The sequence below is a fragment of the Aphelocoma coerulescens genome, chromosome 26, assembly GCF_041296385.1.
Source record: "Aphelocoma coerulescens isolate FSJ_1873_10779 chromosome 26, UR_Acoe_1.0, whole genome shotgun sequence".
NCBI classification, from domain to species: Eukaryota; Metazoa; Chordata; class Aves; order Passeriformes; family Corvidae; genus Aphelocoma; species Aphelocoma coerulescens.
In genome coordinates this window covers 3,256,983-3,325,014 of record NC_091039.1, presented here as the reverse complement: position 1 = coordinate 3,325,014, position 68,032 = coordinate 3,256,983, and the positions used below count along the sequence as shown (strand labels likewise).

The 68,032-nt window shown below is 54.1% G+C and overlaps 5 protein-coding genes across 9 annotated transcripts; 3 read left to right on the top strand and 2 right to left on the bottom strand.

Moving 5' to 3' along the window:
- Nucleotides 1–3,844: 3,844 nt before the first annotated feature.
- KCNA10 (potassium voltage-gated channel subfamily A member 10) lies at nt 3,845–5,395 on the top strand. The gene has a single exon (XM_068995781.1). It carries the CDS (start codon nt 3,845–3,847, stop codon nt 5,393–5,395), a length of 1,551 nt encoding a protein of 516 aa, XP_068851882.1.
- Nucleotides 5,396–9,908: 4,513 nt separating this feature from the next.
- On the bottom strand, nt 9,909–14,752 carry LOC138098898 (embryonic pepsinogen-like). Its single transcript, XM_068995803.1, has 9 exons — nt 14,697–14,752; nt 14,198–14,360; nt 13,634–13,751; nt 13,107–13,225; nt 12,042–12,241; nt 11,573–11,686; nt 10,950–11,094; nt 10,310–10,408; nt 9,909–10,115 (listed from the first exon to the last, which is right to left on the bottom strand). The coding sequence occupies exons 1-9, from the start codon at nt 14,750–14,752 to the stop codon at nt 9,978–9,980; spliced, it is 1,152 nt and encodes a 383-aa protein (XP_068851904.1). The 3' UTR covers nt 9,909–9,977.
- An 11,281-nt stretch (nt 14,753–26,033) lies between these two features.
- LAMTOR5 (late endosomal/lysosomal adaptor, MAPK and MTOR activator 5) lies at nt 26,034–28,194 on the top strand. The gene is made up of 4 exons (XM_068995702.1): nt 26,034–26,120; nt 26,542–26,603; nt 27,295–27,412; nt 27,872–28,194. The coding sequence occupies exons 1-4, from the start codon at nt 26,086–26,088 to the stop codon at nt 27,930–27,932; spliced, it is 276 nt and encodes a 91-aa protein (XP_068851803.1). The 5' UTR covers nt 26,034–26,085; the 3' UTR covers nt 27,933–28,194.
- A 1,645-nt stretch (nt 28,195–29,839) lies between these two features.
- SLC16A4 (solute carrier family 16 member 4) lies at nt 29,840–42,478 on the top strand. 3 transcript variants are annotated; one of them, XM_068996024.1, is made up of 10 exons: nt 29,840–30,065; nt 30,551–30,672; nt 31,631–31,763; nt 32,523–32,666; nt 33,409–33,570; nt 34,112–34,657; nt 36,572–36,783; nt 37,717–37,810; nt 39,657–39,742; nt 42,163–42,478. In XM_068996024.1, exons 1-10 carry the CDS (start codon nt 30,050–30,052, stop codon nt 42,277–42,279), a joined length of 1,632 nt encoding a protein of 543 aa, XP_068852125.1. In that variant the 5' UTR covers nt 29,840–30,049; the 3' UTR covers nt 42,280–42,478. The 3 variants fall into 3 exon arrangements, with proteins under 3 accessions (XP_068852125.1, XP_068852126.1, XP_068852124.1); XM_068996025.1 differs by lacking the exon at nt 39,657–39,742; XM_068996023.1 differs by lacking the exons at nt 37,717–37,810; nt 39,657–39,742; nt 42,163–42,478 and having other exon boundaries at nt 36,572–37,708.
- Nucleotides 42,479–42,578: 100 nt separating this feature from the next.
- RBM15 (RNA binding motif protein 15) lies at nt 42,579–60,314 on the bottom strand. Of its 3 annotated transcripts, XM_068996021.1 has the most exons (5): nt 57,355–60,314; nt 56,797–57,032; nt 51,425–53,004; nt 44,590–44,771; nt 42,579–42,877 (listed from the first exon to the last, which is right to left on the bottom strand). In XM_068996021.1, the coding sequence occupies exon 1, from the start codon at nt 60,244–60,246 to the stop codon at nt 57,418–57,420; it is 2,829 nt and encodes a 942-aa protein (XP_068852122.1). In that variant the 5' UTR covers nt 60,247–60,314; the 3' UTR covers nt 42,579–42,877; nt 44,590–44,771; nt 51,425–53,004; nt 56,797–57,032; nt 57,355–57,417. The 3 variants fall into 3 exon arrangements, 2 of the variants coding, with proteins under 2 accessions (XP_068852122.1, XP_068852123.1); XR_011146673.1 differs by lacking the exons at nt 56,797–57,032; nt 57,355–60,314 and adding an exon at nt 56,410–56,790; XM_068996022.1 differs by lacking the exon at nt 56,797–57,032.
- Nucleotides 60,315–68,032: the final 7,718 nt, after the last annotated feature.

The window sequence follows — 68,032 nt, the reverse complement described above, 5'->3', positions numbered from 1 at the left end:
GAGGGGGCGTGGGGAGAGGGTGTCCCCAGCAGGCCACCAGCCGCTGTCCCCATGGACCCCCGGCTGACTCCAGGGCTCCCCGGGGGATGGCGGGGCCGGGGCTCCGCACGGTGCCGGATCCCAGGGCCGCGCCTGCCAAAGCCCGGCCCCGGAGCGCGGGGCTGCCAATTCCCCGGTGAACCAAAGAGAGAGCAGCCTTTTAAATGACACTGCCTGCGTTATCCCAAAGGCACCTTTCGAGGGTACGGCTGGACTTTTCTTTCGTCTCTGCTTTCCCTACACATCCCTATGCGTGTTTAATAACTCTCTTCCCAGATGCAGAGAGCCTTGGCGCTTCCATGCCCTGTCCAGGTGAGTCCTTGCAGGCGCTGGCGTGGGCGGGCAGCGGGAAAAATCTGCTCCTTTCTCATCCCGTTCAGGGATGATGGGGAGAGGAGAGGAGGGGGGAGAAGAGGCTCAATGCCTCCAATAATCTGGAAAAACCTTGGAAATGGGCATTGTTCGCCGCAGGAGCGTGATGGAAGGAGTGGGCAGAGTAGGGGATTGCAGGCGGGAAGGTTTCACTGGATGCAGGGAGCCTGGTGGAAACCACAGCCCCGATTCCCTGGGATGTGCTGGGTAAAACACAAACTCTCCCTCAAAATGACCTTTCTCTTTCACCGTCGCTCTCCCTCGCGTGTTTTTTTTTTTTATTATTATTATGATTTTCCACAGGCAGGGATTTCCGCTGAAGGATATTAGTTAATCAGATTCCGAGAAGCAGATGTTGGGTGATTTAGGAGGAAAAAACGAGGCAACTTTCTAGTTCAAGCCTCGGCTGGAGCCCGGAGCGCGGTGCAAAGCTTAGGGAGGATGTTTTGTGGCTCCGGGATGCCCTGTTAGTTTTGGTCTTAATTAGAAATGAGACACATAAGGTGGTTTGGGGGCTTGGGGACAAGCGGGACACCTCCCTCCAGTGACAGGGACAGACAGACATCAGTGTGTTCTGGGGGTGTGAGGCAAGGAAAGGAACCTCAGAGCCCTGCATCCCATGGGAAGTTGTTCCAAGGGCTTGAAATGGAGCTAAAAAGCTCCTTTCCATGCCCCAGTGGGGAGAACGAGCCCGACTTTCCACTCCCAGCCCTGCCCAAGACATGTAAATTGTCCCTTCTGTGCCTCAGTTTCCCCAGCAGGGATGGTGGGGGGGGGGGGCTCAGCTCGATGTTTGCAGAGGCTCTGGAGCAAAGGCAGCTTTCAGCACATCACAGATCAGATGTCGCTCCAGGCTGGGGCTGGGGAACCTTCCTGCCCAGCGAGCAGTGCCAAGAGCCGAGCGTCCCTAACGCTCAGAACACCGAGATCACCTCCCGGTGCTGCCTCGGGATGCAATTTCCCCTTGTGGGTCCCTTCCAGCTCAGCCTACTCTGGGATTCTGGGAATTTCATGGTCAGCTTCAGCTGCTCCACTCTGTTCCACTGCCAAGAGAAGTTCCCAGACATGGGGAACCCTCTGGGTTCTCCCCCAGGCTGGAGGTGTGGTGGGTCAGGTCAGCTCACCCTGCCACTGAACACTAAACTCTGATTCAAACTTTATTTTACTCCGATTTAAAAATCAGCTTGGGATTCATATTAAGAACAAGCAAGAACCCAAGAAGGGAATGAGGTGGGCTGCTTTTCTTCTTTCCTTCAGAGTTTGTTTTCCCCTTGAAAGACTCAAAAGAGCTTCATTTGGGCCAGGCTTGTTGCAGTATCCCTTCGCAGGCCCCCTGATGCTCCTGAAACCAGGGTTATCCTCAGCTCTGGATTGCTGCTCCGATGCCCCAAATCATCCTGCCAGCACCAGCTTCTCACAAAGCCACCAAATTGTCCAGCCCAGGGTGAATCCAGCCCCATGGAGACCTTGGGCATGTCTGAGCTGGGCATGGCTGGGGCTGGAGGACTCAGGTTTGGAGTCCTTGGGGTTCCCCAGCTTTGCCTGAGGTCACTTTGGGGACACAACCGTGCTGCTGCTTCCTCCAGGCATCCGTTCTGTCCCTTGCCCCAACCACTCCCCTCTACGTGTCCCAAGTGGGGAATTTGGCACAAAACCAGCCTGAAGCAGCTCTGTAGGGCTGGATTTCTAAGAGTAGCCAAGCTTTGTGGGTTTAGTTTAAGAGAAGAAACCTGGTCTTGTAAATAACTTATGATAAATTGTAGGATTTGTCCCCACACCCAGAATCTTCCCCACTGAGGACAGAGAGAGGTTGAGCCTGGTCTGGGATAGGGATGCTGGGTCCTGTACGAAGTTCTGCTGCCAGGGCTGTAAAGCTGAGAGGAGGAGAGGGAAGATTCACAGCAAGCCGGGATGGTGACACCCATTTCTGCAACAGATTGGGGATTTTGGCTTGTCCTACCCCCTTCCCAGCTGTGTGTCAGCAAGGATGGATCCATCCAATGCCCCAAATTAATCCAGTGAAAGAGGGAGATCGAGGCACCGGGAGCCAGGGGGGGATGGGTCCCTGCCCAGCACTGGGAAGCAAACCCTGCACTGGGGACCATCCTCATCACAGGACCGGCCCCGGTGCCACTGCTGCTGCTCCGTGGCCTAAATTGTGTTGCTATTCCTGGCAGTTGAGGGCATTTGGGTTTTTTGTCTCCCTCCCGCTGAAGTTGGCTGGGTAAGAAAGCCGGAGTGCCCTTGGTGAGCGGCGGTCACGCAGAGCAGCTCCACGTGTCCTCCTGTGGTGTCTCATGTCTGGAAAATACATTTGGAGGGGAAATAAATCAGGGCACTGAATTTATGTGGAAAGTTCATTCTGGGGAGAATCTCCACAGAATCTCCCTGTTAACGCCTGATTCCTCTCTGTGCTTCTCCCTGAGGCAGGACAGGTAATTTCCCAGCTCTGTAACTTGGCCTGGTCCCTGGGCTCCTCTTTGACTTTGCTGAGTTCAGAATGATGTCGGTGGTGTGTGGGGAGTTGTGTGCCTGGGAATATTTGGGGACATGCTGGCTGTTCCTGAGTGCCTCACAGAGTTGGTCTGGGAGATAATCCACCCCATGGCCCGAAAGGTGCTCTCCAGTGACCCGAGTGCTCAGTCCTGAGCTTCTTCCTGGGGCTGGGAATGTGCTGGGTCTGTCATGGAGGAGGACTGGGAGAGCTCTGGAGGATGTCACCCCATCCTCTGCCCGCCCCAAGGTCTGGATCAAGACAAGGGGTTCTGTTCCAACCCCTCTTCCCAGAGCAAAGGGGCTCTCCAAGGCTGGTGGACATTTCTCCTCCTGGCCTGCTTCCTGCTGGGCTGCACTCCCCAAATTCCTGCGTGGTTCCTGCTTTGGGAACTGCTTCCAAGCACTGGCTGACCCAACTGCAACGTTCCCAGGACCTCCTGGAGTTTGACCCAATGCCTCTCCCACCTGGATCAAGGGCTGCTCTTAAGCGGGACAGCCATGTTTAAAAGCTCCAAATCCTGCTCTGAACTTTGGATCCGCACCGGGAAAAGGATGAAAGGACCCTTTGCTCTGGGATCACTGGGGAGAGGCGGGGTGGGACACCTGGATTCAGCCCCATCCTCTGCTTCTGCCTGACCTTTCATCCTTGGGTTCTGGAGGTGGGTTTGGGAGCTTTAACAATGACAAAGCCCTGCCAAAAGGGTTTGCAGGATGCAAAGATGAGCGACTAGCTGGAAGTCATTTTGCCGGTCAGTGGCATTAATGTTTCCATTAAAAACCAAAACAGGGTGGTGTGAGCTCAGGCTCAGCCGAGCCAAGCGATGCACATGCACAATTCAGCTCTGTGTCCCTGTCCCTTGCAGATCCTCCTAGCGTGGGAAAGGCGCGGGCAGCCGGCATCCGCTGCGGGGATTTCTGCTGCTGAGCTGATTAGTGTATGATGGACGTGGCCAGTTGGAAGGAGATGGAGGTGGCACTAGTCAGTTTTGACAACGCCGATCAGATCGTGGAGGATCCCTGTTATTCCAACGACCTCAGCCCCACCGCGCAGTCGCGGAAAGGCCACCCCAGCTGCGCCAACCTCCTGTCCAACCTGCGGATCCTCATCAACAGCGAGAACGCCAACAATGAGACCATCTTCTCCAGGTTCTCCACCGAGTTCAGCGACCACCTGGTGGGGGAGAGGGTGGGCATGGATGAGGGGGACCAACGAGTCATCATCAACATCGCTGGGCTGAGGTTTGAGACGCGGCTCAAGACCCTCGACCAGTTCCCCGAGACCTTGCTTGGGGACCCGGAAAAGAGGATGCGTTACTTCGACTCCATGAGGAATGAATATTTCTTTGACAGGAACAGGCCCAGTTTTGATGGGATCCTGTACTATTACCAGTCTGGGGGGAAAATACGGCGCCCGGCCAACGTCCCCATCGACGTCTTTGCTGATGAAATCACCTTCTATGAGCTGGGTGATGAAGCCATGGACCAGTTCCGGGAGGATGAAGGGTTCATCAAGGATCCTGAGACCCTCTTACCAACCAATGACTTTCACAGGCAGTTCTGGCTGCTCTTCGAGTACCCCGAGAGCTCCAGTGCAGCCAGAGGTGTAGCTTTGGTCTCTGTCCTGGTCATTGTCATCTCCATCATCATCTTCTGCATGGAGACCCTGCCGGAGTTCCGGGAGGAGAGGGAATTTAAGTCCACTGAGGAGCTTTCTAAGAATGTGACAGACACCTTGCTGGCCCACAGCACCTTCACAGACCCTTTCTTCGTCATAGAGACCGCCTGCATCGTCTGGTTCTCCTTTGAGCTCTTTGTCCGGTTCATCGTGTGCCCCAGCAAGACCGAGTTCTTCAGGAACATCATGAACATCATCGACATCGTGTCCATCATCCCCTACTTCGTGACGCTCACCACCGAGCTGATCCAGCAGAGCGAACTCAACGGGCAGCAGAACATGTCCTTGGCCATCCTGCGGATCATCCGCCTCGTCAGGGTCTTCCGCATCTTCAAGCTCTCCCGGCACTCCAAGGGGCTGCAGATCCTGGGGCAGACCCTCAAGGCCAGCATGCGGGAGCTGGGCTTGCTCATCTTCTTCCTCTTCATCGGCGTCATCCTCTTCTCCAGCGCCGTTTACTTCGCGGAAGTCGATGAGCCGCAGTCGCATTTCTCCAGCATTCCCGATGGCTTCTGGTGGGCCGTGGTGACCATGACCACCGTGGGCTACGGAGACATGTGTCCCACCACCTTGGGCGGGAAGATCGTGGGGACTCTGTGCGCCATCGCGGGGGTGCTGACCATCGCTCTGCCCGTGCCCGTCATCGTCTCGAACTTCAACTATTTCTACCACCGGGAGACGGAGAACGAGGAGAAGCAGATGCTGCCCGGGGAGGTGGAGCGGCTGCTGGCCAGCGTGGCCACGGGCAACGGCAGCATGGAGTCACTCAATAAGACCAATGGGGGTTACCCTCGAGACAAGGCCAAAAAATGATGGCTGAGGCCCTGAGGGACTGGGCACGGTCAGGTGGGATTGGCTGGAAAACGTATCCAACATCTGCATGCTCTGATTTTTTTTTTTTAAACCAAATGTGCTGCTGCTTTTTTTTTTTTTTTCTAGACATTTTTCAATCTCTGATTTCCTGTGGCTGTTCAAATAAATACCATCTTTCTTATCTCTCTGCCCTGCCCATCGGTCTGGTGTTTTTTATTTGATGCTCATCTGCTTGACATTTCTCTTCCCCATCCATGGCGTCAGAGTGGAATTCCCAACATACAGAGGTTTCCCCGTTTAGTGGAGAGGAAAAAGGGCAAAATGACATGAAATGCTTGGCTCGGTGACACCCAGCTGTCCAGGAATGAAGGTGGGTCCAGCTCCCTGCTTTTCTTATCCCATTTTAAACAGTTCCTCCCCACCCACCACCTCAGATCCGGGGGTCTCACAGATCCCCACACCTGCGACAGCTCCGACTGAAAAATAAGCTGGCAAAAAGAAACGAGAAGGGATATTTTCAGCTGCATGGGTTCCCTGGTCTGCCTGACTAATTAACTGTGATGGCCCAGCAGGGTGGGCAGTCATGGCTGGACCCAAGGCAGCAGGTGGGGGATTAGGGGATGCTGACCAGTCACGGTGGCACAGCCACACAAAAGGTCCAGGGCACCGCGGCTCAAAGCCCACTGGGGCTTCTACTGGAAAACTGAGCTCTGAGAGAGGGAATGGGGTTCCTCCTGCAACAAATGCTCATTATCTGGTCTACAAACAACCCTGGGGACGAGCCACTGTGACCTTGTAGCTTTTATTGTCACTTCTGGTGCTGCAAAGGGGGCACAGAGCGATGAGAGCCAACATTTCCTGACAGCTCCGCTCCCTGCTGTAACAAGGCACTTCTGCTTTCCTAAAAATGCAAATTTCCAGCGGCACTTTGGATGGGAGCAGCCAGCAACCGCTCATTTTGCCATTCTCTCCAACGCCAGCAGGTTTTCTGACAAAAACATTTTGTTCCCACTTCCCTGTTTCACTCGACTCTTGTTTTTTCTTTTTTTCTGATGTTTCTGCCTCCATTAAAATCCCAGCTTCTCGTGCAGTGTGTCATCTGCTCTGATATCCCACACCTGCTGCATGGATGTCTCATCTCCTGACGGATCCCCATGATCATTACACAGCGTGCCAGCATCCCTGGTGTGCAATCTCATTCAGAAAGCAGTGGTGGAACAGGGATTAGATTTATTGCTCCTGGTCTGTTGGAAAATGTGGGTTCGGGATTTTCCCTGTAGCAGAAATCCCACAGCCCTGGTGGGAGGGGGGTTTTATTTTGGTTTTAAGGGGTTTTGTGCACTGTCTTTCTGCAATGAGGTGTTTTGCACCCCAGGAGATGGATCTGAGGCATGACCAGTGCAATTCCTTTTCCCTCTGGGACAAATCCCACTTATCACCTGCTCTCCCTGTTGTTTTTCTCCCATCCCTCCACCATCCTTCTCCCCACCTCTTGCAATCCCCACACCATCACCTTGGACAGGAGAAACTGTCAGAGCTATTTCATCTCCTTCCCGCTGTGTCCAAGTTCCATCATCTGTGGGGACGCTTGGAGAATGCACAGCTGGGCACAGCTGGAGGAGAAACAGCTGGGAACAGCATCCAAACATTCCCAGCTCCTCTCTTTTCACCCCTCAATTCTCCCCAGCTACTCTTCCACATCACTATTCTTATTTCATAGCAGCTTCTTTCTCCTTTCCTTCCAGAAAAGTTGAATTTCCCATTCTTTTGTATTTTTATTGCTCCCCTCCCCAAATTCTCTCCCAGCCTCTCTAATCAGAAGCACTTTTGGTGGTTTTTTCCTTGGGAAATCACCACCTTCTCTGATGAGAAGGTTTGGGCTGGGAAATATTCAGCCTGATCAGCCATGAACACATTTCCACTCCTCCTGCAAACACGGACCATAATGGTGCTGGGATGGATGGATGGATGGATGGATGGATGGATGGATGGATGGATGGATGGATGGACAACCTGATTCTTATAAACTTGTAAACTTTATCCTCAAATAAAAGAATAAATGCTTCAAAATCTGGCATGCAGAAAATATTGTTTGTTTGGACTCAGCTTTTTGTTCCTGGCTTTGTGTTGCTCCATGGCAACGCAATTCCAGCTCGGAATGGTGTGTGGGAGGGTTGAGACATGGGGCAATACGGAATCCCAGACTGGTTTGGGTTGGAAGGGACCTTAAAACTCATCCCATCCCACCCCTGCCATGGGCAGGGACACCTCTCACTGTTCCAGGCTGCTCCAAGCCCCATCCAACCTGGCCTTGGACAGTCCCAGGCATGGGGCAGCCATGGCTTCTCTGGAAAACAGATAATTACAGATCTCCAGCTCTGTGAGATGAGGACAAACTCTGCACCATCCATTGTGGGAGGCCAGGTCCAGGGGGGATCCCTGATTGATGCCATGGGAACGGGGTCAGAGGCATTAAACCTCTCTAGACACATCAATTTATTTCCAATTTGCTTGAAAGAGGAGGAAAACCAGGCTACGAGTTCCCAGTGTCAACACTCAGCTGGTGCTTGATGAAAACCTGAGAGAAACCCCGTTTTCTCACACAATTTGCAGCTTTGTCCCTTCCCAAGCACAGGCCCAAAGCTCAAAGCTCCATGAAAATCCAAAAAAAGCCCTCAGTAACTGTCCTGTTCCCAAGTCAAGCCCTAATGAGCCAGTCTGTCAGGTCCTTCAGCACAGAGGCTGAATTCCCTCTTCAAATTTTTTACTGCCTCAGGAAAAGCTCAAAGAAGACAAGAATCCCCTTTACTTTATCAGAAAGGTGTCCTGGCCATGTTTTTTGACCCTGGAGCAAGACAGAACCTGTGGCCAGGTGTGAAAGATTTGCGGGTAGGAGTGACTCCCTCCTTTGAGCTGAAATTCCCGAGAATCCCAGAGTGGTTTGGGTTGGAAGGGACCTCAAAGCCCATCCAGTGCCACCCCTTGCCATGGGCAGGAACACCTCCCACTATCCCAGGCTGCTCCAAGCCCCGTCCAACCTGCCCTTGGACTCTTCCAGGACGGGGCATTCCGGGGCTCGGGTGCGGCAGCGCAGCCACGAGGTGGCACTCCGGGATCGGCATTTCCCTGCCACCGCCAGTCCCGACGCGTTCCCCGCGCTCCAACCCGCGCTTGGAAGCTTTTCCTTGGTTTATTCCTTCATTGGGATGTGGGCACAGGTGCGGGGAGGGCTGTCCCGGATTCCCACGGAGGAAGCCGTTTGCCGGGAATTCTCAGGGTTTAGGAACTGCCCCCTGACTGTTGGTCCTGCCTGGAATAAGGAGCAGCATCCCCCTCGCACCCCGCTCACCGAAAGCACAGCGACAGCCCCCGGCTGCTCCTCCAGCTCTTGTCCATCGTGCAGGGCTGGTCCCTGGGTGGCTGACCCTCGCAGTCACGGTTCCCACTGCATCCGCCTCATTTCTTTAGTGAGAAAATTCCTGCGATGGAGCTGAGGGCAAGTCCCGTGTGCCCAAAAGCCGGGGCTGGGTCACTCTTGTGCTTGGGCACAGGGTATTCCCACCAGCTGGGGCTGGGAAACCCAGGGATGTGCGATCCCGGGGAGCTGGGGGGAGTGAAGCACACTGCCACCGTCCCACATCACATCCCCCTCTACAGTCAGCTCAGCTTTTACACAGTGCCAGAAGAGAATCATTAATTTCCAGCCCCAATCGCCTGGATCTCTCCCCGCACATCCCTGTTCCCACTGGGCATGGAATCTCCAGGTCCCACCAGGGATGGAGCCTCATTTACCAATAAATAATGCAACCAGTCCCTCGCCCCTCAGCACTGCAGAAATGAAGACACAGCCGGGACTTGGATCTCTCTCCCGGCTTCCTGCTGAGCAATTCCACTGCAGCTGCTCCTGGGGAAAGAGGCAGCCTCCATTTTTAATGGGGTTGGATATGGATGGGGTAATTTCCCTCACAAAACAGAACTGTGCAGGTTCTGTGCTTCTGTACAAGCCTCGCCATGGGAGGCACTGGGTGAAAGTCTTTTCCTGCACTCTTGGGTGGTCCAAGGGAAATCTCCAGCTGAGCCACATCCTTCTGAGGGACTTCTTGCCCTGGGGTGGCTTTGGGCTGTCAGACACCATGCAGGGAAAGTGGGAACAAGCCCTGTGCCCAGGGATGGGGATCTACCAGGACAGGAACTGGTGGGACATGGCTGTGGGTCTGTAGGGATCTGCTCTGGGATGGTTTGTGTCTGGGGTGGTGAGTTCAGCCTCCCTGGGTGGAAATTTGGGGGTTACAGAATCATTCAGTTGTTGCAGCCCCAATAAAAGATCCACTCTTGACTTCCACCCCTCAGCCCTGCAGCGATCACCGCTCTCAAAGGCCCTGAGCAGAACTGCGATGACCAAACAGTCCTTGGCCACCACAAAGCAGCTGGTGTCCATCAGCTCCTTCCTGACTCCTGCCATTCCATGGGAAATAAACATGAAGCCACCAGCTCAGAACCATCAACACTTTATTTGTGCCAAAAGCCGTGGCTGTGGTTTGGGTGCAGACAAAACCTCGCCACTGCCGGCATCGTGGTGGATTTAAACAGCCTTGGCCAGCCCAACACAGTTGTTGGCCCGGTCAAAGATGCTGTAGTACACCCTGATGAAGACGTCTCCCAAGATCCAGAGGTCCCCAGAAGTGTCCTGGAAGCTGCTCGTGCAAGATCCTTGGTCGTGCTGCATTTGAGCACGGAAAGGCGATTGGGAAAACGTGGACTGGTCTCTCCTCTTGCACTGCTCTGGAGGCCCGTGGCCATCCATGCCTTGTCTCCCAGGGGAATGGGAGAAGCCAAGGTGACCAGAGCCACTGGACAGAGCAGAAGGACCTTGAGAGAGGCTCCTGCAGCCAGGACCAGCTGGTTCCCGCTTACCTGCTCGATGTAAGCCACGGCAGACACAGGGTACTGGACCCCGTCGATGACAAAGATGACATCGGGCATGGCAGCAATGGAGCTGCAGTTCACGCTGTGCTGCAGGGGGGAGGGAAGGGGCTCTTAGGAGGGAAACATGTTCAGAGGGTGTGGAGTGAGGGGAGACCTCACTGGGGTTCTTCAACATCCTCTTGAGGGGCAGCAGAGGGACAGCTTCAATCTCTGTGAGCAGGGACAGGAGCCAGGGAAGGGCTGGGGCTGTGCCAGGGCAGGATCAGGCTGGAGAGCAGGGGAAGGTTCTTCCCCCAGCGGGTGCTGGGCACTGCCCAGGCTCCCCAGGGAATGGGCACGGCCCCGAGGCTGCCAGAGCTCCAGGAGCGTTTGGACAGCGCTCCCAGGGATGCACAGGGTGGGATTGTTGGGGTGCCCTGTGCCGGGCCAGGGGTTGGACTGGATGATCCTGGTGGGTCCCTTCCAGCTCAGGATATTCTGTGATTCTCTGTCTCACTGACATCAGCCAGAGGCTGGGAGTGTCCCAGGGTGTCTCTGCCAGGGTTGCCATGAGCAGAGGGTGGTGACCCAGCCTTGGCTGGGCTCTGCAGTGCCAGGAGCCTCTAGGGCAAGCAGGGCTAGCTCTCACCTCTCCATACGTGCCCTGCCTGGCCCCAACTGCACTCTGGATGCTCCTGATGCCCGAGGATGGCCCGACCACGAGGGAAGTGCCGGTGTCGATGATGGCCTGGCAGCCACCAGCGCACGCAACCTCCTGGCTGTTCACGATGATGCTGTGGGGAGAGAGGAACCAGGGGCTGTGAAATAACCAGATGGACCTTAGGGATGGTTTTTAACTTCTTTTATACGAGTTAAAGCTGGGCAGCTCCAAGGGCTGCCTGTGAAACTTTTCCTTTCTGGAGCTGCAGAGCCAGCTGGGAACACAGCCACCATTGCAGCCACGGGCACTGAACACAGCCCAGCAGCTGGGACTCACTCGAGCCCAACAAAGGAGGTCTTGACCCACGATTTTGCTCTCCACATCACCAGAGTCATCTCCTAAATCACAGGACAGGAACTAGGCTGTGCCCCAGGCACAAAGCATCCTCATTTTGGGTACTACAAACTACTACGGAGTTTGTCCCTCATCCCTCTGCGTCCCTCAGCCCTGGGGTGTGGATGGCACTGGAAGCCTCTGGTGGCAATGGGTCCAAGGTCTCTTTAGAAGCAATGGTTTGAGGTGACCAGAGAGCAGCAGAGCTGATTTGTCACCTGTCCATGGAGATCTGCCAGTAGCCCTGGTAAGAGACGGGGATCCAGTTGATGGGGCCGGTGAAATAGGACTCATCGATGCCCCCGAAGATGACTGCGCTCCCTGCTGCCTCACTGCATGATGTGGAAAGAAAAACAAGGGGAGGTTTTGCCGTGTGGTTCAGTGCAGGGCCGTGTGTCCCCAAGGGTGGGGTGCTGATTGTGTCACGTCCCCACCCTCCTCACCAGCGACACCCCAGCGCAGCAGCATGGCCAGAGAAAGGAGGCATGGTGGAACCACGTGCCTGGAAACTCTTTCCCAGTGAGCCATAACCCCTCTGGGGAGGCTTCTGGCGCCCAGCCCTTGCACACTGTGACACAGACACGACATCTGATGGCAGCAGTGACAAAGATGAGCCAGAGCCACCAGCGAACGACGTGCATGAGGTGCATCCCCCCTTCCCCAGCCCCGCAGGCCCCCAAGGCTCACCGGGACAGGTAGACAGAAAAGAGGTTCTCCCGCAGCAAGCTCTGGTTCACCAGGTTATCAAAGACCGGCGTGATCCCATCAGCAGCCAGATTTGGGTATCCCAAGCCCAGGATCCCATCGAATTTGACATCGACGAAGAACTGTCCGGGCTCGGCGGTGCTCAAGCCGAAGAGTTGGTTGGTGTCCACCAGAGATGCCACCTAGGGACAGGGAGGGCCTGTGAGGCCTGAGGCAGGCACTGGGTACCAGAGTTGATCCAGGGGAGAAGAGCAGGGGATGCCCTGGTGCAGGTGGAGTGGGAGCTGCAGACAAAGTTATTAAAGAAGCCCAGACACCGAGGCACGAGGGGCTGAGAGAGCCCCTGGCTTTCTGAAGCCCTCCTCAGAGAGAGGAGTCTGGATCCAGTCTCAGCCTCAGATACTGAGGGTTTAAATTCTTCCATAACTTCATCCTGCAAGTTTTAATGATGGCACATCAAAGGCATTTCATAAAAGACAAGTTATTTAGTAAGAAAACGAGCAGACAAAAGATAACGGATGGAAGATCTCAATGGGAATGACTACACAGGATAAAACTGAAGAACCACAGATAGGTTACACCATAACATAAACAGTGCACTAGAGCAAGGTACCTGCACTAAAGCTGGCAAAAGGAATAGCATTGATTAGGAGTTGAAAGTGATTTGCCACCAAAACAACGATAACGTGCACAGATCACTTCGTCCCTGTGGAGTAACCGTGGAGCAGCGTCCCCTCTCACGGGAGAAACTCCACACATGTCCAGGAAAAGGTGGAGAGGATTTCTGCTCTGTGGAAGTTTGGTGTGGCTTTTACAGCTGTAACGTGAGGGTCACTCCCAAACCCAGCTCCCTCGGCCAGGTCTCACTTTAACAGCGAGAGGTTTGTTGGCAGCTGGGAGGTGCCAGCCCAGTGTTACCCCACGGCTCCAGAATAACTCACTGCAGGACAGCTCGTCCTGCTTGGGTCACCTGGTTAGCAAACAGCAGATCAGCTTTAGGGGGTGGGATGTTCTCCACTGCCCCAGCAGAACCATGGGCACACTCACGGTGACGGTGTCGGAGCCCACGATCCCCTCCATCTCGCCGGTGCCGTAGTGGATGGACAGACTCAGCCCCGTGCTCTTGTAGGTGGAGGACTGCGAGGGATCAAACACCCGGTGGGTTTCTAGATGAGTGGAAAAACACGGAATTAAAGCTTTGGGCGAGGCCAAGCCTCAGGGAGGTGTGGGAGGAGGAGCCCTGCTGAACTGCTGTTTATTACCCTGCCTTCAGGGATAACTCAGCTGTGAGCATTTGCTGTTCATCCTTCCCCTCCTCCAGCAGCCAGGAATGCACCGGCATTCCCATCCCCCTTGCACAGGCGGGGGAACTGAGGCACCAAGCAGTAATCATGTCCCCTGTGGAACGCAGCTCTGAGCAGGTCCTACACCCCAAATCCTCAGCACTCCAGCTCACTGCACTCCATGCACCCAGCTGGGCGATCCCCTCTGCCCTGGCAATGTCACCCCAACTTCCAGGCTTGGTGGAGCCGCTATAAACCCGGGATGAGCAGCGGGACCCGGCTCCTACTCACGGCAAGCCAGGCTGGTGCAGGACACGGAGGGAACCCAGAGGTCGGAGGAGCCGGTGTCGAAGACCACGGTGAAGTCCTGCGGGGGGGTGCCGATGGAGATGGTCCCATAATATTCCACCTGCGGGGCCAGGGATGGATTTTAAGGCATGAAACCAAACCAAATTTTGTCTAAAGTAAAGAATTCCGTGAAGAGGTAACACTGCTGCAGTAAGAGCTGCGTTTAAGGTCTCTGCTGCAGCTTGTTAATGTTTAGGGCACTTAGCAGATATTTCTACTAAAAGTTAAAAATCTGTATTTCTATTTAATTTTGTTGTGACTTCATGTATCTGAGCTTGTTATCTTTGTGGTCGTCTTCTTCACGGAGACCCCCTGCTCCTAGCAGAGCTCCTGGGGGACATTCCTCTGTCCGGAGCCACCGGCATGGGCAGGGAGGGGTGAGGGATGCGAGCTGAAGGCTTTGGGATAAAGGATTTGGGTTTGAGCTGTGCCCAGCACAGACACAGGGACAGACGTCCCACAGACCATCCCAGGGCTGTGTCCCTGGGGATCAGAGCCCATACTCACATCGAGGGTGTTCAGCAGGGGCTCGGTGGCGGCGCCAGTTCCGTTGGGAAAAGCGTGTGGGAATTTGGTGCCGATGTCGTAGTGGTGATGCTGGAAGAACTGGTGCAGCAAATCCTTCTCCCTGAGGACATCCCTCAGCTTCCTCCCCCTTTCCAAGGGCAGCCTGGCACAAGCAACAAGGAAAAAAGAAGAGTCAGATGGGATTTTGCTGCCTGCAGCTCCAGCGAGCAGTGTTTGACACCTCCAATGTTCTGATCCAACAGCAGGAGCACAGGAAACTCCCCCAAAACTCTGAGTCAGGGATTTCCTCAAAAATCCCAAAACAACCCTAGAAACCACCCCCACTCCCTGGCACCTCCTCATTCTTTGCACCCCTGGAGCAGCTTTCCACAGCCTCAGACCTCCCCTCTGCTCCCCAAAGCTGTTAAAAGCCCCCAGCTGCTCATTTCCCCTTTCCCATTGCCCGGGTGGCCCTGGCAGTGCTGCTGCTGTGACCCACTTGGTGACACCCTGGCAGAGGGCAGCGGCAGCACAGAGCAGCACGAGGAACCACATCCTGCCAGGACAGCCAGGGCAAGTCCCCGCTGGTTTATAAAGCCCCTGCCCACCCCCCTGCCGTGCCAAGAGCAGCCGGGACCAACGGGAGCTGCCCCCTCCCCTCCTTTGGGCACCCGGCCAAGGCAGGTGGCACCCAGGGACCAAGGGACACAGCAAACACGAGCCACTCGTCACCGGGCAGGGGGGAGCTATTCCCTTATGCCACCCATGATCCTCACCCGTGCTCCCCACTGGATCCCAAATCCAAACTCTCCATCCTTTACGCCCCAAATCCTTCATCCTGACCAGGCACTGCCTGGCTGTGAGCAGAGAATCACGGAATTCCAGGATGGTTTGGGTGGGAAGGGACCTCAAAGCTCATCCAGTCCCACCCCTGCCATGGCAGGGACACCTCCCACTGTCCCAGGCTGCTCCAAGCTCCGTCTAACCTGGCCTTGGACACTGCCAGGGATCCAGGGGCAGCCACAGCTTCCCTGGGCACCCTGTGCCAGGGCCTGCCCACCCTCACAGGGAACAATTCCTTCCCAATATCCCATCTATCCCTGCCCTCTGGCAGTGGGAAGCCATTCCCTCTCATCCTGTCCCTCCATCCCTTGTTCCCAGTCCCTCTCCAGCTCTCCTGGACCCACTTTAGTCCCTGGAAGGGGCTCCAAGGTCTCTCTGGATCCTTCTCCTCTCCAGGCTGAACACCCCCAGCTCTCCCAGCCTGGCTCCAGAGCAGAGGGGCTCCAGCCCTGGGAGCAGCTCTGTGGCCTCCTCTGGACTTTCTCCAGCAGCTCCAGGTCCTCCTGACCTTGCAGCCCCCAGCGCTGAGGCATCATTTTGGCCTTTCAGCCTGGCACCCAACACCATCGCCAGGCGCAGTGGCACCTCTGTTTACACGAATGTCCCCCGGGGCTGGCCCGGGAAGGGCCCTGTGGCTGCTGGCGGGGGTGACCCCGCCGGGGAAGGGGGGTTTCACTCGGGTTTCTCCGCGCCGGTTCCCCCCCCCCCCGTCATCTCCAACCCCGTGAGTGCCGCGGGATGCAAACAGGGCAAGGTGACCCCGCGGCCGCTGGCGCCGGGCTGTGCCCGAGATACGGGACCCTGGCGCGGCGTTCCAGCCCCTCAGAGCTCCGGTATCGCCGCAGCGATAGCGGCTCCCGGAGCCGCCCCCATCCCCGGGGCGCGGGGGGCACGGGCGGTGCGGGACGCGGGTCCGGCACCCGCTGGCGCTGCTCTGATTGAACCGCGTGTCCTCAGCCCCCCACCCCTCCACACCCCCGGATTTGCAGGAGATTGGGTTTCCTTGAGGAAAGACTACGGATTTTAATTTTTTTTTTTGCTTTAATGTTTAATTTCCTGTGGGAATTGCTGCTGTTGTGAGGGTGCTGTGGGCAAAGCCACTCCATCCACCGGGATGTCCCCTCCGCTGCAGGGACACACAGGGGTTCCACGATGGGGGTGGCTCTTGCAGTGCAGTAAAGCAGGAATTTATAATGGTTTTGTAATAATCCATGATGATTTTTCTGCTGAAATTGTCCGGGTGGTTTGGAGAAGAGTGGGAAGGGGCTGGGCCGTGGCAGCCAAAAGGGCAGCGAGGCTCATCCCAGCTTGGTGCCAGAAAGGAGTTCAAGATGGGTTTGAAATGTGGGAAGTCATCAGCATGAATTGTAGGAACCACCCTTGCGACAAAAATTTGCTCCAGGCCAAAAACGAATATTAAAAAAAAATTATTGAAATAATAAATATATTAAAGTAATAATATTAATATATAATGTATGAGGGACACTGTGAATTATAAAACCTAAAAATGTAATGATATATTCTGTGTTTTAATATGATATAAATACATAAAGCTCCTGAAGTCCAGTGAAGAAGAGACTAATTAAAGCAGAGCAGAATAGAGAATGGGATATAAGATAATTAGAATAGAATGGAATTACAATACAAGATAATTAGAATAGAATAGAATAAATTGAATGACAAGAGAATTATAGACTAGAATAAAACACCCCTAGAGAAGAGAATAATGAAATAGAATAGAATGGAATAGAATAAAGAACAGGATATTCCCCTGCTGTTCTGAAGCCATCCATGTAATTATTTTAGGTGTGGAATATTCACACCTCAGTGCATCACCAGAATGCGGTGCTGGGTTTGTGACACTTCAGCTGTGTCCTGCTCCCATCCCAGCCATGTCCTGCTCCCATCCCATCCCATCCATGTCCTGGCCAGATCCCATCCCAGCCCTGTCCTGCTCCCATCCCATCCCAGCCCTGTCCTGCTCCCATCCCAGCCCTGTCCTGTCCTGCTCCCATCCCATCCCAGCCCTGTCCTGCTCCCATCCCAGTCCTGTCCTGCTCCCATCCCATCGCAGCCCTGTCCTGTTCCCATCCCAGCCCTGTCCTGCTCCCATCCCATCCCATCCCATCCCATCCCATCCCAGTCCTGTCCTGGCCAGATCCCATCCCAGCCCTGTCCTGCTCCCATCCCATCCCAGCCCTGTCCTGCTCCCATCCCATCCCAGCCCTGTCCTGTCCTGCTCCCATCCCATCCCAGCCCTGTCCTGCTCCCATCCCAGCCCTGTCCTGCTCCCATCCCATCGCAGCCCTGTCCTGTTCCCATCCCAGCCCTGTCCTGCTCCCATCCCATCCCATCCCATCCCAGTCCTGTCCTGGCCAGATCCCATCCCAGCCCTGTCCTGCTCCCATCCCATCCCATCCCAGCCCTGCTCCCATCGCAGCCGTGTCCCGGCCGCTCCCACCCCTCTCTCGTGCAGCCGGTTCACCTTGGAGGCCGAACATCAAACAGAGCTCGGGCCTCGCCCGTGCGGGGGCCCCGAGGGGCGCTTGGCTCCGTTCCGGGCGGGGAGGCGGCTCCGGGATCAAAGAGCCCCGGGGCTCCGGCTCACCGGGCGGTGTTGACTTTCCCCCTGGGCTTCCCCCCCCCCGCGGGAGCTTTGCACCTCCAGGAAGAAATTTAAAGGATCTTTTTTAGATTTCGCTGCCCCAAATGCGCTTTGAAAGCAGCTCAGAAGGGGGGGTTTTGCTAAATTGCAGGGAAAGCCCTGCAGGGACGCAGGAAAGGGGAGCTTCTGCACCACCCTCGTTACGGACAGCTCCTGACTCCCCCAGTTCACAGTCTGAAGTCAAGCACAGCCTCCTTCTTCAACGGGGGCGTCCCTCGTTTTAATCAAGGGATTTCCCACGAATTTGTCACCTCCTGTAGTTGAAAGCCACTGGGAGATTGGCAATTCCCACTCCTGGGGGCTGGGGAGTCCTTCCAGAACGGGAATTGAGGATGGTAAGAAGCTGCTAAGAGGTTTTGTTTCCTTTTGTTGTGGTGGGGTCTGCTGGGAGAAAACAATTTGCAATATTTTCCATTGGGAGATGTCCAAAAATTAAGCAAAAACCCCCAAATTAACATCCCTCTCTGCCCCTTTCCAAGGTTGTGGAAAGCCAGAGGCAGCTCATAAAATAAGGCAGCTTAATAAAAGAAGCCCAAACTATAAAATTATATATTTTTGGACCACTTTATGAATTATCATGGGGGTTTTCCTGAATTTTTCCCTCTCTCGATTGCCCCGAGACCCCTTCCTGGGGGTTTTTGGGAAATCCATGGTGTTCCCAGTGCCACATGTGGGTACCACAAACTCACCCGCCTGGGGATGCAGCACCCCCACAGCAGCATTTTCTCTCATAAATAAAAAGCAAAAAAATCCTGATGTTTTAAAAAAAACCCAACCTTAAGTAAACTCAACCTGGTCTTTGCAGAGTTTTATTTTCACCACATTTATGACATTTTTGAGGGGGAGAAACAAGCGCAGGGAAGTTTTTGCCGGGCCTCGAACACCAAATCCCAACAGCTTCACCAGTGATGGGAACACAGCGCCTGCCACGGCCACAGCCCGGGGGTTTTACAGATAGAAATCGGTGATTTTGGAGCACCAAAACCCCCCAGACCCCCCAAACCCCCCTGGCTGCACTGTTGGAGCTCCCAGCTGTGCAGGTTCTGCAGCTCTGCACGAGCATCCAGCCCCCAAATTCAGCTTTGGGATTAACGCTGCTGCCTGAAAGGAAGCCAATCTTTTTTTTTTGTGGATTTTTTTTTTTTTTTTTTTTTTTTTTTTTTTTGCTGTAAATGCTGATTAGTTTTAATTTCTTCTCTTCATTTCTCTTTCATTACTGTGGCTGGGGGTTGCCGCAGGCAGCAGGAGAGAAGCTCCAGCAGCACCCGAGTTTTCCACAAGAGATTCCAAGAGCAGAACTACGAACTCACATCCGAGACCACTTTTAGCACATTTAATTCCCTTTAATATCCCCTGCTCCTCTCAAAGCGAAGCTCCAAACCCTCATGCTGAGGCTGGAAAATGTTTTCCTACGTCCCAAAGAGCCACATCTGGCACAACACGGCTCCAGCCAGCTCCGCTTCAGCCTCTTCCAAACCCATCCCAGGGCTCGGGAAAACCCATTCCTTAATTGCCCACAGCTACCTGGTATGGATTTGATTTCATTGTGGGCCGGATTAGATCATCCATCAGCAGCTGGAAGAGCTGCTGCCAGGGAAGAAACTCATGGATAAGGCACGACTGGGCAGTATCACGATGGGAATTATCATCCCAGAACTGATTCCTCCAGCAGGAATTGCAGGGGAGCTGAAGCAGTTCCGAGGATACAGAGGGGCTGCAGAGGATTCGGATTTGGGATAATTTAGGCAGAAGATGAAGCTTTGGGTGTTGAATAAAATGCTCCAACTGCTCATCAAATGAAGTTCCCGCCCCCCTCCCCGATTTTTGTTTTTCCTTGTACACAACTGAAAAGTGTGAAAATAATCCAAGTCAGGTCTCCAGCAGCCCTGCTCTGCAGATGAGATGATGCTGCTCAGCTTCATGTCCCAGATTTTATCCTGTTCCAGGATAAAACACCACATGAGGAAGCTCTGGGCTGCTCAGCACCCACTTCCACTCTTCAAATCGCCTCACCCTTGATTTTTCCTGGATTAGACAAAGGAGGGAGGTGGAAACTCACTGGCAGCACCCAGGAGCCAACACCTTGGGAAAGGGATTTGTGAGGCCCCGTTTGCCACACAGAGAATCCCTCAGGCCCAGCCAGGTCCTGCTCCAGGCTGGGATTGAGCCACCTGTGGGAGCAGCTTGGCCTGGCCGTGCCTCAGTTTCCCCGTAGGACAAACGCTGAGCTCAGAACAACATTGGCCACCTCAGAGAAGCAGCCCTGAGGCTGCCGGGTGCTCCGTGGGCACCTGGTGGCCACGGGAGAGGGAAAGACACAGGAGCTGGGGGCTCATGGGTGGAATTTTCAGGAGCATCATCCTAAAAATGGATGTTCTTGAAGTCGATGGAGCAGCGGTAGCGGCTGTCGAGGACCCTGGAGCACAGGAGGCTGGGCAGGCAGGGGCAGGAGTGGTGCTGGCACTTCCCAAGGAAAGGCACCTGTGGGGAGGAACGAGAAAAATGAGGTGTCATGGCCCAAAAAATGATCAGTGAGATCAAAGCCCTGAGAAAATCTCTGGCTCTTCTCCGAGGTTCCAGAGGGATTTGCCTGAAATTAATTTTTGATCCCTCTGAAGCCCTTGCTTGTGTGAGCAGCGGGTGCAGCATCATTAAATCTTCTTCCTGGAGCATGAAACCGATGCAGGCACAGGCGGTGGGATGCTCGCTCCGAGGCTGGGATGCTGCTGCCAAATCCTCCAGGAGCAGGACGGCAGCAGCCCCGCGCTTTGGGCTAATCCCGGTGAGCTGGGGGTTCTCATCCAGCAGAAACCACAGCACTGGGGCAGCTCGGAGGGATCCACTCAGCTCCTCCTGGCTCGGCAGAGCCTTTCTGGCTCGGTTTGGAGCAGTGTGGGGTGTGCCTGGCTTCTAAAGGAACAGGCAGAGGCTCCATCCCAGCTCCCTGTCACCACCCACGGCTCCCCCGGGGCATCCCGAGCCATTCAGGCCGGGCTGGATGGGGCTCTGAGCAACCTGGGCTGGTGCGAGGTGTCCCTGCCACGGCAGGGGGTGGAAGGAGATGAGCTTTGAGGTCCCTTCAAACCCAGACAGGCGGGAATACCACGATTTAGGATGGCGAGGACAGGCAGGGCGGTGCCAAAATAATTTAGGGGTTGAAATCAGCTATTCCAGCTTGGGGACCACCACGAACCTCACCCCAAACCCCCAAGAGCCCCCGACAGCGACCGCCCTCTGCATCCCAGGGGAGAAGAGATGCAGCGACCGACAGGTCCGGCGCTGGGTCCGCCTGTGCGGTTCCCACCCACGCCGGCTCCTCCCTGCCACAGCAGTTTTTCCTTGGAATTCCTGCTCCAGAGGCTCGACAGCGTCCCTGCAGCAGCGCTGGTGTCCCGGGCATCAGCTGCACTCCCAGCCCTCCACACCAACCCCTCCTCACGCGGGGCTTTACGGAGCTTTCCCCCGGTGTGAGGAGCTCAGAGCCCCCTTCCCAGCCCCTTGCCAGCCCCTTGCCAGCCCCTTGCCAGCCCCTTTCCCTCCCCAGGGTGGTACCTTGTGGCTGAGGGGGTGACACTCGTCCCCCTCCTGCCCCAGGGGGTGCAGACGCGCAGCCCCCGCAGCCACAGGCTCACGGCACAGCAGATCCCGCTGCCACACGGAGGGAAAAGCATCGTTATCCCTCTTTTCGGGGGGTTAATGGAGAAATCAGCCCCGAGCTGCTGGGGGCAATCCCTCCTGGGGATTTAACATAAAGGGGGGGGTTCCAGCTGTCCCGTTTTGGGTTGAGGTGGGAGTGGTGGGGCACAGCAGGGGTTGGGTTGGGGTGCTGAGGTTTGTGGGGTGAAGGGGAAATCCCTCGTGGATACAGGGATGGGGGGGACACAGGGAAAGCTCGCAGCTGTCCAACTGAGAGCCGTGCTGGTGCCCAGGGAGAGCAGAAGCAGCGAGGGGTAAACTCGTTGTCCATCCTCCTCCCTGCAGGGATACGGCCCGGCTGAGCCTGTGAAACCTGCTCAGTGCCCCCCATTCCCAGGGCTTTTGTTCCATTGCTAACGGGGAGCAGAGCGAGTCCAACAGCTCGGCCTCTCCCACCCCAGGCAAGTGCAAAACTCTGGGGAACGAGAATGGGGAAACTGAGGCACGGATGCAAACGCTGCCCCAGCTCAAAACCTCGCCTGGGAGTCCATGAACGTGCTGGGAAGAGGGGGATGGGGGCACTCTGAGCACGAAGCAGGTCCCATTGTGCCCCCCAGGGTGGCCAGAGGGGCTCATGACACCCCCAAACCCTTCTCTGACCCCTCTGTCTGACGCTTGGTTGGCAGCACAAGGAGAACTGGTGGGATTCTCCTGAACATCCCTGGGGTCACCTCTCCTCAGGGCACCTCTCTCCCGGAGCTCCCAGCACAAACCCATCCCGGATGAGGAGCTGTGGGAATTTCAGCTGGGGGAAAAAGCATGAAAACCCACCAGAAAGCAAAATTTCTGTGGTGCAGCTCTAACAGGGTGGCAAAAAGGGGATTATGGAGTCTTCCCTTTCCCGGATTCTCCTTGAGCATCCAAATCCCCTTGAAACCCCCAAATTCTGTCAAAAACCAGAGATCCCAGGAATGAGGGACCCTCACCTGCAAGCTCGGGGGGGCTGCAGGCAACCAGGGAGCTGCACATCCAACCCCTTCCCTCCCTCAAAAGGAGCCATTTAAGCCTTGGGAATCATTTAAGGAGCTGCTGGATCTGTCTGGCCCTGGATGAAGGTGGATCCCACAGCCTGCAGCCCTGCAGCTCCGGGGTCTGTAGGGGTTGGGGAGATGCAGCCAAAACCACCCCAGGCTGGAAGGAAACAGCTCTGGCTGTAAGGGAAAAGAGGAGCTAAGAGCCAGCTGAAGTCAGCAAGGAAATTCCCCCAGGCTGGGAAAAGCTGGGAGGCAGCAGGATGGAAAACTCTGCCTTGGTTTTAAACAGATTTTTCACTCCTCGAGGAAAGAGGGGGTTCAGCCCTGCTGAGACCAACGCCCAGGCTCCTGAAGCACCACCAAAACCTGGGTTCTGTCCCCGAAACTCACCTTTAGCACCACCCTCGGTCCAGCTCGGGAACACCGAGTCCATGGCCAGGGTGAGCATCCACCTGCCCTCGGTGTTCCAACAGCTCCCACCTCTTTGAATGATTTAATCTGGGAGGGAGAAGGAAAATCTGGGGTGTTTGAGCCCTTGTCCCAGTCGGGAACATGCTCAGAGAGACGCCAATAAAGATTTATTAATTTTCCCCTGCTGGAAAACGTCCTGAAATCTCCCATTTCTGACACGGTGCCGAGAGGAGGAGAAGAGCGAGGTGTGACTTTACCCTCACGGGCTGGGGCTGGGGCAGCGGGAGCAGCATCCACGCGTCGGAAAAATGAGCCACGAACGGAGGAAAAATGAAGAAAAATAATGAAGAAAAATGAAGAAAAATGAAGAAAAATGAAGAAAAATGAAGAAAAATGAAGAAAAAAGAAGAAAAAAATGAAGAAAAATGAAGAAAAATGAAGAAAAATGAAGAAAAAAAATGAAGAAAAAAGAAGAAAAAAGAAGAAAAATGAAGAAAAATGAAGAAAAATGAAGAAAAATGAAGAAAAATGAAGAAAAATGAAGAAGATCAGCGATCGCTGCGTTCCTCCCCGAAGCGAGGAGGGTGAACCAGCGGGAGCAGGGCTCAGCCCGGTGAGGACGGCGCAGGGGCAGCGGGGGAGGAGCAGGAGGAGGCGCAGGAGCCGCAGGGTCCGGCCTCCCACCCTTTCTAACCCTGCGGGTTTTCCCCCGGGATGAGCTCGGGAGGAGCAGATGAGACCTGAATCTCAAACGGTGTCAAAAACCGGTTAAAAAACCACCGGGAAGGGATAAAACCTCCCTCCCTCCCTCCTTCATCCACCTCCCAGGGGGATTTTCCACCGCAGCCGGATGTTCCAGGCACACCTCGATGTCCGTGTTTATTCCTGCCGGGTGCACGGGAGGATTTCATGAAGGGTCTGTGATTTTTTTTTTTTTTTATCAGAAAGAAAACCAAAGAATGAAGTTCAGTTGTTACTCCCTGGCTCCTCAGAGCCCAGCGTGCCAAAAGTGTGGCTCGGTGACAAATATCCCACAGAAAGAGAGGCTTGGCTGCATTTATTTGGGAGCATAAAGGGAGGCAGAGAGGTGAAAATGTCTTTTTTAGTACTGAGGGTGTGCTTCAATTTGAATATCACGTATAAATATGTTGATTTATGGCTTGAAGTACAACGTGTCGGCCTCAAGCTGCTCCTGGGAGCACGGGGGAATAAAAAGGCTGGAAAAGCTGGAAAAGGTGGAATGATCAGCTTATTTTTTAAATCCGTGCATCCTGGGAGGACTCAAGGGAGAACAACCCGATGTGCTCAAGGCTGGGGGGGCCTCAAAACAAAACCACCCTCTGCTGCTCACAGTGAAGGAATTCCTGCAGCCTCGGCCGTGGGACGTCCCCACGGAGCTGGGATCACTCCTCACCCCCCTCCTCATCCCATGGAGCCCCTCTGGGAGCCCAGCAATATAAAGGTTAATATTTTTAGGGTTTATTTTAATCCTAAGTAAAAAATAATAACAAAGAAAAACGGAAATACCCTTCCATGGCCAACACCTGGGCGCTTCCATGGTCAAATCCTGGATCCTGGATTCAGCTGGGACTGCCCAGACCAAGCTCCCAGGCCTGCCTGGGGCACAGATGGTGCCTCAGGCCCTTCTCAGGACAAGGGCAGGACAGAAAACTGGTTTTTTCACCCCAAAACAAAGGTGGGTTTGGGATTCTCACCCAGCAGGACGGATTTTTCCAGCCCTGGGGTCTCGGGCTCCTTTCCAGCATTTGGAATTCAATCTCCTTTGGTTTTTCCCACTGAGGAATCAACGCCCCGAGGCTGATTTGGGGCTGGTCCCTGTTGGACCCGGTGCACAGGGACAAACCTGGGATCAGGAGCAGCCCTGTCTGGGAAGTGTGGTCCGAGGTGATGGTTTGGCATTGAAATACGGGTTTGATGGGGCTCTTGTGGTGGTTTTATTTGTTTGGTTGGGTTTTTGTTGTTGTTACTGGTTTTTTGGGGGGTTGGTTGGCTGGTTGGTTTGTTCTGTTGGGGTTTTTTTGGTGTTTCTTGGGTATTTTTTGGTTTGGTTTGGTTTTTTGGTTTTTTTTTGGTGTTGTTTTGGTTTTTTGCTGTTGCTGTTTGGGGTTTTTTTGAGAACCAGTCTGGTGCTGAATTGCCAATCGAATGAGTCAAAACCAGCCCCAGCACTCCCCGCCCTCAGCCCAGCCCAGGTTTCCATGCAGAGCTGCACCACTGAAGTCTCCCCGACCTGGGCTTGAATGAATTAATCCAAAATCTCTCCTGGCAGAAATCCCACAGCCGGGAATGGCTCGGGAGTGGTTGTGTTCGGGAGGTTTCCTTGCCAAGGGGCTGACAGGACAGAGGGGAGGCAGCCCCTGACTCCAGAGGGGTATTGGTATTAGTATTTATATTTGTATTTGTATTTGTATTTGTGTTTGTATTTATGTTTGTGTTTGTGTTTGTATTTGTGTTTGTATTTGTGTATTTGTATTTATGTTTTTGTATTTGTGTTTATATTTTTGTTTATATTTGTATTTGTGTTTGTATTTGTATTTGTATTTGTGTTTGTGTTTGTATTTGTATTTGTATTTGTATTTGTATTTTTGCCTCATTTTAGTGCCGCGGGCTCCCGGGGCTGCCCCATAAATCACCTCCCACCGCCCGCTGCCGGCACGACGCGGTTTTTGGGGGGGTCCTCAATGGAAAACCGGTCTGAGAGTCACTTTTAACAGCTCTGTGCCCCATGGGGAGAGGATGGGGGTGCTGACCCCGGCCGTATCCTCGTGTCCCTGCATCCCCAAACCTGCATCCCCCGCCGTGGTCCAGCCGCGAGAGGATGCTCTGGCCGGGGAGGGGGTGTAGGAGCATCGTTAAAACCTCACTTGAGTTCCCCTCGGCTCTACAAATCCCGGGCGGTGCTGCGTGGAGGGAGGGGACACAACTGTGCCACGTTCAGGAGGATAAAGTGGAGAAAATAAAGGAAAAAAACCCCAAATATCGCAACTGTGCCGCGTGCTCTGCGGGAAAACAGGCGGGGCGGGCTGGTTTGGAGCTGCGGGTTTCCTGCGGGTCCCCCCGAATCCGGGAACGGGGCCTGCGTGAGGGGACGGCGGCAGCCGCACAGCGGGGCCCGGGAGGGGCCCGGGAGGGACCCGGGACCGGCGGATTTTGGGGTGTCCGGGGCACCCCCACGGAGCCGAGCGCGCCCCGAGCGCTTTTGGCCCTGCGGAGCCGCCGTCGCGAGGTCACGTGGTGCCGCCGCTGCCAGGCGCGGGGCGGAAGTGGCGGCGCTGGCGATGGAGGGGACGCTGGAGCAGCACCTGGAGGACACGTACGGGCCGGGGGGCACGGGGGGACACCGGGGGACACGGGGGGACACTGGGGGACACGTACGGGCCGGGGGACACGGGGGGACACCGGGGGACACGGGGGGACACGGGGGGACACGTACGGGCCGGGGGACACGGGGGGACACCGGGGGACACGGGGGGACACGTACGGGCCGGGGGGCACGGGGGGACACCGGGGGACACGGGGGGACACGTACGGGCCGGGGGGCACGGGGGGACACTGGGGGACACGGGGGGACACGTACGGGCCGGGGGGCACGGGGGGACACCGGGGGACACGTACGGGCCGGGGGGCACGGGGGGACACCGGGGGACACTGGCGGACACGGGGGGTGAGGGGAGCTGGGCCTGGGCCGGCCCGACCCGGGCGTCCCGGCTGTGACCGCCGCTGTCTCCCCCCAGCATGAAGAGCCCGGCCGTGGTGGGCGTCCTGTGCACCGACTCGCAGGGGCTCAACCTGGGCTGTGAGTGAGCGAGCGCCGCCGCGGGAGGGCACCGGGGCCGGGGGAGGGCACCGGGGCCTGGCCGGGCCCGCTGAGGGCTGCCGGGGCTGGGAAGCACCGGGCACTGCCCCAAGGAGGACTCCCGGGGCTGGGGCACACCGGGGCCTGCCCATCCCCTCCAAAGGCGCCCGGGGCTGGGGGCTCCAGGCCCTGCCCATCTCCTGTGAGGGCTTCTGAGGGTGGGGGCACCGGGTTAGGGGACACCAAGCCCTGCCCGGCCCCTTTAAGGGCTCCCAGGGGTGGGGGGCACCAGGTTAGGGGACACCAAGCCCTACCCGGGACCTGCCCGTCCCCTCTAAGGGCTCCCAGGGGGGCACCAGGCCCGGCCCTACCAGACCCCTCCCCATCTGGGGTACCCGGCCTTGTCCTGCATCGACGCCGCTCTGAGCACACCGGGCCCTGCCCTGCTGTCCCCAGGGGCCACCAGCTGCCTGTGCCTCGGAGGAACCCGGAGCCGGCTCTTCCCGAAGCTTTAATTCAGGATTTTTGGTGGTTTGAGAGGGACCATTTGGGGAGACACTGCATCAGCCCCCAGGGAGGGGAATGGGCCGGGGCAGGATGAACCCCGCCCTTGGCCTGGGGAGGCAAATGGCCTCTCCTCAAGCACTGCCCTGGCACACCGGGCTTTGCCCATCGTCTCCCCCCTGTCCAGGCAGAGGGACCCTGTCGGACGAGCACGCTGGCATCATCTCGGTGCTGGCCCAGCAGGCAGCCAAGCTCACCTCCGACCCCACCGACACGCCCGTGGTGTGCCTGGAGTCGGACAACGGGTGAGTTCCCAGCCTGGAGCTGCCGCTGTCCCCCCGCCTTTGCCTTTCCCCCAGCCCTGGGAGCCTCCCGGAGCCAGATCCCTGGAGCAGCTCCTCCTCTGGAGCTGCAGGGGCAGCTGTGGAGGAAGCCCCGTGTCAGTGAAGCTGTGAGGGGAGGCAGGCACGGCCATAGGCAGATTCGTTGGATCAATGGGATTTTAAGAGGCAGGAGAGGTAAAAGCAGTGGGAAACCTTTCGAGGGGGGGTGGTCACTGCAGCTCGGTAGCTCTCCCGGGATCCCTGTGGGTACCAAAGGCTGTGAGCAGGGACGCTGCTCAGGGAGTGGGGATGTGGAGCAGCCGAGGTCTGGGATGGAGCCGGGGGCTGCAGCGGCTCGGTGATTCCCCTGCCCACTTCCCACTTCCCTGCCAGCTCCTCCTGGCACAGCTGAGCTCCCTCAGCACGTTTTCCTTGTTCCAGGAACATCATGATCCAGAAGCACGACAGCATCACCGTAGCAGTGCACAAGCTGCTGTCCTGAGCCTCGGGGACCAGCTCTGCTCCCGGCTCCTCCTCCCTGCACACCACCCTCCCTTTGGAGCTCCACACCTGGGATGAAGGCTCTCCCTCCCCTCTCACGGCTCCTGGGCAGCTCTCCGGGGCTCCAGCTCACATTTTAGCCCTTGTGCTGCTGAGGATGAACCGTGGGCACTCCCCCAGCCCCTGTTACAGCAGATGCTACCGGCTGTGTGTGGGGGGGCTCATTTGTTGGAGAGATCAATAATAAATGACCTGTAAAAACCCTTCCTTCCTTCTCTTTGCTCCGCCTGGGAGAGCCGGGCCTGGTGCTTCGTTTCCAAAGCCAAGCGAGGTAACTTCTCCCACTCCCTTCATTTGCATTTCTGTAGAGAAACATTGGAATTCACGGGGGCTCCTCCAATAGGAAAGGTACAAACGCTTTCCAAGGAATTTCTCCTAGGAAACATTTCGCCTCCTCAAGTTAAACATTCTGTGGGAGTTACTTGCTCACTGTGCCTTGGGGTGAAGTTCAGACCTGCGTGTGCTGGCCCTGCCGGGGCCCTGGGAGCTGTAAATGGATCTCGGAACATCCTCACTGTACCGGTTTGGCCAAATTTAGAAATATATCCTCTGAGATATCCTCAGTTTAGAGGCATAGAAAGGCACAGGAATTAATTTCTGGGCATAGGCAGCGATATGTGTCACTCCAAGACACTCACAAATCCAGGTCCCTCTGCCTCTCGCAGATTTGAAACGGGCAGGGAAACAATCCTGCAGAAGGACTTGGGAAGCTGCTGCACTCCGATGGCTCCTGTGTGCTGGGGAGGGAAAAGGAGCCGGGCTGCAGCTGCAGGAAGGGGAAGGGAAGTTTCCCAGCAGAGCATGAGGTAAAGCTTGCGCCGAGTCAGAGTGAAATGCCCTTGTCACTGCTCTGACTTTACTCCTCGGAGCAGCACCACTGGGCAGTGATGGTCACAGGCTCACACAGGAGCAGCCCCTGCCTGGCCGGGCTCCACGCTCCCACCCAGCTCAATCTCAATCTCAATCTCAATCTCAATCTCAATCTCAATCTCAATCTCAATCTCAATCTCAATCTCAATCTCAATCTCATCTGGAGTAAAGCCCCGATCTTGGCATATCCAAGCTCTGTGGTGGCCCTGGGGAGTCCTTCTCCCCTGTCCCTCCATCCTGCCAGGCTGGGAGCAGCTGGAGCTGGAGTTTCCCCCTGGGCATCCAACAGCTCCCCCCTGCCCCTCCTTCAAGCCCTTAAACCACGCTCAGTACAAATCCCACCCTGCTCAAATAAAGCTCAATGTACATAGGAAAAGTCTTGCTGTAGGGAGAGCTCCTCCACAGGCTCCCGTTTATCCGGAGTGATGCAGCTTTGGCAAAGGGAGACCAGAGAGCATCACTATCCCCCAGTGCTCCCAGTTTTCCCTGACCTCAGGAATGCTGACTGGGGTGACAGGTCAGCCGAGAGCAGGGCAGGGAGCAGCAGGGCTCTGTTTATCGGGGAGTTCAGGCAGATTCACAGCGGAGGTGCGGAGCCGACGCCGATCCTGCTCCGATCCCAGCGCTGCCCCGGGGCTGCAGCAGTTGGAAAACACCAAGTTTTCCAGCCTATCCCATCCTCGGTGCTGCAGTTTCCCGTGCTGAGGGCCGTGCAGGACGGGCAGGGACAGGGCTCTGCTCCTCTGCAGCCACCGGCAGCCCCAGGCCTGGCTCCAGTCCACCCCTGCTCTGCTCTGGCCACATCCGGAGCTTTCCCCGGAGTCAGAACTCTGCAGGCTCCCCCTCCTTTTCCCTCCCAACAGGATTTCTGCTCCAAAACCCCCCGGGTTTCCTGCGCCCAGCTGGGAAGGGGAGGGACTCCCGGCCTTGGGGCCTCACAAGCCAAGCTCTGCCCCCAGAGAGGAGGAGGAGGAGGAGGAGGAGGAGGAGGATGGGCTCTGTCCTCCCAGCACTTGCCAGGCTCCATGTCCTGCTCAGGACCGGCACCATCATCCTCATCGGATGGGAATGAAGGAGCAGACTCTGGGGTGCCGAGTCAGGAAGGGGGGATTTCATCTCTGGAGCAAATGAAGAGACTCTGAAGAGGTTCCTCTTGGCTGTTGACGGTTCCGGGGAGGATTTTCCAGCATGCAGCAGCGAGGCGGTAAGGAAAAGTTCCAAAATCATCATCCCCAACTGCTGTAGGGTCCAGCTGCTCCCTCGGGCAGGATCCTGCCTCTGCCAGAGGCACAGGGTGGGTGAGAGGATGGAAGGGAAACAAGCAGAGAAAAGACGGAGTAGGAAGAGCTTCCCGGAGAGCTCCAAGGTGGATCCAGACAGGTGGTGACCCCCTGGCTTCTGGCACAACCCAATCTGCTGAAGCAGCACTAAGGACTTGCCCACCGCTAAAGCCTCAGTGGTTACAGTAATTTGGTGGGAACGAGAAAGGGAATGGAACTGTTTCCAGACAGGGATAAGGTGGAATTGTCGAAAAGGTTGGTGAAAGATCACCCGGCTGAGTGCAGCGTGTGGTGCTGGCCCCAGCAACAGCCACGGGGCTCCACGGCAGCACTGCGGGCACGGGAATGGTTTTGAATGGCAACAGGAGCAGTGGAAGGCGTCAATGCGCCCTGACATTCTCATCGGCAGGGGAGAGGAAGGAGGATGAAGAGCCGGAGGCTTCGGAAGCTCCGTCAGCTGGGAAGAGCCGAGGCAGCGCAGCAGCAGCAGGAGGAGGGTGGGCGTGGGGAGTGGTGTTTCACTTCTTCCTGGTAAGCAGGGAATGCACCAAACCCTCCCGGAGCTGGGGCAGGGGGGAAAGTCTCCAGCCTCGCTCAGAGGATGGGACAGGCCGAGCCCACCCGTGCCAGGGCACAGCCCCGCCATTCCCTATGGAATGCCACCTGCAGACGTCTCAGTGATGGACAAGGGGGTTCCCCTGCCACAATAAGATGACTTTTCCCTACTCAAACACATCACCACGGGGGTGTCAAACCCCACAGGGGTGTCCTGTCCCTTCAGCAAGGGCACAACCCCACCTTGGGCAGTGAGAGGGGAGCCAGGGAGCAGCACACACACTCAGGTACTCTCTGGGAGGACCAGGCACCTCAGCACCACTCACAGGCACTAATTCTCTGTGCTCCAGGCTTTATCTTCCCACCAGTGATGAATCAAGGAATTGTGAAGCTTGGAAAGACCTTTAAGGTCACTGAGTCCGACTGGAAAGAAGGCACCATCCCCCCAGCTAGGAAAGCTTCCCCCACTTCCACTCCAGCCCAAGTAACTCACTGCCAATCATTAACCACCGGCCACCAGGGAGGCAACAGGAGTTAAAATTAAGGACACAAACTGTCTGTCCTTTGCCCCTGTGGCAGAGAAATCCTGGGAAAGTGCCCCGGATAACATCCATGCCTGCTCCACTCATCCCCTCATCAACTCCCAGGGATCTCCAACTGATCCATTTAGACTATAGCTTTAGTACTAAAAAGTAACTTAAAAGGCAAAAATATCCTCCAAGAGTTGAGCTCTAGTGTTGCTGAGGGTTTTCTGAGCATCTGTTGGGATCAAACTGCAGCAAGGCCACAACCAGCCCACCCTGCTGGTATTCCCAACACCAGTCCAGGTGCCCCAGTTTGTTTCTCCCACACCACCATAAAAGCAGCAGAAGGAAAAGCTTCTCCTCCCTCCCGATCCCCTGCAGCACCTCACCTCCACCCCCTCTCGATTAAGGTCAATGTGCTCGTGATGGGGATGCTCAAAACCTTTGGGATTTTCTTCGTGGCTTTCCGAGAGGAGATCGGGGGATCTTCTGAGCAGGTCAGCTGGATCGGCTCCATCATGTCCTCCCTGCGCTTCCTGGGAGGTGAGCTGGCATTCCCAAGGCTTGGAGCAGTGCTGCAGCCTCGGCTCCATCTGACCTGGGGGCACTGAGGATCCTCTGCGGATCCAATTCCCATCCCAGACTGCTCCAAACTGGATGTGGCTGGTACTCACACGTGTCTGAGCTGGAACGTGGTCTAAACACAGGGTCCTGTGTCATTCAGATGGGATAGTGGGAAGAAATCAGATATTGGGAAGGAATCCTTTCCTGGGAGGGTGGGGACGCCCTGGCACAGGGTGCCCAGAGAAGCTGTGGCTGCCCCTGGATCCCTGGAAGCATCCAAGGCCAGGCTGGATGGGGCTTGGAGCAGCCTGGGATAGTGGAAGGTGTCCCTGCCATGGCAGGGGTGGCACTGGATGAGCTTTGAGATCTCTTCCAACCCAATCCATTCTGGGATCCTCTGAATGTCACTGTAGGTTTATTGCACGGATCCAGAGCAAACAACAATCCTGTCCCAGCTGTGGGACAATCTGGAACCGCTGGGCATGGTGTGATTTAGGAAGGAGGCTCAGGAGAGCTGAAAGTTTGGGCTTTGCCTCCTTCCCTGCCCCATTCCCTGAGCTCCCAGGGTACCGGGGAAGTCTCTCTCCTGAATATTGACCCATCCCAAACCCCTCATCACCCCCTGACTCCCAAGGCTGCACATGGACCACTTCTCAGTGGTCCCAATCAGGTCCCCAAGCCCTGCCAAAGCAGCTTTTGTCACCTTCAGCCTGAGATGTTTCCCTCCTTCCCTTGCAGCCCCGCTCGTGGCCGTGGTGTGCCGGAGGCTGGGAGAGCGGCCGACCTCCATCCTTGGGGCCGGGCTGGTGGCCGGGGGCTGCCTGCTCAGCACTCAGGCCACCAGTGTCCCCTTCCTCTGCTTCTCCATGGGATTCCTCCTGGGTGAGACTCCCTGGGCACGATGAGTAAATCAGCTCCTTCAGCTGTAAGCCTGGGGAAGTGTCTGGAGGGGGAGCAGCCAAAGGTTTGTTCAGCTGGAGAAGGGGAGCCTGAGGTGATCACAGACAGGACCCAAGGAAGGGCTGGGGCTGTGCCAGGGGAGGGTCAGGCTGGAGAGCAGGGAAAGGTTCTTCCCCAGAGAGTGCTGGGCACTGCCCAGGCTCCCCAGGGAATGGGCACGGCCCGAGGCTGCCAGAGCTCCAGGAGCATTGGGACAGCGCTCCCAGGGGTTGTTGGGGTGTCTGTGCAGGGCCAGGGGTTGGACTGGATGATCCTGGTGGGTCCATCCCAGCTCAGGACATTCTGTGATTCTGTGAACCTGCAGTGCCAAAGCATCCCCAGCTCCCTTCTGTGAGACGCTGTGTGAACTTCCCAAAGCTTCATGCTCAGGATGAAACATCAGTTTCAACATTCCAGTCCCAACTAACCTTGATTTTTTCCCTGCACCTACACAGATCCTGGCCTTTTAAAATCCCTTATACGAGGGCAGAGCCTCCAATCCCCCCGACACCAAACCCCACCCACCAAATCTCACGGACCCCTGACTGCCACAGCACAAATCCCCCCTTTCAGCCCAGGAACGCTGCAGAGCCAGGGACCACAAGCTTGGGATAGCAAAACACAGAATCCCGACAGCAGGAGTCCCTTTTTGGGCACGGAATTCTCAGTTTCAACCTTCCCACAGGGATGGGGTTCTCCTGCCTGTACCAGGCGGGCGCGGTGATGACGGCCAAGCGCTGCCGGGCACGCCTGGCCTTCTCCAATGCCCTCGCCCGCTCCGGGATGGGGCTGACATTCCTGATGGCTCCCTTCACTCAGCTCCTCATCGAGTTCTACGGCTGGCAAGGTGAGGGATCTCCTGCTCCTTCAGATTCACCGGCTCCCAGAGGGCCTTTGGGGAGATCTGGGCAGGGTAAGAGGCTCTTTTTAAAAATTCAACACACCGAGGACCAACTCTGCCTCTTCTAGGACAGTTTGGGGGCATCTTGTTAATAATTAAACACTTAATCACTCATTAAAATCAGAGGCAAAGCGCAGACCTCAGAAATCAAAGGCAGAAATGCCTACAAAATTTTACTGTAGTGTTTCAAGACCATCTTAGAGGTCCATCACGGGTTTAAAGGAGGAAAAGCAAAACAAGCTCCCAGATCCCAGAGGCAGCTCTGGGTTTGTTGTGTGCATTGCAGCAAAATGAATTTCCAGCTTCCAGAAAAACATGAACAAAAATCCCTGCTTTGTTAACTCCTCCGTAAGGAGAAGGCAAAACCCCTTCTGATGGCAGAGCTTTCTCCATGGTCAGTGGAAACCACACCCTGCTTTAGAAAGGCCATTTCCTGCTGCTCCTCCCTTTTCAATCCAAGAATAAAATGCCTTTTGCCTTCCCTCAGGTACTCTCCTGATTTTCGGAGGCATCATGTTGAACCTGGTGCCCTCCAGCATGTTGCTGTGGCCCGGCAGCCCCCGAGTGCCTCGGGAATCTGCTGAAAACCAAGACCAGGGGTCTTCAACAGCAAAGAAGGATCCAGAAACTCCTGGGGGATGTTCAGCTGGAAGCACTCACAGGGAATTACAGCTTCTCAGAGCACAGGAGGCTCCCAGCACAGAGGGACTCGTGATGCCCCACGGCAGAGATGTCTCCGATCCAGCAAATCCATCTGCCTTGGGAAGGCTCCAGAAACCCACCCCGGAGAGCTCCTCCTCGGAAACATCCACCGAGGCCAAGAGAAGCCACAAACCCCTTCCAGCCACCAAAAAGGAACCTTCTCAGCCTCTCCTGGACTTCTCCCCGCTGAAGGATCCCGTTTTCTTCATTTTCACGTGGTCTTTCCTGTTCAGCCACCTGGCCTACTTCGTGCCCTTCTTCCACCTGGTGGCGAGAGCCAAGACGCTGGGCATGAGCAGCAGGGACGGCTCCTACCTCATCGCCGTGGCTGGTAGGCAAAGGGATCCTTTACACCCACTGGTCACACAGCAACACCACGGATTCTGCCAAGAAACAGTCCCAGATTTGTCCTGGGATGGGTTCTCCTGGCAGAGGTCCAGCCCCTACCCCCTTCTGCGGACACAGAGTCGCCTCCTGCCCGTGCACAAGTCGCTCCCACTGGGGTGGTGCTGGGTGGTGCTCCCAGTGCCAGCTGAGTGATCTCACATCCCCCCTGCTCCCAACAACCCCAAATTTCCAGTTTCAAGGTGCTCTCTGTCCTCCTGGAGCCTTCCCACCACGATTCCTGCTGTGCTTAAAGCCACAAACCACCGGAATCCAGAGGGGCATCCAAAGCCCTCCAGTTTGACCCAGGAGAGAGAAATTCACTATTGGGGGAAAAAAAACCCACATTAATGTGGATCCAGGCATTTGGATTTGGTACATTCACCTCCCAGTGGGGAAAAAACAAGGCACACTCCCCAAAAACCAAACCCATGCCTGGTTATAAGCCGGGATTAACACTAAAGCCATGCTGGGGTAAGAAAGCGGCTCCAGCCTCAGTCAGCAGCAAGTACTTTATTGTACAAAAATACATTTTCTTTGTGCAGTGCTGGGGAATGTTCAGCAGTGAGGGGTTGTCGAGGCACTAGGAGAGCCCAGGAATGAATGTGACATTTGAAATTAGGAGTGGGAGGGACTCAGGGGTCAGTGGGACACGAGCTCGCTCGAGAGCTCCTCGGATTTTGCTTCATAAAAAAGTGCCAAGAAATGTAAAAAACAACTCTCAAACCCCAACTCTCAAAGCCCAGCTTTCACAAACCCAACAACCAAAAGGCTGCTGAGCCTCTAAAATTCCTGGGTTTCTGTGCTCTTTGGATTTTTAGATGAATTTAGATGTTAATATTCAGCTTTTTCTCTTTATTGAGTTCCTCTTTCCTGGCTTAGGGCAGTTCTGAGGTGTCTGGGCTGCAGAGCCCCAAGGGAATTTTTCCAGAGCACTTTGGTGCCCTTGGTAAGAGCAGCAGAAGGGAAGAGGGAAAAACCCCAATCCATGGATTTTGCAAGAGCCTAAAAACACCTCCCTGGAACTTTTCAGCATTTCAGCCCTTTGTGGTCACGTCCTCACAATGAACAGGGAAATTGGGATGTGACACAGCAAATGACAGCAATCGTGTATGATAACAGAAATAGGGAACATAAAAATCAGAAATAAATAATAAATAATAAATAATAAATAATAAATAATAAATATTAAATAATAAATAATGAATAATGAATAATAAACATAACACCATAAAGCATTATAAATAAACACATATAAAAATAAGCATGGATATAATAATATGAAATAATACAAATAATTAACCTTATCAAATAAAGATAAGAACATATTAGCGTTAATAGAAATAATCAAGTGTAATGTGAAGAATGCAGAATAAAAATATAAATGATAGATTATAAAATACTGTAAAATAGAGCTACATTGTAATGCATAATGTGCAATATTGTGTTAATATATAAAAATACAACAATATAACAAAAATATATACAAAAATATAAAAATACTGATTAATGATAAAAATAGTAAAGATATGAATAATTTAAATGTATGAAGTATATTTAATTATATAAAATAATATAGATGAGATAGATAAGTTAAGATATATTAGAGCTGATAATAATAAACTATAATCAAAATAATATAAAATAATATGAATATAAAATACAAAATACTGTATCAATACCTATTATACTACAACTAATATAAATAATCACATAAAATACTATACAATACAGCTAGATTTAGAATATCTAATATATTTCTATGAAGTAATAATATACAAAAATACCTAGAAATAACAGAATTTAAATATCATACAAACTCAAGTCTCCCCTGAGGCTCTGAGAGCTCCTGTTCCCTCAGGCATCACGGAGATGCTGAGCCAGCTGCTCTCGGGCTGGGTGGCCGACCACAACTGGACCAAGAAGTACCATTTCCATGTCACCTACCTGCTGCTCAGCGGGGCCACCAACCTGCTGGGGCCACTGGCCACCACCTTCCCGCTGCTCCTCACCTACACCGTGGCCTTCGCCACCTTCTGCGGAGGCTTCATGGCTCTGGTGCTGCCCGTGCTGGTGAGTCCCACGTGTGATCAGCCAGGGCCAAGCCAGGCTTGTGGCACCTGCTCAGCTCCCAGAATCACCTGGAACACACAGACAGCTACAGCAGGATCCTGCTGGTGGCCACGGAGCTGCTCCCAGGGCTGGAGCCCCTCTGCTCTGGAGCCAGGCTGGGAGAGCTGGGAATGCTCAGCCTGGAAAGGAAAAGGCTCCAGGGAGAGCTTAGAGTCCCTTCCAGTGCTTAAAGGGGCTCCAGGAGAGCTGGAGAGGGACTGGGGACAAGGGATGGAGGGACAGGACACAGGGAATGGCTTCCCACTGCCAGAGGGCAGGGATGGATGGGATATTGGGAAGGAATCCTTCCCTGGGAGGGTGGGAAGGCCCTGGCACAGGGTGCCCAGAGCAGCTGTGGCTGCCCCTGGATCCCTGGCAGTGTCCAAGGCCAGGTTGGATGGAACTTGGAGCAACCTGGGATAGTGGGAGGTGTCCCTGCCCATGGCATGGGTGGGACTGGATGAGCTTTGAGGTCCCTTCCATCCCAAACCATTCCAGGATTCTCTGATCCAGATAGAGAAGCACCATCATAATTTGGCATTTCTTTCTGGAAGGCATTCAGAGATTTAAACACCTTCCTCAAAGCAGCTGGAAGGCAGAAAAGCCTCTCCCATCCCAGTAATTTCCATGTCGGCCTTAAGGAGGCGAACGGATTCCAGGCTGGATCAGACCTACAGGGGCAAAGTCCTTCCAAAGCTGCAGCTGAAGAGCAAATTCCCCAGAAAAAGAAAATTCCCCAGAAAAAGGACACTCCCCAGAAAAAGAAAATTCCCCAGAAAAATCAAATCAAACCTTGTGCTTTAAAAAAAAAAGAAAAAAAAAAACCATTAATCTCTTGTGTATATGCATTCCTATGAACTCCATCACTAATTGTCCATTTTGGTTTCCAAACAGGTGGATCTGGTGGGAGTGGAAAAGCTCCACAGCTACCTGGGGTTTGCTGCCTTCTTCGCAGGGATAGCAGCCATGGGAGGACCCCCTTTAGCAGGTAACTGATGTTATATAAAACATCACCCACCCCAGAAATCCAGGGATAAAACACGCTGCTGGTTCACTCTCCTACAGGGATCCATCCCAGCATAGGTTTTCTGTTCAAACAGAGGGTGGGGAAAAAAAAACCAACCCTATTTCAGAAATGTATTTTTATAGACAGGCAACATTTTGCTTGGGAATTTGCAAAATCCAACCAGCAGCTTGGAAAACGCTGCCTGGAATATTTAGGAAATGCTGCCTGGAATATCTGGAAAATGCAGTGAAGCCCCACGTGCACAGTTCAGCCCTGACCACAGCAGGACAACGAGCACATTACCAGGGATTTTACTCCCAACAGTGTTAAAATAACACTGAGCTTGGACTAGGGGGACTGGAGGGGAAGCAAGGACAGGCTCAGCAACATTCCCACCAGGCAGAGGCACTGAAACATCAGGAGAAGCCTCAGTAATCTCTTGTTTTGACACAGATTACACAGCTCAGCCACCAGAGCTCTGGGCCCTGAGATAAGGAGCATGAAAAGCCTTTGCTCTTCTCCCTCTGCCAGAAAACCAAGGCAGCTGTGAGGATTTGGGAGATTTCACTTAGAAATGAGTGTCCAGCCTGTGCTCAGGAGCAGGGGACTTGTTCTCCTCCAAACAGCTTGGCCAGGACAAAGCTTTTCCTTCCCTGGGACAAAGCTTTTCCTTCCCTGCAGCCCAACAAGCCAACTGCTCCCGGGCTGACCCCCAGCGTGGGCAGCAGGGTGGAGGGGGCGGGGTTCTGCCCCTGTGCCCCTGTGCTCAGGTGAGACCCCACCTGCAGAGCTGCCCCAGCCCTGGGGCCCAGCACAGCCCTGGAGCTGCTGCAGCGAGTCCAGAGGAGGCCACGGAGCTGCTCCCAGGGCTGGAGCCCCTCTGCTCTGGAGCCAGGCTGGGAGAGCTGGGGGTGTTCAGCCTGGAGAGGAGAAGGCTCCAGAGAGACTTTGGAGCCCCTTCCAGAGCCTAAATGGGCTCCAGGAGAGCTGGAGAGGGACTGGGGACAAGGGAAGGAGGGACAGGACACAGGGAATGGCTTCCCACTGCCAGAGGGCAGGGATGGATGGGATATTGGGAAGGAATTCCTCCCTGTGAGGGTGGGGAGGCCCTGGCACAGGGTGCCCAGAGAAGCTGTGGCTGCCCCTGGATCCCTGGCAGTGTCCAAGGCCAGGCTGGACAGGGCTTGGAGCAGCCTGGGATAGTGGAAGGTTTCCCTGCCCATGGCAGGGGTGGAAAGGGAGGAGTTTTAGGGTCCTTTCCAATCCAAACCATCATTTTTTGTTTCCTGCCCTCCAAATCAGCTGTCCCCAGCCTGCAGAGGCACCTGGCTCAAAGTTGCCAAGGCTTCTGTAAATTCCAACTCCATGCAAAGTTTCAACAACGCTGCTGTTCCAGCAGCACAGGAAAAACTTCATTTTCCTAATCAATATCCCTGGGCTAGTTATGCTCTGTCTGCCTGTGGATGCAATTTCAAGCAGCCAAAACATTTCCTTGACCAGGAGCTCCACATTGCCACGGTGATGGCCAGCCTGGATCCCAGATCTCTGCTGCTGGTCCCAGGTGTGCATTCAGCAATCCCTCAATCCCACTGAATTCCCTGCCAGGGCAGCAGGAGCTCCACACCTCGGCTCAGACTGCAGTTCCACTGCCATCCACCTGCAATGTATTTTCACTAATGGGAAGCCTTTTGCTTGCTGCAGGGGATTTGTAAAGCAAGCAGGCTTCCTGCAAAAACCTTTCCATGGCAATCAGGCTTAGTGCAGGCGGGATAAATAAAGGCCAAATAAAGCCAAGAAGCAAAACACTTCCCCATCCATCTCATTACAGGCAGAGCAAGTTGGAAACAATCCAGAGCTCAGGACCCACGTTTGGCATTCAAGATAAATGCTGCAATTTTCTCTTGCAATGCAGTTGTAAGTGTGAAAACTCAGTGAGACCAGAAACTCCTGATGAAGTGGCCAAACCCACCTGCTCCTTGCAGAATGCAGGATTTAAACACTCTGTGAGACCTTGGGATTTGGTGCTCTCACCTCCCAGAAACCTTGAGTTTACAATAACAGTTTTATCAAACTCAAGTGCTTTTATGCAGTGGAAATAATGATGATGGGTAATGAGAACTGCAAAGGTTAAAACTGCCTAATTTGCATATTAGACCAAAGCCTAATGCAAGGAAAAGGTGCCTTACCTGCAAATCTGTTCAGCTGAGAGCCCTGAAATCCAGGGGCAGCCGGCAGGACCCGAAGGGGAAGTTTGGAGTCTCCTTCAGAACTCCCCATCCACCGGCACCTCTGGATGCTGCCACGCTGAAAAAACCCAACCCAAAGCAGAATAAACATTATTTTGGCAGCCATGAGCAAGCTGAGAGGAGGGCACAGTTTGTTTCCACCAGCAGTACAAATCACTGACTCAAAGTGCAGAAGAGCTGAACCAAAGCATGTAATGCAAGTTCTAGAAGAGATTCCAGCCCCCAGAGCACAAACTCCAATCCCAAGAAATTTGGGTGGTGATAGGAGAGAAGATGGAGTCTCCCAAAAGCTCTGCTGGCACATATACTTAGATGCTTTCTACATTTTACCTTCACCTTCCCACTGAATTTTGCTCCTCAGGGCATCAGGAATAAATCAAACTTCTGATTAAAGATCAGTAGCATCATTTAAACAGCCTGACCCAGCTGGCAGCACCAGCAGTGCTGGGAATGTTTAGTCTGGATCACATTGGTGCCTGGGATTTACCAGCATTCCTTACAAAACTGCTGCTTTGCTGGAGTTCGAACACCACAAGATCCTAACTCAGCTTTCTGCAGCAGGAGTGATTATTTGTTTGGAAAAGGATTGGGGGCACAGAGACTGGAGTTGCTTCAAAAGGTTGGGGTGTGATGGAAGTTGATGGCTGTGCTGCCAGTGAGGCAATGCTGGTAAATCCCTCTGCACCGAAATCCCATTCTGCACCAAAAAAAACCCCAGCAACATGAAAAAAAAAAATTAACAAATATCCTGAAGGATATTTTAAGAATAATTGCAGTAAATCAGAGCTCAGCTGGAGCACTCTGTCCTGCTCCTCTCACAAATAACTACGTCAGCATCCCTTCTCCTCTCCAAATCCCAGAGACTTCCAGGCAGCAAAACCAGATCCCACCCCTGAGAATAAACCCCTCCACAACAACCTCGGGGTCATGGGAGAGTCACCCAGCCCAGCACCACGGGCTCCTCCTTCCCAGCTGCACCTCCGGCTCCTCCAGCGCCGCTCACACGCCAGCCCTGGGGGAAAAACAGAGGGGCTCCCCCGAGACAGCAATGAGCCAACAGAAACTGAAACTGGGCAAAAGCAGCTTTTCCTCTGCCTTAGAAAACCTTCCTGCAGCTGTGGAAATCTACAGCAGGGAAACGTTGGTGCCTCTGCTCTGGCACAGATCCCAGTGTTTTACTGGAACCTTTTCCTTCTGTGAGCCCAGGATCTCAGGGACCACATCAGGTCCCTTCCTGGGTTTAAGAATCCCAGAGTTGGGCCAGACCTGCTGTTTGTGTTAATCATGGAAGCCCATGGATGTCTGGATTCCACAGATGTCTCCAGAGGAATTGCATTTCACGGCAGCAGCAGATCTGGCTCAGCTGCTGCCCCACACCCACCCAGCCCACACCACATTTGGGACTGGATGAGGGTTTTTATGTGCAGCAGCATCTCCCACCACTTTGTAGATTTTAGATTCAAAGAGAGGAATTCCCCACCTTTCAAAGGACTGCCCAGACCCCAGATGATTTGCCAGAACCAAACCCAACACTTGGAGGTCACTTTAAAAGGCAACCTGAGTCTTCCACAGATTCCTGGGGCTCGATGGAATTCAGCTTTTCCTTTTAAGTCCTCCCAGGGTTGATTTTATCAAGTTCACCTCCAGCTCCTGGCCTGAGCTCTCTCCTGTCAGACAAAGTGCATTAAACTGGGTCTGCTCACAAGACAAAGCTGGAGAACAGGGGGTTTGAAGCCCAGATGTTGCAAATACCAACACGTGCAAGTCATCCCATCAATCCAACGGGATCTTCCATCAGCTGCTTTTGGCCCACTTATTTAACAGGGAAAAAAAAAAATTCAGGGATTCAATTCAATCCAATTAAAGCCCATGTCCACTGCAAGGATCACAGCTGGCTCTGGGAAGAACGAGCTACGTGTCATTTCCTCGCAGGAAATGCTGCCCAGGAAGAGTTAAAATAATTCAAAGGAAGTATCTGAGGAATTCTTAGATGAGAACACACATCCTTTGCCTCCCAACCACCGCCCCAAATGGTTTTTTTCACTGAGAAAAATCCCACAGCTTTAATAACAACCTTCTCTCCTGCAGGTTGGCTCTACGACTACACCCAGACCTATGCCTGCTCCTTCCTCTTTGCTGGAGCCTGTGCTCTCATCTCACCTATTTCCTTCTTCTTCGAGCCTTCAGCCCAAAAATGGAAGCTAAAAAAAGCCAATTTGAACAAGAGCCCCAGGTCTGGCTGAAGTTTTAAAGGCTGGGCTTTGATTGCATCCATGCTGGGGAAGCCACTGCCTGTACTGGGAAGTATCAACAACAGCAACCCTGAAAAACTGGAATTCTTGGGTGCCAGATTCAGTTTGTATATGTGGATATTTCTCCTGATTAAAGCCATCTGAGAAATGCACTGTGTGAAGTGTTACTTGATGGGGAAAAGGCAGCCCACAGCGTGGGTGGACCTGGGTCTCACTGTGCCTTTGCTCCTGAGCTGGGTTTTTCTGCCTCTCACATTTAATCCTCAGCCCGACAGCTCCGTCCCTCCTGGAGCAGAGCTGACTCACCTCGTGGGATGAGCAGCCAAGGAGCTCCAGGTGCCAGAGCACAGCCAGAGGTTTCAGCCCGTTCTATTCAGCTACAAACACTCAGCCCTGGGGAGGGATGCAAGGGCAGGGACAGGGGGATCAGGATGGTACTTCCACGAGGATCCTCAGAGCAGCTGTTCCAGGAGCCCCTCTCCCTGCGGGCAGGACGCTGCAGTGGGGCCATTCCATCTCCCAGGCACAGTTATTGCCACAGCACGGAGCACCTGCAGGCAAGCCCAGTTTTAATTAAAGCCAGAACCACAACACAGCAAAGTCAGAGACCAAAGCCACCCCTCGGCCTCCTCTGCCCTTCTCTCCCCAGCTTCCCAACCTTCCAGAGACTCCCTGGGATTCCAGGCACACACACAGGCAGCTCCAGTGCTGAGGCTGCATTCAACCAGCACCCCAGAGATTTCGTTTGGGTGGATAAGACACAATACAGCAGCTCTGCCTTTCTCTCCAGTAGTGAAGCTGCAATTTTTTGCATTATCACCAGACATTTGAAATTAAGATGTCAACCTGGGATATTTATTCCAACCATTGGCATTTTCCTTCTTTTCACCTCTCCTTTTTTTTAAATTATTAAATTGTAAAGAGATTGAAGTATCCTATGTTTTTTCTCACCCTTTTTTTTCCTCATCCCTTTTTTTAATATTAAGCCATCAAGAGAGTTGTTTCCCCTGCAGAAACAGCCCTTTAAACTGTGAAATGGGTTATTTCAAGCCCCAAATTAGCTGGTCTATTTTTAATAAAAAGCTACAGAATATTGTAACAGTTTTAAGGAGCTCAAACACTGTCCCAGGTAAGAAAGTTCCTGCACAGATGATGGGCCAAATTCAGCCCTTACACAGTGCCAAAGAAACTGTGCTGAAACGAGGGGAAAATTACAGGCAACGGGGAATATCAGTGCCATGAAAGAGTTCATTTTTCATGAGCTGTTTCACAGCTTCTCCCAGGAATCTGCAGGCAGGGAATGGTCCTTTTACCCTTTAATCATCATCCCTCTACACCTTCAACCTCAGCATCCAACACTGTGATTTGGATGGACCAGGCAATATCTGCATCCAGGGCAGGATCCCTGGGGGGCATTTTCCAAGCCACCAGGATTTCTGGATGAGATTATCATTTCTGGGGGGTTTAAGGCACTGGGAGTTGAAGGGGGATGAACAGGGGCTTGTCCTCAGCCAATCCTGCACTAAGGCTTCAGCCAAGACCTTCTGCAGCAGGGACGAAGCTTTCATTGAAAAATGTTTTCACCTCTTGAAACATTAAAGCTCCTCACTCTCCCTCTCCCAAATCAAACACTACCAGCAGCTTTGCTTTGCTGCTGTAACAGGAACTGTGTGAGAGCCTTGGCTTCAGGTTTTCCAATCCTAAAGCTTTAAACCCCCACTTGCTCTGCCCCTCCCTAAGAGCAGCTGTGCTTTGGCTTTGGCTTTTAACAGTGTGACCAGAGCCGTGTGGGGATGCAAAGAGGGACCCCACCAGCTCCTCACCCTGCTGCTCCTGCTCTACACAATCCCAACACCTTTCCCTACACTTTGCTCCCTGTAAATGAAGCCTCTGCTCAACACCTTCCTCCTTCCAGCACAAGCCCTGTGATATTTTTACCTCTTCTACCACCAAGAAACAACTTGGCAGGATGTGGTGTCCACACCTCCCATCCCATCTGCTCCAACAAAGCTCCCCTGCAAACCTCCAGGATCTCAAGGAGATTCCTCCCCTGCCTCTCCACCAGACCAATAAGTCACCAATTCTTTACCCTTATTTAGCAAAATGGGAGTGCTTGTCCTGCCTCTCTGTCCTTCTGCAGAGGAGCAAACAGCTCAGGAGCTCCCATTTCCCACATCCCACCCCATGGATGAGCACCACCAGCCTTTTTTTGCCCCCAAAATAACCCTGTGCAGGCACAGCACCTTTCTCCAGCCACAATTACCTCGTGTCTATCCAAAACTGCTGAGGAAACCAATGCCCACAGTGAGAAACTCCTCCAGGAGCCCTGTGCCATCCTGCCAGTGGGCTGGGAGGGGTGAGAAGAGTCTTCAAACCTTTGTCTTTGCACTGAGCAGGCCCAGGGTGATGGCTGCTGGTCAAACACCTCTCTGCTCACAGCTCGTGCTGGGGAGGCAAGCACAGAAGAGGGGCTTTAGTTCCCCTGGCAGCTCTGAGAACCAAAGGCAGTTATTTACTTGCAGGATACAACAGGTGCATGAGACAAACCAACAGTGAGCAGGATGGGAACCCCTGCCTGCAGGAAGGTTTTCCCATCCTGATGCCATGATGATTTTTTGCCTTTTCTTTTATACCCCTTTTATATACCTTTTTATAGCTTTTTGTATTCTTAGTGGTTTTTAGCCTACATTCTTAGGCTTATTTGTTAAATTAGGAGACTAAATGTCTTAGAAGCCCCAGACCCCAAGGTCCTCTCCAGAACACATTCTGTAAATGAAGATAGAACCATCCAGGGGAAGGTTCCTTGGGGAGGGGGGCTCACTTGAGCCTCTCACTGGGCAATGTTTGATAGATCTGCTAATTAGTAACACCTATAATGATATACCAGATCTTTTGGGGGTGTGCATTGAGGTGCATTCGACCTGGACGTGGTGCACCTAAGGATCCTTAAATACAAAGGTAAAATCCCTTTTTCCCTTCTAACTGTGTTTGAGTTTTGATTTTAAGACCAGGAGAAGGTACTGGTCCCACTGAAGTCACCTTGCAAATCACTTCCTAAAGCTGTTTTTGCACGGTGCAGAACAGCGCAGGGTGTGTGGAGAAATGCAAGAGCAGGGGTTGCTGGGACACAAATGAGGTTAAAAGCTGCAGTCTGAGGTGCAGTAGAAAATCCCTTTTGTCCCTACTCCCTCCACAGAATCCCAGAATCATTAAGGTTGGAAAAGCCCTCCTGGATCATCGAGTCCAGCCTGTGCCTGATTCCTTGTCCCCAGCCCAGAGCACTGAGTGCCACCTCCAGGCATTCCCTGGACACCTCCAGGGATGGGGACTCCAAACCTCCCTGGGCAGCTCCTTCCAAGGCCTGACCACCCTTTCCATGCAGAAATTATTCCTCAAAATTTTTCCCTTCCTCAAGGGAAATCCTTCCCTCACTCATCTGCGGTAGAGAAAATGAGCAGCAACAGCTAAAAATGATCCTCAGCATGAAAAATGCTTTGTTTAAAGACATTTAAATGCTCCCCCAGCCATCCTGGTCCTGGAAAGGCAGTGGAGAACTGGATCCCTCCTGCCTTCCAACCCTCGTGTACCTCACAAGCAGCATCTCCACACTTTGCATTGGAAAGAAATCACCACCAACCTCCTGGATCTTTCCAAGAAGATAACTTCACTCACAAGAAATCAAACCCCTTGGAAAACCAATGCCAGGCTCAGCACTGTGCCCTGAGTCACTCAGGGGAACATTTCCCTGCCCAGCTCATCCTCTGCACGGGGGATAATGTGCTGTGGCCAGCTGGATCCTGATGGGAAACCGCATTTGGAAGCACTTTAACCAGGATTCATGGGCTTAAAAACCTTCCAAAATTCATGGTGCAGAGAAACCAAACACTAAAGATCTCTCCAAAAGATCCAGTGACCTGCAGGGAACCAGAGCTGGCTGGAAGGAATCCGAGTGACCACAGGAACCCAAGAACACAGCCTCCAATTTTCACTGTATCCCAACAAAGACCTGGTACAACACCTGAGTCCCTTTGGGAAAAAAAAAACCCTTAACAATTTCATTTAGATAATTAGTTTTCTGAGCACTGACAGACAGAGGACTGATACCCCGAATCCTGATTAATTTGAGCACTACAGGATTAAGAAAGCAAGAAGAAAACATGGAATTGGCTCCTCCACCAAGACATGGCAGGTAAGGATTACTCCTGGGCTTGTGTCATCCCAACAGCTGGGCTGCAGGGGTTCCATCCTTCCCTGGAAGGAAAGGCTTTTCCATTGTCAGTCAGTGATTTATTCCCAGGTGTAATCCTGAAGGAGGAGCCTGGGTAGCCTCCAGGACCTGCTCCCAACGCCTGCTAGGCGTCCTGGCAGGATTGAGTTATGGGGTGGGCACCTGCTGGGTCTTAAACCTGCTGCAAGTGATGTTCCACGTGCCAGGATAAAAAGCTGCTAAGACTCAGCTCGGGTCTATCAAAGCTACGGAAGCTGGTGCAGTCGGAGATCACATCAGGAAGCACGTTGCATCCCTCATTCCCACTGGAATTATTTTATATTATTAATTTATACAGCCACTGTGCACCCCTGAGTGTCCTGGCTATCAGCTGCAGGTTTCCCTTCCTTGTTCTGTGTTTTGGGTCATTGAAAGGCAGGACAGAGCTCCTAAAACACAGATTCAGCCATTTCTAAGTACACAAAATCAACCTCTCCCTGGTCAGGCTCTGCCCTTGATAAAAAACCAAAACCTACTAAAAACCAAGGCTGTGACTTTCCCAGCACTCCTCAGATGCCAACAGCAGATAAACACAGGCACTGGGCACAGAGGAAGTCGATCCTGACGCTTATCATACAATAAGGAACAATCTTTATCTCACAATGAAATTCCCTCCAAGGGCTGGGCTGGGATTATTTCGGTTGTTTCTCCAACGTGCCCAAGCTCTGGGTTTGCTTGGAGAGCTGTCTGGGAATCACACACCCCTCAGGGTGTGGGGCAAGAACTCTGGGTTTAACCCAACCCCTGGGATCTCCCTTTGACCCTTTCCAGGCACCTCGGTTGTTTGAACCCAAACCCACTGCGAAGCTGCTCCTGCCACAGCTCCCAGCACGCTCATTAACCACAGGGGGGAAAATCTACATAATTCCCATTTTAAAGGGGAGCAAGAGGCTACTCCACAGCTGTGGCAGCACAGAGCACACCCCAGACAAGGAGCTTCAGCTACCAACACTGCTGAGGTTCCTGTGCTCACCTTAAGCCACATGAAGAAAGCCAAAAGCAATTTAAAATAGCTGGGTAAGGATATGACAACAGGGCCTTCCAGCAACAGGAAACGTGGCTGTTCTTCCCTCGCCCTGCTCGGCAGATACCGCGTGTGGTCTGGGCTGTTTGCTCGCCCTCACACACACTGATAACAGGAACACTCTTTTTTTTTGGTGCTGGCTTCCCCCCCCCTGCCTGGAACACGTCCTGCAGCCGTGTTTACCATGCAGAGCGTTATTAGGCTGCAATTCACCAGAGCCTGAATTAAAAAGTTTCACTTCCAAGGAGCTGAAAGCCTTCGCAGGAGGTGGGAGGTGTTAGAAAAAGAATAATAAAAATCTTTAAAGATATCATGGTTTTCATTGAAGTCCACGGGAACTTACCAGTGGCTCTAATGAACAAAAATTAAAGCAGATGTTTGAAAACCCAGAAGATTTAGCTTTAGCTGAGATCCTCATGGGAAAACTTTCCAGCCTGCAGAAACCACAAAGGGAATGGGAGCTCTTGCTCATGGCCACGGACAATTCCAGAAGTAATTCATGGGTCAAAGTCTCTTTTCCAAAGCAGACTTTGCCTCTGAAGCCACCACCAAGCCTTGCAAAACTTTCCCCTACAGATATTCCTCACGTGGGCAAGACAGAGCCAGGATTGTACTCTGGAAGAAAGAGGCAAAGGGTGTCTTTACAACACCCCAGGGACAGAGAGAACACCAATAAACCGAGCTCCAGCCCCTCAAGCCTTTGCTCAAGCTGCAAAGGAGTCACAGCCACCCTGGCTGACAAAAGGGCGGTCACAGGGATGGGGTATCTGGGATTGGGCTCTCCCAGCCTCCAGCTGCTGTTGGGATTCAGCTCTGAGTGCCAGGAGGAACAGCAAAGGCACTCTCAGATATCCGAGAGCTCCGAACAGGCTACACCTCAGTGCCAGAGGGGAACACTGCGCTGGCAGAGGGGGAACACAAGGTCTTAGAATCACAGATTCCTGGAATGGTTTGGGTCGGAAGGAACCTTAAAGCTCATCTTGTTCCACCCCCTGCCATGGGCAGGGACACCTTCCACTGTCCCAGGCTGCTCCAAGCACCATGAACCTGGCCTTGGACACTTCCAGGGGTGGGGCAGCCACAGCTGCTCTGGGCACCCTGTGCCAGGGCCTCCTCACACGGAAGGATTTCTTCCCAATAACAAACCTAAATTTCCCCCTTTTCAGCTGAATCTATTCCCCTTTGTCCTGTCACTCCAGCTCCTGATAAAGAGTCCCTTCTGTATTTTCCTACACAGTCCTGTCTTCATCCACCCAAGAGGAGCAGCACGAGAAACATCAACATCCCCTTTTCTCACCATGTGCTCCCCACAAGCCTCAACAACAGCAGCTCAGGTGGTTCAAGACCTCACCCTGCCCTGAACTTCTGCCCACATCAGAGCTGGAACAGCTCAGGCTGGCACTGACCAAAGCAATCCCTTGGCCAAGGAAGCTGCAAACACCTCCATGGCCCAAAGGACATCTCCTCTCCGTGGGCAAACAGAGCTTAACAACCACCCCGGGAGACCTCGCTGGCTTCCCTTCACTCAAACCCTTCTCACCCCTCGTGTGTCCTCAGACACATCTGAAATGTGCGATGGCACAGCCTGGAAAGGCAGCACGTGCATCTGACAGGGGAGAGCGGCTGGAGGATCCAAGTGTTCGCCTGCACAAAGGGCAGAAACGCCAGGGAAAGCTGCCAGCTCAGGGCTGGGTCAGGTTGTGTGCATTGCTCAACGCTGGCCTGACCTCTCACTGGATCTGGGGACAGGAAATACTGAAGAGAGCTAAAAATCTCCAGCCCGATCTTCAGATGCAATTGCAGAACTAGGTATGAAGGTCAAGGCAGGCGGATAAGGAGATGAAATAGCCGTGACCCACAATTAATCTACAGCTCATCCGCTCATCTGTGGAGCCGACCACATCCCACCCCCATCCTGGGACAACACACATGAGCTCAAACCCAAAAGCCTGGCCACAGGAGGTGGGCTGGGAGGTGGCAGCTCGTTAATGCACAGCACCAGCAGCGTGTCTGACAGCACCCACAGCCCCAGGTTCCAGCCACGTTTAATTAATACATCCCTGGAGCGGGAGACAAAGGGTGAAAAAAATAGGAGACCTTTGTGCCACCGTCCGTGTTCTCTGCTCCTACTACAGGCACCTCCAGCAGCACATGGACAAACAGGAAGAACAGCAGGAGGCTCCTGTCAAACCCATCACAGCACGTGCCGCTGACCCGGTCCCTCAGAGCTTACTCTGTCTTAGGAGTTTACCTCACCCAGTTCTCAAGGCAGCTCTAATTACACTCAGGCACAGGGCTCCGAGCCAATAACCGCAGGAGACACAACGGGAATCACAAAGCCATCAGCTCAAGAGCCTTTCCGCTGCTCTCCCTGGCTTTTCTGCCTGTTTGACCAAACCGTTTTTGGTCTTTGCCCCAGCCCTCGGCACACGAGGCGGGAGCGTATCCTCCAAGAGCATTTTCCATTTCATAGTAAACCAGCAGCATGAGGCCAACACAAGCTTGGTATTGGCCAAGAGCAGAATCTGGGCCATCTGATGTTTTAAACTTATTAATTCAGCTGCAGCTGGTAAAAGCACAGTTCTAAAAAAAAGTGTGAATTCAAATAACCGGCTCCCATCTAATCCGCTCGCACCACTCTCTGCTGCAGTGCAGTTAATTAAATGGCTCTCGTTATAAATCCACTTTCCCCAGAAGTCTCATTAGCCAAATTAATATGATGCATATAGAGCACTTAACCCTTCCAAGAGACTGGTTTTAACAACAGCCTGGCTCTACCTGGCCACTGGAGCATCCCTCTAAGCCCCTCAGAAGGCAGAGGGGCAGACCCAGCACCCGAAAAACAACTCGCTGGCACAAAGCGACCGCAGGAGAACCATCCCACACCACATCCCACGATACCTCCGAGTCTCTGGAATAAATACATAATGTAAAGGAGACAGGGAACTATCTCCCAGTGAAACAGACAGTGAAATCTGACTCAGAGAGGCAGAACTCTTTTCGAACAGCCACTGACACTTTGAAGCACAGCCAAAAAGTGGGACAGAGCCCAAGCCCTGCCACAAACACCTGGATACCTGAGCAGGTGACCAGCTTGCCAAAAACATCCCCTTTTTTGGGGGGTACACTAACAGATCACCCATCTCCTGTCAGCATCAACCCCCCAGCTGAGGCAAAGGGGCTGAAACACATCTCCCATTATTGCTACCAGCCCCAGACCTATGGTACACCACTTCAAAGGAGATCCAGAGGTTGTATCTCAACAGCACAAGAAATACATTGCAAAAAATAGGAATTTTAACTACAAACACCAACTTCTAAAAGAAAAGGCATCTCCTGAGTCTCCCCTCTCCAATTCCCTTCCCTCATTACCAGCAATAGCTACAATTGCTCCCATTTACAACAAACAGCTTCATTTAAATTTTTACACCAGCATCCCGTAAACACAGATAATTTGCCAAATCATCGCCTTGGCTTTCCTTGTCGACACACACAAATTATAAACACTATTCTGGGTTAAAGCAGTGTTAATTCAAGCAGTTCATGAAGTCAAAACAACAGCTCCAGCCTGCCAAGCTGAGAACACGTAGCTTTATGTGCCGTTGGTTAACGGGACCCCCCCAACAAACAGGGAAGCGCATCCAAGAGTCGGCTCCTTCGCTCCCGTTCCCGAGCGGGTGGAGCAGCAGGGTGACTGAACCAAACACTGTTAGTAAGCATTAATCAACTGGAGAACCAAGACAACAAAAGGCGAACAACAATCTTCTTTGACATTACAATTCAGTTCAACCTCTTCCAGCCCCTTACCTGTTTTAGGGATTTACACAGCGCTTTGCCCCGGGAACAGACACCTCGCAGAGCACAACCACAGCATCCGTCGGCTGAGAGGCATCTGCAGCCTAGCAAAGATCCTGCCCGGCTGCAGGGGGTTATCCATGGAGGTTAAAGTATGTCAAGGCAAACAGGGCAAGCTGCCGTTCAAGGTGTCTTCATGGCACGTCACAAGAATTCTACCAAGAGCTCCTGAAGCCGACGATGCAGCAGTGGCAGCTTCCAGGCGACGGCCGCGGTCCTCTCCTGCAGCAAACACGGAGTTGTGCTCCTGCACGGGAACAGCCTTCCAAAGCTCCCCGGGACAGGAGAACTACAGCACACAACGTTTTCGGGCCGCCTCCGGCTTTTCCTCTCCCCATCTGTACTACACCGGGAGCGACTGCACGGAGCGCGCGGCGGGGCCGGGACGCGAGCAGGGCACATGCACATCCGAGGCGTGTGGAACCAACTGGCTTCAAAACCGGTCAAAATAAGGCACTGAGACACCACGCAAAGGTTTTAAATTACCGCCTCCAGCTCTCAGGAACTCTTCATCCATTCAGCACTAAACCCACAACTGCTGAAAAGCCCCTGGAGATGGAGGATCGCCTCGCGTACGGCAGGAAAGGCTTTATTAACAGCATTTAAACACTTTTAAGGACTCATTTCTCTTTTTCTTTTGGCAATTTTGGTGCAAAGGTTTTACGTGCAAGATTCAAAGCAATTTCAAAACTTTTTTTCTTCAAAATTAAAAAAAAAAACCAAGAATCAAAACTAAAGGCAAACATGTTGGGTGAACAAAATAAATCAGAAACTTAAAATTCAGGAACTCCAGCTCTTCCAACCAGCGAAGCCCCAGACTTGGCCACCGTTCCGAGGCGCAGGGCGGTGCTTCCCTGCTTCTTGCGTGCCAGCAGCAGCACCGCTGCCCCGTCCCGCTGAGGAGAAACGCAGCAAGTGACCCCTTTTTCACTGCAAACACGGGGGCCACAGCAAGGCAATCAGCTAGAATCCTTCTGATTGGTACCACAGGTCGGTCAACGCGAAAGTGTCGGTGCTCTCCCTGCTTCTTGCTCAAGACCCACAACTATCAGCTCAATTGGGCAGCAGCAGCAGGAACCCCTCCGCTGCCAACACAGGGGCCAAACGTTTGTCGTCAATTCACTTCCAGGCAGAAAAACCATTTTCCTCAAAAGAAACAATTTATTTAGAATGAAACAAAATCAGCTCAACTGTGAGCGCATGTTTGAGTGACAGCTACTTTTAAGCTGTGTGAGCCATAAAAAGGGTATTCCTTTACTTTTCCAGCAATCTTGTGTACACAGCACAAAGCAAAGAGGTCATTTTTTTTTTTTTCCACTTAAAACACGGGCATTGGCATCACAATAGCAGATACACAACTTTTTTTTTTTTTTTAAAGCTGCCATTTTAGTAAAATGCACAAATACTAAACAGATAAGCTTTCTTCCATCAGGAGGCCCATGGAAATTCCACATAAGCCACAGCTTCTCTTCCCAAAGGTCCATTAGAGCTTGGTATCCCATGCGGTTGTCTTCTGCAGTCCACCAGATTTGCTTGCAGGAGGAAAAAAAACGTTATTTCAATACAAATGTGTACACCAGATTTGGGTTTTTCCCCTCCCTACGTTATACAGATGAACATAAAGAGCTACGAGGCCTTTCTGAATATTCTACTTGGACTTCAAAAAGCACCAATACCACCCCACAGGCATGAAACCTCGGAATGAAGTCACCTTCTAGGGATAGATGCAAAACAAGTAGTGCAGGGCTTCTTTTTGGACCAGGATTAAACTAGGCTTACAGTACTGATGATTACCCAACTCGCAGTAACACTTGATGGGGCACACTGAAATCATTAACCAGGAGAAAAACCAACCCAATTCTTGCTAATTCGGTTGACTTTCCTCACAGGGTATTTCCTGAAGGCAACTTATCAACAAAACCATGAAATGTAGTGTCACACAGCTCTTTTGCTCTCGTTTTGCCGCGCAGTTCTAACAGCAGACAGTGCCAATGTTAAAGAAAAGGCCAAATCAAAGACACACCCAATATAATTTAAAATTGTTACTATTCAAGCCGTATCTCTCAGCCATCATTTTCACACAATCGGAGCTGCAGGAAGATGAATATTCAATGAACCATTCTCTGCACCACCCGGTCTGCTTTAAGCCTGATACAAAAATCACCTCATCGTTCAGTCTATCAATCATTGGAATATCTGCCCTTCGGTGCTATAAAGAAGTAAACAGGGGGATAAAGGGGAAAGAACCCCAAAAGCTCTAGAGCCACATGGCAACCATTTCTTCCCCTCTGGGTACACAGCACTCTCCAGGAGCGCTGCCCTCAACACTGTTTTCCTTAGAGCCAGGAATTACCATTTTCCAAGGCATTTTTCCCTGAGTCCTCAGAGTTTTTGAACCTGTCTTCACAATTTTGATTCACTCCTCCTTCCCCATTAATACTTCAGGCCTTTCACCTCAGTTACCATCAACCAGAGGGTTCCCAAACCCACGCAAGAAATTAAAACTCGTTCTCTGCTCTCCACGGGGGCCAAGCAAGTTGGCACCAAAATATTCCATCTTTAACACCCTTGTAGGGAATGAAAGAGAGAGAGGGCAAGGTTTGTCTGCCTGGCAAGGATGCCCTTTTCTCTCTGTGAGGCTGACAAGGATGTGTTGGTATTTGTGCCCCTAAAACCTCTGGATTGAGGATAACCTCGGTGCTCCCGTGGCAGCAGCTCGGCAGGAGCAAACAAAGCCACTGGCTGGAGGCCAAGGAAGTTGCACAAAGTTTCCAATTGAAAGAAATAAAACAACTACCTAAAATCTCAAACAAAACCACGAGTCATTTGAGGTTCTTTCCCCAAAGCATAAAGCACACGGATGAAATGATTCAGGAAAAGGACATCCTTTTTCCAGGCTAATTCAACACACTAATGAAATAGAAGAACATCAGCTGCACACAAGGTTGGGAGGGAATACTGAGCTCTCGCCAGAGCAACGTAATGCCAGACACAAGGAGAGAGCCAACAACTGCTACATCTGGTTTGCTCTGCACACAGTGGTATCACCCACAGGCTTCTAAACCTTCAGCCCTGGCCAAGCTGACTTCAGTGGACAGTTGCTCCAATGGGGAACACCTCAGACCAAGGAGGAAAGCAGAGCCTGCCCAGCTGCACCGGCCGGGACGGCAGCACGGGAATTCAGTGCCGGCAAAAAAAAAAAAAGCTGCCAAAGTTTTGCCACAAGAACCCTCAAAGGGTGTTAAAATCCCTGCTTACAAAACAGAGCAGCAACCACAAATAAACCAGATTCAAAGCAGCAGGTGCTCCATTAAATAAAGAACCAGAAAACCTGGAGTCAAACACAGCCTTGCCTGCTCCCTCTGGCCCTCCAGCACGGCACAATTTAACAGCCAGTAGCAGGTGGAAACACCGTGATTTTCCAAGGGAAAATGGAAGTGCACCCAGGATGCTCTTCCCAAAAGGCTTCCCAAACCAAGCTGGCTTTGACAAGCTACATTGACCCCAAGTTTTATGGGTTTTTAAGCAGGTGCCTGCTGCGGATCAGCGGAACAAACGCTGCTCTCAGCGACCTTAAGTGTCCAACACAAACATTAGTGCTTCTTTTTCCCGGTTTTGGGCAGATTTGAATTCCCAGGTGCTCGAGTCTCTTTCCTAGAAAACTCTTGCAAGTGATTTCTGTCAGATGCAATGAGAAAACTCCCTGCAAGCAGCACTGGCAGCATTGATCACCTGCTGACACACAACAGGCACCTGCTCCAATTAAAACATTCTTTGCAGTAAGTGGTAAATACGCTGTATCTCCTTAAACACAGTGATTTGCATTTCCGGTGTCATTCCAAAAAATTCTCGTTGTTAATAGTAAGCTGAACAGCTGAATTCTGCCATCTCTTACATTCACATTGAAGGGTAACCCAGAAATCCTGGATTTTACCCTCAAATTTAAGAGCATTAAATGAGGCTTTCACCTTTTCATTTAGAAAGAAAAGCAGCTATAAAAACCAGATCTGTGTTTAAGATACACTGTCAGATTGGAATTCTCAGTTCACCACCAGGTTTGGGGTACTGTGTCCACTCATTCCGGGCAGATAAAGCAATCAAAGCCCTCTTAAACCACAGCCCTCTCTCAGAGGTGGTTCAGTAACAAAAATTCCTATTTTTGTGACAGAAACTCAAGCAAGTTCAGCTACACCCATAAAATACATTCAAGACATTTCCTCCTTCATCTCCTATTCGCATCCTATTCCACACTTTGAATTTGATTTTTGCCGTGCGAGTTGTAGCAGAAATCAACTCATGCCTGCATCAATCATCCAAGGAATCTACTGGAGCATGGACCGAGCGAGGCAGCGTCGCTTCTCCGTTGCCCAAATCCCTGAAAACATGGCTAAGTGCAAGATTACATTCTGGGTTTAAGTGCAAGATTACAATTTTGGGGCCTGTAAAAAGATACAGTCAGATTTACACCTCAGTTTAGAAGCTGCTGCAACATCCTTTTGGTTGTTAAACAGAATATCATGGAATTAGATCCCATCAGGGATTGAGATCCCTTCTTTCCCCCCTAAATGCCTGGATTACCAAGGTGGCCGAGACAGCTGGAGAAAAGTGCCCAATGGTTGGGGGAAAAATAAGAAAAAATTAACTATGTTCTGTGAAAAAAAAAACAACCCTGCAAACTGTTTCATCCTTGAATCACAAGAACACGAGCTCAAACCTCGGTGTCTTGGAGTATTTTTAACATTTCTCCAAGATGCTAAAACCACTTTACTCCAGGTGCCCATGATAAACCTCATGTAATGCCCGCTGCACACTGTACCTGAAAAGTCCCTAGCAGACAGCAGTTCCTTGCTATTAACAAAGAGGTAAAATGTTAATGAGAACTTTTATGTAATTAAATTATCACAGAATGAAAAGCATCTCTGGAGAGAAGCACTTACTTGCTCAGAGTTTGCACTGTGGAACCAGACCCCACTGAACCTGCAACTCTTGGAAAACAACAACAACAACAACAAAAAAAAAACCGCAGTAAAACCAAAACCCCACGATATAACTCAAGTTCTCCTTAAAGCACCTCCTTGTTTCCTGCACACCAGAGTGAGCACAAGACATTCCTGGTTTGTAACAAAGTCCTCAGCTCTTCGCCAAACCTCGTCACTGCTACAAACCCAAAGTGCACATATGGGATACACCGGGAAATCAGGGAAATACACCTGGTAAAAAGCCCAGTTTCAGTGCATGCACCTGGGGGGCTGGCTGAAAAAGGAATCCCTTTCCACAAAGGAATTCAGGGTTCTGCTGTGTACCCGAGAGCAGCTGCTGCTCACCTGAAAAACGTCGACCTCGAGCCACGTGACTCAACGGGGAAACCACTGAGGCTCCCGAGGGAAGGGATCCCGTGGGCCAAAGGGCCGCTGGCCTGAGGCCGACAGGGAATTTCAAGGACTCAAAAGAGGAGCTGACACCAGTCTGTTACTAAAGTGTGGTTTTCCATTTCCACTGAGTGCTTTAAATCTGGTCTGTTGGGTTTGGAGCTCTCTCAAGGACGAGCTCTTGGGACTTGCTTTAAAATACATGAAATGAAAAAAGGACATGAATCAAAATTAAGAAGACGGGAATTCTTCTTTCCCTCCCTTCCCCCCCACCCCAGTTTTTCTTATTTTTCTTTTCTATTTTCTGTAAATCAAAGCAGGCTGAGCCTCCCTGCTGTCCCCACTGATAGGGAATTCTCAAAATATCCTATTCACGCTACTCCTAACCAACCTCTCTGGCTTCTACCTTTATAGAAAAATGTAGTAACAGAAAATCGGGCCGGGAAAGTCACCTACAAACAAAGATCTATTTAAAATAACGACAGGGCTGGCTAAGGCTGTATCCCATAGCACCTGGCACACGCTGGAAGGGCTGCATGGAGGAGTAGGCAGGGTTGGGAACAGAACACGAGGGCCTTAGGACGCCCCACGGACAATGATCATGACCAGATAGTCGTCCTCTGATTTGGCCAACGCCTTGGCCGTGGAGTCCAGGAACTGCTGGGAGAAATCGCAGGGCGGAAAGGCGTGCAGGACCCCGCTGTTCTCCTTGTCTTTGTTCCCCCCTACAGGGAGGCTGATCACCCCAGCAGCCTGCTTTTGCTTTAGGTAGGACACCAGATTCCTGAGCGGCCTCTGCGTGGAGGTGGTGGCGGCCTCGGCAGCCCCGGCTGCGGAGCGGTTGTCTGAGGCGCCGGGCACGGCCAGAAGGATGGCGTATCCGTTGGGACCCGCCACCTTGATGCGTCGGTTGACCTCGTCCAGCTTGGGCTGGTCCAGACGGAGACGTTGGGTGATCTTGAGCTGAGCCACTTTCCCCCCAGTCGCTCCCTCCACGAGGAGGCTGCTGGCGACTCCGAGGTCCCCCTGGAGCAGGTGCATGTTGGACGGGAAGTTGCTGTTCTTCAGCAGGAGCATCCCCTGCCAAGCCAGGCACAGCTTGGGCGCTGCCCCGGCCTGCGCCGCTCCGTCCTGCTGCTGTTTCTGCGGAGGAGGTTTGAGCCGGGAGCCTCCGCCACCGCCCTCCGCCGCCCGCTCGTCCTTTTTGGCCGGACTTTTGCACTCCTGGGCGGCAGCGGCGGCGCGATGCTTCCGCTCCCGCTCCGCGGAATTCTTGCGGTCGCGCTTTTCGTTCTGCCCCCGCTCCAGGCTGCCCCGGCGGGATTCCCGGATGGGGGAAGGTCGCTCCAATAGGAGCAAGCGGGATGAGCGCTCGGGGTCAGTACTGTAACGCTCCCGGCCTCCGAGGAGCTCGGGGCTGCGATCCGGGGGAGAGGTTGTGGCCAAGCAGTGGCGCTTTCGGGAGGAAGAGGAGCGCTCACTGTCAGGGGAGCGGTCCAAGTGCCGGCCTCCATCCTCTGCCAGCCTCCGTTTCCTAGGCTGATCCCTACTGCTACTGCCCAATTCCCTCTCCCCGCGGTCCCGCTCCAAGGACCACCCATCCCGGCGGCGCTCCAGGCTTTCCAGTGGGTCATAGGCAGCTGCCCGATTACTCCTGTCCCGCACAGGGGGCGGTGGGGGCACCCACTCTGTCTCGGGGTAAAGGTCTCTGTCACGGTCTCTATAGAGCAACGGTGGTGTCCTGTCCCGGGCCCCCCGGAGAGGGTCAGGGGGGGCTCCCCGGTGAGCCCCAAAAGCAGCCGCCTCCGCCACAAGCTCGTAATGAGCTGGGGGTGGTAAGGGCAGGGGCTGCAGGTAGGGCTGCTGGTACCGATGCTCCGTGTCGGCAAAGTCCACGCGGAGCCGGCGATCCGGCCCCCCCAGGGGGAAGCCCCGCATGTGAGTGCAGGCCGCCTGCGCCGCGTCCAGGCTCTCGTACTGGATGTAGGCCCAGGAATCCCCTTTGCGGTAATCGATCGTGCGGATGGTGCCAAACCGATCAAACTCCCTGGCCAGGGCAGCCAGAGGCACCCAGGGCCCCAGGCCGCCCACCCAGAGCCGGGTGGTCGGGGTGGCTTTCCCATATCCGATCTTGATGGGGTTGCGCAGCAGCACCTTCCCTGACATGGCCAACTTGGCCCGGTGCGCCATGTCCAGATTCTCAAACTTAAGAAACCCATAGGTGCTGGTCTGCCCACGTCCCGGCCTCTTGATGTCCACCTCAGTGATGACCCCGAAACGGTCAAACGCTCGCCGCAAGTCCGACTCGCTCACGGTGATGTCCAGGTTGCCCAGGAACAGCGTGCGGTTGGCTCTCTGGTCATCCTCAGGGCTGATCTCCTCCTCACCGGCCGCTCCGGCACCTCCTCCTCCTCCTCCACGGAATCCCCCGGCCGCCGCCACGCCGGCCACGCGCTCCAGCCCGTAGGCCGGCCGCACCCGCGCCTCGTAGAAGCCACCGTAGTCCCGCTCCCTCTCCAGCTCCCTCGGCAGCGGCGGCGGCGGCGGGAGCCGGCCCAGGGCGAGCTGCTGCAGCCGGTAGTCCCGGTATCCCAAAGCTCCGCCGCTGCCCGCGGGGGACAGCGCCCGCTGTGCGGCCCCGGCCGGCGGGTGCCGCACGGCCGCCGCCACTGCCCCGACCGCCGCTGTGCCGTAGGGAGACTCCTTGTCCAGCAGCGCTGGGGAGCGGCTGCTGCGCCGGCGGCCGCTGCCTCCGCCGACATAGACGGCCTCGATCTTGAGCGGGCGGTCGTAGAGCACGAGGCGGCCGCGGGCGTGCTTGGCGGCGCGCGCGTCCTCGGGCCGGCGGAAGTTGACGAAGGCCACGCGCTCGTCGGCGGCGCCGGCGCCGGGCGGGAGGCGGCTGATCTTCACGCTCACGTCGCCGAAGCGCTTGAACTCGTGGAAAAGCCCGTCCTCCACCGCCTCGTCGCTCAGCGCCGAGCCCAGCTCGCTGATCTTCAGCGTCTTGTACTCGCCGCCGCCCGGCTCCGACGAGGAGGAGGAGGAGGAGGCGGCGGCGGCGGCCGCCCGCGATTCGCCGCCGCGGCTGCTGCTGCTCCGCGACGCCTCCGCGGTTTTACCGCTGTAGCCGTGCCGGCCCCCGCCGCCCGCGGCCGCCGCCGAACCGGTCTCGTACTCGCGGCTGCCGGCGCGGCCGCCCTTGTCCGTGTGGGCGCCGCGCCGGCCGCTCCCGCTGTTGCTCTCGCCGGACGCCGCCGCCGCTTTCCCGCCGTTGGAGCCGCCGCCTCCGCCGGACGAGCCGCTCGGCTTCTTGCTGCCGCGCGAGGAGGAGGAGGAGGATGCCGAGTCCTCGCCGCCCCGGGAGCGCTTGGCCTTGGCGGGCGAGCGCTCCTTGCCCTTCATGGCGGCGGCGGCCGCGCTCCCGCCGGGCCTCCCCGACCGCCCCGCTCACGCACCCGCCGCCATCTTGGGAGCCGCGCCGGCAGCGCGCGCCGCCCCCCCCGCGCCCATTGGCTGCCCAGGGCGGTGCCCTCGCCCATTGGCTGCCGCCGCGAGGAGGCCCCGCCTACCGTCTGGCGCTGCGCGTTCCTATTGGTCCGCCGCGCTGTCGGTCTGCCAACCAGCCCCATGCTCCCGCGGGGAGGGGCGGGAATTGCCGCCGTCGCGCGCCTCCCCGCTCCGCTTGCTCATTGGGCAGTTAGAAAGGGCGCGGCGATCTGATTGGGCGGCTCCATCTGTCAGTCGTGGCAGTACAACCATGGGAGGATTTTCGCTGCCCATTGGACACTGGGCCGAACTTACCGCCGCCTTCTGATTGGCTCTCGTATCTGCCAGTTTCCATAGTCACACTGCGGCCCCGCCCCGCCCTTTTCCATTGGCTCTCTCGCTTAGATGTGGGTTCCCATCGTACCTCTCAAAATCTCGCGAGTTGCTATTTCCCGCCCCCTTTTCTCATTGGTCATTAGTCAACGCCATCGCCTGCTCTGATTGGCTGATCCCTACGCCGCTCACGACGGGGCGCGCCCTGCCCCTAACTCCACTCCTGGTTTATCATTGGGCGAGAAAATCTCCCCAGGCATCTGATTGGGTGCAGACAGGCAGAGTGCTGATTGGCTAGGGCAAAAATCAATCAGGCTTGCGCTGACTCTGATTGGTCGCAGCGGGGAGGGAGGCGGTTCCCGGCAGAGCTCGCGGTGCGGCGGCCCCTGAGGGCTCAGAGCGCGGCCGGCTGCGGTGCGGCGCGGAGCTGCTGCGTGTGCTCCCTGTCACTCCCCTCAGCCCGCCACTACACCCACCGGGCCGGGCTGAAGCCACCGCGGGGGAGAGGAGGAAGCTCGGCTGCATTCGGTGCCTGTCTCACCCTCCCCCTATTTCCTTGTACTTGTCCGCATCAGGGAATGCAGAGAAACGCTCCCGGAGACTGCGGGAGCCGCGCAGGTGTCTGAGGGTCCCCAGGGCCCGGCCCGGGCTCCTCTGCCGCTTTTAGAACCCCGAGTAGCTGCAGGCACTGTCTTCGGGGCACGGTCACTCCTTACTCGGGGCCTCCAAACCGCTTGAAATATTTCCCTGTTAAAGCTTCACAACACCGTGGGTATCCTGATAGATTCTTGCTTTCAGCAGCGGTCCCATCTTTCCCTGGGGAGTTGGAGCTCGGAGGTTCTCGGAGATGCGGAAGAGGTTTGGATTCGGTCTGAGGCGAAGGAGCCTCCGCGGCCTCAGGGAATCCCAGATCCCGTGGAGCAGGAACGCCTCTAATCCCTGTATTTTATGAGGATCCCGCTCTAATCCCTGTATTTTGTGAGGATCCTGCTGCCACGTGGGGCCCTGGGCGCTTCCTCCTCTTTCTCCTGATCTGCTCTGCCTGTGGGAAGTGTAAATAGGAAAAAGAAAGATTCAAAGTGGGAGAAGGTGGAGCAGGGCTGTGGCCCCCGAACCTGCTGGAACTGCTGCCCCTGCATCCTACAATCCCATAAATCATCCCCCTAAACCCTAATTTCCCCCAATAAAACCATAACTTCAACACCCAAACTCCAATTTCACCCTCAACCCTCCAATTTCACCACCAATCCCCAGATGGATTCCCCCAACTCCAAATTTCGCACTCTAAATCCTCATTTCAGCCCCTCCAAACCCTCATTTCCCTGCCCAAACCCCAAAATTCATCCCCCAAACTTTAATTTCCCTCCCTAAGTTCCCAATTTCACCCCCAAATCTCAGTATCATCTCCCCAAACCCTAATATCACCCTCTCCTATTCCATCTTTCAAACCCCAATTTCATACTCGCAACCACTCATTTCACCCCCTAAATCCTAATTTCACCCCCCATAACTTAATTTCATCCACCAAACCCTCATTTCATTCTCCCAAACCCTAATTCTGACATCCCAAATCCCAATTTCTTCCCCCAACCACTAATTTCACCCCACCAGCTCCTGATTTTATATCCTAAACCCCTATTTTCATCCCCCCAAACACTAATTTCGTGCCAACAAACCCTAATTTCACCGCGCAACCCCTAATTTCACCCCATCAAACCCCAATTTGATCCTCTCAAACCCCAGTTTCACCGCACAACCTCCAGTTACACCCCCACAACTGCAATTCCACTTCCAAATTCCAATTCCAACCCCCCCAAACCCCAGTTTTATCCTCTCAACCCCCAATTTCACCCTCCAAACTTCAATACCATTCCACAAACCCCCAGTTTCACCCCCAAACCCCAATTTCACCTTCCAAACTCTCAGTTTCACCTTCTAAACCCCAATCCCACCCCACCAAACCCCAGTTCGATTGCCCCCAACCCCAAATTTCACCCTCCTAATCATTATTTTCAAATCCAGCAGTTCCTGAGGAGGAATTCCCTGTAGCTACTGGGATGGGGAAGCATTCCGTGGGAACCCGCGGCTCTCCAGCTGCTCCGGGCTGTGTTTGAACAATCCCAGCCTGAGTGGCTGGAGATGAGGAGAGCAGGAGGCACAACGTTCCCTCACGTCTCTGTGTCACCCCACAGAAATCCGATCGCTCCCAGGAGTTCATCCAACAGGGGGAGATGGGATCTGATTGTTTTAGCAGGGCCCATTAGGCTGTGTCTGTCTGTCCCCTGCCGTGTCGTCCTCTGGCTCAGGGACAGCGGCTCCTGAAGTTGTGGGAGGGTTTCAGTGGAGGGTAAATGGCTGAGCATGAAACCATTCAAGGTTGGAAAAGACTTCCAAGAGCATCGAGTCCAAGCTGTGCCTGATGCCCACCTTGGCCCCAGTCCAGAGCACTGAGTGCCACGTCACACCTCCAGGGGTGGGCACTCCAAACCTCCCTGGGCAGCTCCTGCCAAGGCCTGAGCACCCTTTCCATGCAGAAATTCCTGCTGCTGTCCACCCTGAGCCTCCCCTGGCCCAGCCTGAGGCCGTTCCCTCTCCTCCTGTCCCTGTTCCCTGGCAGCAGAGCCCGACCCCCCCGGCTGCCCCCTCCTGTCAGGGACCTGTGCAGAGCCACAAGGTCCCCCCTGAGCCTCCTTTGCTCCAGCCTGAGCCCCTTTCCCAGCTCCCTCAGCAGCTCTTGGGGCTTCAGACCCTTCCCCAGTTCCGTTCCTCTCCCTGGACACGCTCCAGCCCCTCAATGTCCTTCTTGTCATGAGAAACCCAAAACTGAGCCCCAGCAGTGCCAAGAGCAGAGGGACAATCACTGCCCTGGGCCTGCTGGACGCTGTTCCTGATCCAAGCCAGGTGCCTTTGGCCTCTTGCCCCCCTGGGCACACCCAGGCTCACATCCAGCCGCTGTCACCAGCACCCCCGGATCCTTTTCCAGCTTTCCAGCCACTCTGCCCCTGGCCTGGAGCGTTCCACGGGGCTGATGTGACCCAAGGGCAGGACCAGCACTTGGCCGTGTTGACCCTCACACCACTGGCCTCCGCCCATGGATCCAACCTGTCCAGATCCCTCTGCAGAACCTTCCCACCCTCCAGGAAATCCACAGACCCACTCTTTTCTGTGAACTGAAAAGGGTGCCCTTGATCCCCTTATCCTGATCACGGATAAAGAGATTAAACAGGACCAGCCCCAATCCTGAGGCCTGGGGAACCCCACTAGTGACCGGCTGCCACTGAATGCTGAATCACAAAATCCCAGACTGGTTTGGAAAGGACCTTGAAGCCCATCCCATTCCACCCCTGCCATGGGCACGGACACCTCCCACTATCCCAGGTTGCTCCAAGCCCCGTCCAACCTGGCCTTGGACACTTCCAGGGCTGGGACAGCCACAGCTTCTCTGGGCACCCTGTGCCAGGGCCTGCCCACCCTCACAGGGAACAATTCCTTCTCAATATCCCATCCATCCCTGCCCTCTGGCAGTGGGAAGCCATTCCCTGTGTCCTGTCCCTCCATCCCTTGTCCCCAGTCCCTCTCCAGCTCTCCTGGACCCACTTTAGTCCCTGGAAGGGGCTCTGAGGTCTCCCCAGAGCCTTCTCTTCTCCAGGCTGAGCATTCCCAGCTCTCCCAGCCTGGCTCCATAGTGGAGGTACTCCAGTTCCCTCAACAGCTTCATGGCCTCCTCTGGACTCACTCCAACAGTTCCACATCCTTCTAATGTTGGGACCAGCAGAACTGGATGCACCATGATTTTTAAGTACAGACCTTGGAGTGACAGGAATTGTGTTTGGAACATACACCGAGCTTCTGAAACTGAGATTCTTCTGTGTAACAACCTGAACCCAGCAGGTGTTTCAGAGCCAGACCCGAGGTGACCCGGGAGCTCGGCGTGTGTGGATCATCATCGGGGAGCTGTGGGAAACAGAGCTGGGTGGATGGAATCAGTGAAGTGACACAAGATGTGAGCAGGAGGAGCTGGGGCTGATCTGTGGCTCTGTCACACGGGCTCATCCCAGCTGCTGCTCCCGGCTGGACCCAGCTGCTTCCTGCGGAGACACAGCTGAAGGATAAAGCTCAGGCATTATGATTTCCCTCCAGAAAAATCGTTCTTCTGTCAAGATGGTACTGTTTTACAGCAATACTTCCCTTCCAGAGCTGCCAGAAAGGGTTTTGGAGGGAGGGTTGGAGTTGACTGAGGAATGAGGCCCAGCAGCCAGCATGTTTTAGGGAGCAGAATATCCCAGTGTACAATAAAAAAGCATCACTATAGCCTGGATCAGAAGCCCCCACATCCCATGCAGAGATCCCTCCCCTCCAGCTCCTCTCCTGCGTCTCCGACTGTGTCTATGGGATTATGGAACCTCAGACTGGTTTGGGTTGGAGGGACCTTAAAGCTCATCTCCTTCCACCCCCTGCCGTGGGCAGGGACACCTTCCACTACTCCAGGTTGCTCAGAGAAGCTGAGGAATCACTCAACGAGGTGAGAGAAAACTGCACAGAAAACCATAACGTGCCATATTTCAGCTTCATCTGAAATTTTTTAGTTACATCTGGCAAAACCTGGCACAGCTCCATGGCCAGAGAAGAAATGCATCACTTTAACAACAAGTGATAGAGACTTCTGTCTCCAAGGTCCTCTCCTCTTCCCAATGGTGCCTGGGGTTGGGAGAGAAAGACAGGGATTAAAATTCCTCAGCAGATGAGTCACAGGGTAAAAGACACCTTGGGGGGGAGCACTGGGCCGTATCACCGCGGGAACGGGCCCTCCTGATAGACATTTAATCTGATTTCACTCCTCCTGACCTGCTCCTTCCAAGGGGAGACTCTTTTCCTCATGGATTTTTCCACCTCCACATCAGCTGCTGGCGATGGGGATCTCTGTGGATCTGCACAGATCTCTGCTCGGCAGCACTGGTGTGTTTTGGAGCGGGTTTGGCGCTGGGGAAAGGCAGTGCAGCACCGGGAAGGAGGTCTGGAGAGGATCAGGCTTTGTCAGGCCGTGAAAAACGATCTGGCACAAGCAGGAATCTTCCCCTGGGCCCAGGCTGGAGAAGGAGCGCTGTGCTCTGCTCTGCCTGTGCTTAGTTAAAAGTGTATGAATAATTCAGGTACCAGATGGCCCTTGAGCCCCTGGCCTAGATCTAAACATCTAATTACACCTGCTGTCCCTGGGACTGGGCCATCCACGTCCCTCTGCAGAGCTGGGCTCATCCCACAGGACACTTGGGTGCTGCAGAACCACAGAAATTGGCCGTTTCCTGCAAAAAAACGCAAAAATGTTCTCTTGGGGTTTAACTGTGTGTTTTCCTTTCCAAAGCCAGCTGGAGCAGATCACAGAGGAGCAGGTGGGTCCGATGGCGGAGGAGATGCAGTGGGCTCCTTGGATGGATCCCAGAGCTCCCACTCCAATCCCACTGATCCAGGCAGGCTTGCAAGCCCCTCTGCTGGGGAGGCATCTGCCTGTTTGCAGTTTTGCATTCAGACGAGCTGCCTTTCTTCCAGGAGATGTGCTCGTATCCCAGCTGGCTGTTGGAGACGTGGAAATCCATTAGCTCCACTTAAGCGAGGCCACAAGAGCCCTCCCGGGAGCGGAGCTGCCGCGCTCTCCGACCCGGAGCCGAGGCGAATCTTCCCCTGGAATGGTGGCTGCGATCCCCGCAGTGGCCCAGACCTCGCCTTGGCCAGCAAAAAAAGGAACTGGAGAACATCCACCCTGCGGGATGCCGGGGAGGTTTGGCAGCGAGCAGCGAGGCGGCACCTCGAGGAAAGCCGGCAGAGAGCAGATTCCTCCCCGCAGCCGGGAAAGCCGTGCCCGGCGCTCGCTGCCTGGCAGCGTGCGATGGAGGCAGCTTCAGGATTCCTCAGAGCCCTTGCCTGTGCCGCTGCTGGGTTAAACCGCTCCTAAAGCCAAGCTCCTGCTGGCGTGAACTCTGCTCAGCATCGTCCCCGAGAGCTTCGGGGACAGCTTTGGGTCCCCAAGCAGTGACTTCTACGGAGCAGCCTCAGCTCCAGCAGCGCCAGACACCCCGCGGCTCCCCAGCTTCGTGTCCCCGGGGCTGCCGGGGCTCTGCCCGCAGAGCAGGGAGGGCAGAGCAGGGAAGAACAGGGAAGAGCCGGGCAGGCAGCCCCTGCCCGTCCCGCTGCCGGCAGAGGGCAACGACAGCCCGTGAATTACCGGGTCTGATCCGGCCCCGCCGCCGCAGCCCAGCCCGAGACCCTCTGCCCTGGCTCCTCACCCCCCTCCGCTCCCTTTTCTTCTCCATTTCGTCTCTTTTCCTCCGCTGCGTGGGGAGGGCTCGAGTTTAATAAGTAATGAAGGAATTTATGGAGCCATTAGCACGGTAATTGTTCGCTTTCCACCTAATATTCAGAGATTAATGGAGAGGGAAGAATAAACCCCCAAAGTACAGAGAGAATTACGGCAGGATCAGAGATTGCATTGCAGGGCCACATCCTTCCCTAAAGCCCTCTGTCCTGAGGAGACCTGGTGCACGGGCATGAATCCGTAATTCCCGAGCTTTGGGCATCCAGCGACCCCCCGTGCTCTTGGTCCCGTTTCCCTCCCAGGGACTCGCTGAGGATGGCCCCACTCAGGACAGTGATGTCTGTACAAGATGGAGCCACCTGATTTTGGGTGCCCAGCGCCGATGCCTCATGGCAGAGCTCTGTGGCTCCTCCTGCGGGGGTGCAGCCCGAGGAAGCCAAGCAGAGCCCTGGGAGGCTGCACACATCCATGGGCTCCAGGCGCTTTGGCTCCGCTCTGTCTCCGGTCCATCTGCCCCCTGCAAGCTGCTGCCTTTGCCTTCCAAGCGTTACCTGTGCTCAGAGGAGCCCAAATTTACATCCTGCTCCCCCAGAGACTCTTCCACCGAGAGGCAGGGATCTGGTCCATCGCCACTCCGTGCCTCGGTTCCTTTCCATGCTCGGGAGGAGCAGCAGGGCCCAGAAGGACTCAGCCCATCTGTGCTCCCGCAGCGATCCCGGCAGGCAGGCGCCTTTAAACGCTGGAGCCATTTCCATGTCACCACACGGTGACACGGCCAGGAATGACGGATGAGCTGGGGCTTGCTGGGCAGACACCAAACAGGTGGCAGCTCTGGAGGGGGGACATCACATAACCACAAGTCCCCAAAAGGACCCAAACACCAGAGACTCCATCCCAGCCAGGGCTCTTGGCTGCCTTTGGCAAAGGATTCTCCTTGGATAAGGGAGAGGGAGGGAAAATGGGGGAGACCCCCCCAGCCCTGCTGAGCTGTAACGTCACCGCTGCGTGTGACGTGTTTGCAGGACAAGTGGCACTTGCTCCGGGAGGGAGAGGCAGCGCTAA

Coding starts and splice junctions, on each gene's coding strand:
- KCNA10 (XM_068995781.1), top strand. CDS start 3,845: ATGATGGACGTGGCCAGTTGGAAGGAGATGGAGGTGGCACTAGTCAGT.
- LOC138098898 (XM_068995803.1), bottom strand. CDS start 14,752: ATGTGGTTCCTCGTGCTGCTCTGTGCTGCCGCTGCCCTCTGCCAGGGT. Junction 13,226..13,633: donor CTGCACCAGCCTGGCTTGCC/GTGAGTAGGAGC, acceptor CCACTCATCTAG/AAACCCACCGGGTGTTTGAT. Junction 10,409..10,949: donor GGCAGGGCACGTATGGAGAG/GTGAGAGCTAGC, acceptor TCCCCCCTGCAG/CACAGCGTGAACTGCAGCTC.
- LAMTOR5 (XM_068995702.1), top strand. CDS start 26,086: ATGGAGGGGACGCTGGAGCAGCACCTGGAGGACAC. Junction 26,121..26,541: donor GAGCAGCACCTGGAGGACAC/GTACGGGCCGGG, acceptor GTCTCCCCCCAG/CATGAAGAGCCCGGCCGTGG. Junction 26,604..27,294: donor GCAGGGGCTCAACCTGGGCT/GTGAGTGAGCGA, acceptor CCCCCTGTCCAG/GCAGAGGGACCCTGTCGGAC.
- SLC16A4 (XM_068996023.1), top strand. Junction 33,571..34,111: donor CGAGTTCTACGGCTGGCAAG/GTGAGGGATCTC, acceptor GCCTTCCCTCAG/GTACTCTCCTGATTTTCGGA. Junction 34,658..36,571: donor CTACCTCATCGCCGTGGCTG/GTAGGCAAAGGG, acceptor CTGTTCCCTCAG/GCATCACGGAGATGCTGAGC.
- RBM15 (XM_068996021.1), bottom strand. CDS start 60,246: ATGAAGGGCAAGGAGCGCTCGCCCGCCAAGGCCAAGCGCTCCCGGGGC.